Source organism: Oncorhynchus kisutch, linkage group LG6 (assembly GCF_002021735.2).
Source record: "Oncorhynchus kisutch isolate 150728-3 linkage group LG6, Okis_V2, whole genome shotgun sequence".
Classification (NCBI taxonomy): Eukaryota; Metazoa; Chordata; class Actinopteri; order Salmoniformes; family Salmonidae; genus Oncorhynchus; species Oncorhynchus kisutch.
In genome coordinates, this window is record NC_034179.2 from 32322554 (window position 1) to 32394642 (window position 72089).

A 72089-nucleotide genomic window follows, 5' to 3' on the forward strand; every position below is an offset into this window, starting at 1 on the left:
CCACCTTTTGCTGCGATTACAGCTGTAAGTCGTTTAGGGTATGTCTCTATCAGTTTTGCACATGGAGAGACCGAATTTTTTTCCCATTCCTCCTTGCAAAACAGCTCGAGCTCAGTGAGGTTGGATGGAGAGCATTTGTGAACAGCAGTTTTCAGTTCTTTCCACAGATTCTCGATTGGATTCAGGTCTGGACTTTGACTTGGCCATTCTAACACCTGGATATGTTTATTTTTGAACCATTCCATTGTAGATTTTGCTTTATGTTTTGGATCATCGTCTTGTTGGAAGACAAATCTCCGTCCCAGTCTCAGGTCTTTTGCAGACTCCATCAGGTTTTCTTCCAGAATGGTCCTGTATTTGGCTCCATCCATCTTCCCATCAATTTTAACCATCTTCCCTGTCCCTGCTGAAGAAAAGCAGGCCCAAAACATGATGCTGCCACCACCATGTTTGACAGTGGGGATGGTGTGTTCAGGGTGATGAGCTGTGTTACTTTTACACCAAACATAACGTTTTGCATTGTTGCCAAAAAGTTCAATTTTGGTTTCATCTGACCAGAGCACCTTCTTCCACATGTTTGGTGTGTCTCCCAGGTGGCTTGTGGCAAACTTTAAACAACACTTTTTATGGATATCTTTAAGAAATGGCTTTCTTCTTGCCACTCTTCCATAAAGGCCAGATTTGTGCAATATACGACTGATTGTTGTCCTATGGACAGAGTCTCCCACCTCAGCTGTAGATCTCTGCAGTTCATCCAGAGTGATCATGGGCCTCTTGGCTGCATCTCTGATCAGTCTTCTCCTTGTATGAGCTGAAAGTTTAGAGGGACGGCCAGGTCTTGGTAGATTTGCAGTGGTCTGATACTCCTTCCATTTCAATATTATCGCTTGCACAGTGCTCCTTGGGATGTTTAAAGCTTGGGAAATATTTTTGTATCCAAATCCGGCTTTAAACTTCTTCACAACAGTATCTCGGACCTGCCTGTTGTGTTCCTTGTTCTTCATGATGCTCTCTGCGCTTTTAACGGACCTCTGAGACTATCACAGTGCAGGTGCATTTATACGGAGACTTGATTACACACAGGTGGATTGTATTTATCATCATTAGTCATTTAGGTCAACATTGGATCATTCAGAGATCCTCACTGAACTTCTGGAGAGAGTTTGCTGCACTGAAAGTAAAGGGGCTGAATAATTTTGCACGCCCAATTTTTCAGTTTTTAATTTGTTAAAAAAGTTTGAAATATCCAATAAATGCCGTTCCACTTCATGATTGTGTCCCACTTGTTGTTGATTCTTCACAAACAAATACAGTTTTATATCTTTATGTTTGAAGCCTGAAATGTGGCAAAAGGTCGCAAAGTTCAAGGGGGCCGAATTCTTTCGCAAGGCACTGTATCTGTGTCTTTCTGAGGGGATGGAATAAAGCAGAAGTCCCATTTCGGTTGGACCTTGTGTACAATTGATTCATAAATATATCGTAATCTTAGGAGATGTCAGTTTAGAGTGTATTTTGTTTAGACATTTTGGGGCCATACTTGTGTACATTAGAAAAAGTTTAAATTTAACCTGGACCTCTGTCTCAAAATGCGTCTGAGCCAATTAAAATGGTCAATTTACCTGCACGTGATAGAACGCTACATTGTGTACAGTAGCTGGTCCCATCAGATAACCTGGCACACATTAGCCCTATGCAACCTCACCAGGTGGCAGTGATTATTTCCTGTAACAAATTCAAAGATCTTAAACCTTTTCTTCACAAACCAATGGCATTTCTTAAGATAGGTTAACCTGGCCACCAGAGGGATATATTTAAAAACTCCAAATTCAAGGTTTAATTTTGTTCCCCTTCACTTAGTCTGTCTCAAGTGTAGAGAGTGCCAATATTGGTCCTTGGTCATAATGCACTATTAACGCTAGCGGGAGTTTATCGCTCACCCCCATCTCCGGTATCTGCTCTATGCAAATTGTTTGAGTTAATTATGCAAACTCTGAATGATTGATTATTGGAGATCTCAATTGGGACTGGCTGATGCCAGCATCATTTAAATTAAAAGACATTTCTAACGAAATCTTACTCAACTAATAACTATACCTACCCGTCCTAATCCAAAAGACCCCAAAAAGATCTACATTAATAGACCTTATGTTAACAAATACATCTCACAAATATATAGCTAGTGAGTTATTTGCTAATGACATCAGTGACCACTGCCCTATTGCATGTATCAGAGATACTAGGCTAAAAAACCCTGACCCCCGTATAATTATAAAAAGAAACTATAAACACTTCTCAGAGCAAGCCTTTATCCATGACCTTTATTACTCAGAGCTTTTATCCGTAAACTGCATTGTGGACCCAGTTTTAGCAGTTCTCTTTCTTTTCATACATTTTTAACTTCATGGCTGATAAACATGCCCCGTTAGAGTGACTTAGGGTAAAAAAAACGGTGATTTAAAAATCCTATTTCTGCAAACAAATCAAGCATGGGAAACTGGCGAAACAGCTGATTGGCTGCTTTTTAGGCAATTGAGAAATAAATGGACCGGAGGAATAAAGATGGCAAAATCTAGGTATTTTCTTGATGCTACGACAGAGTCTGCTGGTGATCCCGCTAAATTCTGGAAAACTGTTAACTCACTTAAAAGAGGAAATTCCTTGACTTCCCTGCCGAAGCAAATTACATCGGAATCTGGGATCATCAGTGACCGAACTGAAATTTGTGATGTTTTTAATAAGCATTTTTATTTCTGCTGGTATTCTTTTTGAAAGAAAAAATGGCCAACATGATCCTGAATGATCTATTGTTTCTATCCCTCGGCCTTCAGCTGATGTGGAAAACAGTAAGCCGGTTTTTTATTTTCAAAAAGTGACAGAAGATGAGGTCTTATCTGCACTATCTGCTATGGATTCTAAGAAATAATTTGGCGCTGACAATCTGGATCCATATTTACTCAAGTGTGCGGCACCTATTATTGCTGGTGTACGACACACATTTGTCGTAGGGAAAATTCCTAAATCTTGGAAAACAGCTTTTGTTTTACCACTCCTCAAGGGAGGTGATGGTAGTGAATTGGATAATTATCGGCCCATCTCTAAGCTCTCCTGATCGGCTAAAATTCTAGAGTCACTGGTGAATAGGCAACTGCAATCTTTTTTAACTGTTAACAATACTCTTTCTAGTAATCAATCTGGCTTCAGACCTAAACACAGTACTATTACGGCCACTGTACGTGTTGTAAATTATATTACTAATGCCCTACATAATAGAAAGTTGTTTCTAGATTTATCGAAAACTTTTGACACTGTAGACCATGCAATACTTTTGGGTAAGCTGTCATCAATAGGACTGGGATTGGATGCCTGTCGTTGGTTTCATGACTATCTAAAGGATAGAAGTCAGGCTGTTAGAGTCAAAGGCATCCAGTCAGAGCCATTGGAGTTGGTTAAAGGGGTCCCACAAGGTTCTATACTTGGTCCATTACTGTTCACTCTCTACATAAACAATATCGGTGATGAGATAAGGTGTCAAATTCATTTATATGCTGATGACACTGTCATGTACTCTATCGCTTCAACAGCTGACCAAGCATTATCATTATTGGAGACATATTTTAAGATATTACAAGGGTCTTTTATACAGCTGAAACTTGTTTTAAATGAAAATTTAATTGGTTCAAAAAGTTGGTTGAAAATACACTTGCACTTACGAGTTTAGATGGTTCTCAAATTAATCAGGTCTCTGCATAATTACTTAGGGATATGGTTGGATGATAAACTGTCTTTTAAACTTTGTAAACGGCAAAAAATCAAGCTAGGCTTCCTCTATAGAAACAGGACATGTTTGTTCTCGACAAATAAAAGACAAATTGTGCAAGCTACTTTTATGTCTGTTATAGATTATGGGGATATTATTTACATGCATGCTACGGCATCAAGACTTAAATTGCTGGATGCTCCTTATCATTGTGCACTTAGGTTTATTACGGGTGCTAGCTACAGAACTCGCCACTGTGTTTTATATCAAAATGTGGTTTGGACTTCGCTGTCCGTGAGACGAGAACAACATGCTCTCGTGTTTGTCTATAAAGCACTTCTGAATACGTTACCTTCTTATTTATCATCACTCATCAATATTAGAATTATAATTCCTAAAACCAGGTCTCAAGCATGGATTATACTTGAGACCCATGGGATTTCCACAGAGTTGGGTATGGCTGCCTTTTCCTGTTACGCTCCTTGCCCATGGAATAGCCTGCAGACTAAAGTTAAACTTGAGACTCTTGTCCTCCTTGCCCATGGAATAGCCTGCAGACTAAAGTTAAACTTGAGACTCTTGTCCTCCTTGCCCATGGAATAGCCTGCAGACTAAAGTTAAACTTGAGACTCTTGTCCTCCTTGCCCATGGAATAGCCTGCAGACTAAAGTTAAACTTGAGACTCTTGTCCTCCTTGCCCATGGAATAGCCTGCAGACTAAAGTTAAACTTGAGACTCTTGTCCTCCTTGCCCATGGAATAGCCTGCAGACTAAAGTTAAACTTGAGACTCTTGTCCTCCTTGCCCATGGAATAGCCTGCAGACTAAAGTTAAACTTGAGACTCTTGTCCTCCTTGCCCATGGAATAGCCTGCAGACTAAAGTTAAACTTGAGACTCTTGTCCTCCTTGCCCATGGAATAGCCTGCAGACTAAAGTTAAACTTGAGACTCTTGTCCTCCTTGCCCATGGAATAGCCTGCAGACTAAAGTTAAACTTGAGACTCTTGTCCTCCTGTCGCCCATTTAAAATATTTATTGGAGGATTTTTATTTTTGTATTGCTTGTAACTGTTTCAGGTAATACAAGTTCTTATGCTGTTAGGGGAATAACCTGTTAGGGGAATAACCTGTTAGGGGAATAACCTGTTAGGGGAATAACCTGTTAGGGGAATAACCTGTTAGGGGAATAACCTGTTAGGGGAATAACCTGTTAGGGGAATAACCTGTGTGTAAATGTAATCTGTTGCTGTGTTTTTGTTGTGTTATTTGTGAGAGTTTTGTTTGTCTTGTTTAATTTCTTAATCATTGTACCTAAACTGTATGTGTAAACATGTATACACAGGGCCCAGCTGTAAAAGAGACCTTGGTCACAGTCTGTGCTCCTTGTTGAAATAAAGGTATAATGATAGCATGACCATTGAATCCTTGACTAGGCTAGTTACTAACGTTACGTTAGGCAAACTAGTTTTCAAATATATGACAAAATCCCACGTTTTTGCCTATCCGTTTCACACACATTCATGTTCTTTCACAGCAATAAAACTGCAGGTGGATTATACTGTACATGATGCAAGTTTATATTTGTACATCGTATAAAATTCTGTAAAATCTTGTAAAATAGATGTCATTGAATTTATACCTGAGTGGGGTGAACTGAGTCTAATGCAGAGACGGAAGAGAAAGTGAGACGTTACGCTGCCTCCTTTATCCAGTTCTTACTCCTCATAGGAATTAATCCATCCACGTGTACTTAGACCATCAATCTACAACTTCACAGATGTAGCTACACTTTCAACCCCACCCCCTCCTCCCTTCTCCAGGCCATCTCTGGAGATGCTCTCCCATTCCTCACTTCCCTCATCCCTGACCACTGTCTGCATACCCTCTGACTTCAAACTGTCCGGAGTCGCTCCCCTCCTCAAGAAACCAACACTCATGTCAAAAACTACAGACCAGGATATTTTCTTTATTTTCTTTCCAAAACACTTGTGTGTGCTGTCTGACAAACTCGCTTGCTATCTCTCTCAGAACGATCTTCTTGACCCTAAACATGCTGTCTGACCAACTCTCTTGCTATCTCTCTCAGATCAATCTTCTTGACCCTAACCATGCTGTCTGACCAACTCTCTCGCTATCTCTCTCAGAACGATCTTCTTGACCCTAACCATGCTGTCTGACCAACTCTCTCGCTATCTCTCTCAGATCAATCTTCTTGACCCTAACCATGCTGTCTGACCAACTCTCTCGCTATCTCTCTCAGAACGATCTTCTTGACCCTAATCAGTTAGACGGGTGGCAGGTAGCCTAATGGTTAGAGCGTTGGACTAGTAACCGAAAGGTTGCAAGGATGAATCCCTGAGCTGACAAGGTAAAAATCTGTTGTTCTGAACAAAGCAGTTAACCCACTGTTCCTAGGCCTTCATTGAAAATAAGAATTTGTTCTTAATTAACTGACTTGCCTAGTTAAATAAAGGTAAAATAAAGACTTCAAGATGGTTCACTCAACCAAGACTGCTCTCCTTTGTGTCATGAAGGCTCTCCGCGCTGACTCTGTCTTCTCATCCTCCTAGATCTATCTGCTTCCTTTGACAACGCTGCCTACTTTTCTCCTCCACCCTTCTGAAACCCAGGTGGTGACACGCATCCCTGCATGCCTTGCAGATATCTCAGCTTGGATGTCAGCCCACCACCTCAAATTCAACCTCGACAAGACGGAGCTGCTCTAACTCCTGGGGAAAACTGCCCTCTCCAAGACCTCTCCATCACGGTTGACAACTCCACGGTAGCCCTCTCCCAGAGTGCAAAGAACCTTGGCGTGACCATGGACTACACCCTGTCATTCTCTGCAAACATCAAAGCAGGTTCATGCTCTACAACATCCGTAGAATATGACCCTACCTCACACAGGAAGCGGCGCAGGTCCTAATCCAGGCACTTGTCCTCTTTCATCTGGACTACTGCAACTCGCTGTTAGCTGGGCTTCCCGCTTGTGCCATCAAACCCCTGCAACTTATGCAGAATGTCGCAGCCCGCCTGATGTTCAACCTTCCCAAGTTCACCCATGTCACCCCGCTCCTCCACACACACCACTGGGTTCCAGTTGAAGCTCACATCCACTACAAGACCATGGTACTTGCCGACAGAGCAGCAAGAGGAACTGCCCCTCCCTACCTTCAGGCTATGCTCAAACCCTACACCCCAACCTGAGTACTACATTCTGCAACCTCTGGCCCTATGGGAGGGCAGCTCCTGCTCTGCCCAGTCAAAGCTCTTCTCTGTCCTGGCACTCCAATGGTGGAACCAGCAGAGTCCCTGCCCAACTTCCGAAAACATCTGAAACCCTTCCTCTTCGAAGAGTATCTTAAATAATCCCACAGCACCCACCCCCCAAAATGCCTTTTGTGAGTTTACACTCGCACTTGACCTTTTTCCCCCCTACTAGCACGGACTTTCCTGATAGCTACTTTATTGAGGAAAAATGTACTTACTATGACTGAGATATGTGGTTGTCCCACAAAGCTATCTAGAGATGAATGTAAGTCACTCTGGATAAGAGCGTCTGTTAAATTACAAGAAAAATATAAACGTAAGGCTACTCTGAAATTTCTATTTTGGCTAGCCATGTGGGGGAGAAAGAGATGGTTGTTTGGTTTGGCCTACATGGAATTATGTGGACCCTTTGATAGACATTTTGATGTATTGCACACGTTGGTATCACAACAACTGAACGACCAAACAACTCTGGAGCTGGCCGGCCCAGATAGTCAGTGCTGTCAGTCAGAGGTCAGCAGCTGGAGAAGGTAACATGCCTTGTACCCAGATTTGACTTGTACCTGTACAAATGGTTGTAGAAACTTCACTATTCCAGCAGGTGGTAGCAATGCAGCACACTCTTCAATCCAGAAACCACAGTGATCATCAGCTGTTCAGAAATTAAAGCCTTTGGTCCATAAATGAAAAGCAACTATTCAAAGATGTAATTTGAAAATGTCCTAATAAGAAAGATGCAAACTATTGTTCAATTTACCATAGAAGTGTGAAAACATGAGATCATTAAAAGTGCATATGGATATCTTCCAATGGAGCAACACGTTGTTCAGACGGGCTGCTCCATTAGCCAAGTAGGCCTACATCCCCTAATAAAGAGAGCATCCATAATAGGGAGAAAGGACGTCCATTGTGTTTGAGTCATAATGTCCTGTGACTTTCCCTGGTACAGAGGCAATCTCAGTGCATTTAGATGAAACTGCTCTGATGCCTCTCAGTGCACACAGAGAGAAAATGAGGTCCGCTGGGTTCAGCGCACACAATTACTCTGTCTGCTATGGATGCCATCCATTCCACTGACTACTTGTGCATGTCATGCACGATTGGCCATTTGCAAGTTTTCTGGCCGCAAATACTTTTTTCATGGCCAATATCGCTTTAGGGAAAAGGGATTTGAATGGGAATTGTATTTTCCATCGCTACATTTTTACAAACGCTATGCTCATTTTATTTTGTTATAGAAGTGATACATTTTGTTATCATCCATTTATCAATTCAGGTGGGAATTTCATTGAATCAATTAACAGTCAGTGCATTCTATTTAAATTAGGGTGTCTTATGTCCTCTTGCCTTCCACTGTAGTCCGCGGCGCCACTGGTTTTTCACTCTGGCTAGCACCTTTTCGAGGTTATCATGCTATGGAATAATAGGCTGGTCATATAGAATGAAACACCTTTTCATAGTGACAGAATGTGGTGATGAAATAGAATGCCTGCCAATGTGTTCTGGAATGATCAAGGTCATTATTAGATAGGATTCAAGGTCTTAACACTATCTTTCATCCACTGCACTCCGTTAATTAAGTGTTTGTCTACTGTTTAAGACATGACACAAAAGTCCCCTTTTCCAAGGAAACCAACCACTTTGTAAATAACAACAATATATTCCGTAGTTTAACAGCTTTCTTCTGGGCGTTCAAGGCACACTAGAAGGCAGCAAGTTTGAGATCAAAAATACTATTATCTTGGCGTTTCTAAAGAACTTGTTAAATATAGACAAGCAATCAAAATGCCAATGTGTTTCAGCACAGCCCGTTTTTGACATAAGGCCTACATCATTTACCTTTTCGTTTCTACTCAAAAGGGCTTCAATAAAGATAGGCTATTCAGAAAGATTGGGTTAAGGACTAATAAACAGCTTTGAGAGAACACAAAGTCTGAATATCTCAGAGGAGGCACTCAAATGGCTGTCACTTATGGCTGGAGATGGGGGAGTAGATTGAAATTCTGTTGATTCTATGGTGGGGATGTGTTATGAATTGAAAACTGGTCAAGGTGTGGAGAAATGCCGGATGCAAAGATAAGGCTAACAACTTCTATATTTAAAGGTTTAATAGACAAAGACAGACATGCATATGGGGAGACAGACACGTTCCTGTACGAAGTTCACAGCAATCTACCACCCTCCAGAGGTGAGAACAGAACTAGACTATACATTTTAAACATCTTTATCACTTAAAGGGAAGATTGCAGAATTACTGTTTAACATTCTGATTGGTTTCATCCTTCAAACTAAAAGTCCCAATATGACATATCACTTTACATTTGTATTTTGGGAGAAATGTATATTTGATCTGAATTTGACTGAAGTCATGTCGGAAAAGCATTTGAAAAAGAAGAAGAACAAGCGTGTGAATCCACAGCAGGAGTGGAGCCACTGTCCACATAAGACGGTAAAGACCCACATTATACCTAGTCCTCATTGTTTAAAATAATATATTTTGACACTCTTAATAAAGACAACATATAATTTGACCACATCCTGTGATTTCTTTATGATGTATCAGCTAAAAATGTTTTAATCACTTATACAGCGGGCAGGCTTTCAGCATAGCCCCTTTCAGACCCATGCTAACCACTAGAAGCCTTGAAACACATCACTTATTAGCGGTTCAGCACATCAGGATTTATTTTACTGTTACACAAAATCAAGATAAACCTTAACCATCATAGTAGACATTGAACATCTATAACCAAACTGGCTAAAACTCTGTTGTTGGCAAATAGTAGCTATAGCTAGCCAGATGCTAAACTGAGTGCTAATGTTACTAACGTTACTAGCAGCAGTAACAAAGAGTAAATCCAGGTATAATGGCTAACACAAACATTGGCTACCATCATACCCTTTAAGTTATATTGGCCAATAAATATCAGGCAGTTCAGCAAAAATAAAAGCTTACCTTAAAATAAACAGACATTAATCGGATTGGTAATTGACCATTCATTTCTGCAAAGTGTGCAGTGTTGATGCAGTTGTTGTAGCTTGCTTGCTGGATAATTCCATCCCCCAAAACCATGCTAGATCCAAGACGGCCAGTTCATTTTGCATGGTGTACTTATCTTCGTTTTTTTCATCTACTAGCAACATCACATTACAAAACTCTTTGGGCACTTTAGTACCGACTTACCTGATTCACCTCCATCACCAAATCCACCAGCAGGCTGTTCCTTTCTTGACGCCAAAGCCGCAATGTATTGTTGGTATATAAGTTTTTGATACATGTAATTCAAATTGCAAAAATAGGAGTGTATAATCATTTTTTTCTTCACTTTTGCATTAAAACTGTTTACGTTGATCTCTGGTCTTAAGGGCTGTCCACACCAAGGAAGATAACTATAAAGATAACTATAATGATAAAATAAAAAATCCTGAACAGGGGTGTTCACACTACAACAAGAGTGAAGAACAATAACGAGAGCTATCATTTGGATCACTTTCAGAACAATTTTCTCCCTGTCCCGCCGACGATAAAACAATTGACAACCAATCAGTAACATGTTCCGTTGAAGAGTTCTTACTTCTAGGTGCACGAGGCTGCTCGGAGAGAAGGTTGAACGCAAGGTAAGTTTGCCTGAATAACTGGGCATGTGTGAGCATATTGGTGGCCACATTAATAATAGGATGACTTGGGAGAATGAGGATCCACGAAAAACAGCCTATGAGAAAGCTGGTAGGCCTATCTGTTAACACCAATACATCCTGACAAAATACACACTATGACTGGCATGCTAATATGCCGTTCTGGACTTTACTTTACACTTTTCAGGTCTGGAGATTGGGCTGGCCATGACAGGGTCTTGATCTAGTGGTCCCCCATCCACACATTGATTTACCTGGCTATGTGGCATGGAGCATTGTCCTGCTGGAAAAAACTATCCTCAGAGTTGGGGAACATTGACAGAGCAAAAGGAAGCACGTTTTCTTCCAGGACTACCTTGCATGTGGCTTGATTCATGCTTCCTTCACAAAGACAAATCTGCCCGATTCCAACCTTGCTGAAGCACCCCCAGATCATCACCGATCCTCCACCAAATTTCACAGTGGGTGTGAGACACTGTGGCTTGTAGGCCTCTCCAGGTAGTGAAATTTGGTTGAGGATCTGGATGATGATCTGGGGGTGCTTCAGCAAGGCTGGAATCGGGCAGATATGTCTGTGGGCTTCCAACTAGAGATCAGATCCAGAGGTACCTGCGCCTTCGTCCTCTGTTCTTTCTCCCTCTCCGGTGGATTCTACCTCGGGTTCAGATCCTCAGAGCTTCCCCTTCATCGGATCATGAGGCTGTCTGATACTCCGGCCCATTCATCATCCATGATGGTTACTACAGCTGGCTTGGGAATGCAGAGGTTGTTTTTTAATGGAAGCCTTTCCAACATAATCCAGGTAGAATCAGGCATTCCCCAGGGCAGCTGTCTAGGCCCCTTACTTTTCTCAATATTTACCAATGACATACCACTGGCTTTGATTAAAGTGTCTGTATGTGGATGCCTCAACACTATTAACATCAGCTACTACAGCTAGTGAAATCATTGCAACACAAGGAGCTGCTTGGAGTAACCCTGGATTGTAAACTGTCATGGTCAAAACATGTTGATGCAACAGTAGCTAAGATGGGGAGAAGTTCTGGCCGTAACAAAGCGCTGCTCTGCCTTCTTAACAACACTATCAACAAGGCAGGTCCGCAGGCCCTAGTTTTTTCTCACTTGGACTACTGTCCAGTCGTGTGGTCAGGTGCCACAAAGAGGTCTCAGATCAGGGCAGCACGGCTGGCCCTTAAATGTACACAGAGAGCTAACATTAATAATATGTCAATCTCTTATGGCTCAACGTAGAGGAGAGAAAACAGCATGATCATTACACAGGTGCATCTTGTGGTGGGGCAATAAAAGGCCACTCTAAAATGTGCCGTTTTGAGCAAGTTTTGAGGGAGCGTGCAATTGGCATGCTGACCGCAGGAATGTCCAACAGAGCTGTTGCCAGATAATTCAATGTTAATTTCTCTACCATAAGCCACATCCAATGTTGTTTAGAGAATTTGGCAGTACATCCAACCAGTGTAACCACGCCAGTCCAGGACCTTCTTCACCTGCGGGATCGTCTGAGGAGGGGGGATGCTGAGGAGTATGTCTTTTGTGGGGAAAAACTCATTCTGATTGGCTGGGCCTGGCAACCCAGTGGATGGACCTGGCTCCTAAGTGGGTGGGCCAATGCCCTCCCAGGTCCAACCATGGCTGTGCCCCTTCCCAGTCATGTGCAATCTGTAGATTAGACCTAATGAATTAATTTAAATTGACTGATTTCCTTCTATGTACTGTAACTCTGTAAAATCTTTGAAGTTGTTCCATTTTGCGTTTATATTTTTGTTCAGTATTTTTATGTATAATTTATCATTATAGTTATTGCTATAGTTATCATCCTTGGTGTGGATGGTCCTATAGCAAGGGTACCTACAGTACAGGCCAAATTCCAATAGGGAATGATCATCAGAAAATAGTATTCTTAAACGGTCCGCTGGTGTGGATGCTTGCCAACGTTTATAGTTATGTATAATTTATCATTATAGTTATCGTTGTAGTTATCATCCTTGGCGTGGATGGTCCTTTAGAGAAGGTACCTCGATGCCAAATTCCTAGTACAGGGAGTGAGTGTTTTAATAAATAAACAAAATAATAAACACGAAACCTAAACAACACACCTACATGAAACAGAGTCAATAACACCTGAGAAAAGCACCAAGGGGAGTGATAGATATAAGGAAGATAATCAAGGAGGTGATGGAGTCCAGGTGAGTGTCATGAGGTGCAGGTGCGCAAGACGATCGCGACAGGTGTGCGGGATAATCAGCAGCCTGATAACCTAGGGCCGGAGAGGGAGTATATGTGACAGAATGATTGTTAGAATGTCAGAGGAATGCTAACTTTGATTTGAGCGCAATCATAGCCCACTACTTGTGCTGGAATATTTTGTTTATATATACCTCACCTTCGACCCGTAATATGACTATTCAATTAATATGAACAAAGCCTATTACATTTAATTATATGACTCCATATTAATAGCAATGTGCAAGCAGGACTATTGTTGAGCTACAGTCATTTGTATTTGTATTTATTTGGGATCCCCATTAGCTTTTCTTCCAGTGGTCCAGCAAAATTAAGGCAGTTTTACAATTTTAAGAACATTACAATACATTTCACAACACATTAAGTCTGCGCCCTCAGGCCCTATCATGAAAGGTCTGATAATTGTCTAAGAAAAATATAAAATTGCATTGAAAAAATAAGTGATTACATTATACAAGTCATAACCATAATTTTCAAAGCAATACTGGCATTAACAAAGCAATCACATTCTAGACATGATCAGCGAGAGAGACAGAGTTCATGGCCTGAAGGTCCACAGGGAGTATAGAGAGAGACTGTATAGGTCAGCAGGTCAGGAACAACAGAGAACAACACAATGAATCTGAGACCCTCTTATAACATCTGACTGTTTGGATTCAAAATATGAGTTGTTGACCAATAGCATGACTGTAAAGTTAACTTCCAATCACACCATCAGACCTATAGGATGTCAACACAACATAACCTCTGCTTCCCAGATGTGTGACAGAATGGGGGATAGTGAGAGCAGCAGAGATAATTCTGCATTCCTGAGAAATACAAAATAATCCTTGCATATAGTTGATAAGAGTCAGGTCTGGGGCACGGCCACTACTACATCACTGAAAGAAAACGTAGCCTGGCAGGTAGGAGAGTTGGGCCAGTAACAGAAAGGTTGCTGGATCGAATCCCCAATCTGACAAGGTAAAACTCTGTCATTCTGCCCCTGAACAAGGCAGTTAACCCACTGTTCCCCGGGCGCCGTGGACATTGAGTAAGGTAGCCCCCTGCACCTCTCTGATTCAGAGGGGTTGGGTTAAATGCTGAAGCCATGTTTCAGTTGAATGCATTCAGTTGTACAACTGACTAGGTATCCCCCTTTGATAGACGTGGGCAGTAAAGGGGTAATGTTTGTTCACTCAAGCCCCATTAACAGGTGAATTATATTACTGGATGCAATGAAGGAAAGGAAAAGCATTTTGGCAATACACATTTATAGTTGTAATAACAACTGTGACAGGTGTGTATAGAGGCTTTCAGTAAAGCTCACCTCTGAGAGAAAAATGCTTTTCTCAGTTCTCACTGCTTCTGTTGTCATCAAGGTAATATCAGTTAGAAACAGTTTTTGTTCATATCAGGTATAGAATATTTCCATAAAGGTCTGTCTTGAATGTTCTTAGACAAGTGTTTTGTTGACTTGAACTAATACTAAATTAACAGAGCAATACATTTGGGTTCTTCTTCATTGTGTCAGGTCCAGAGAAAATAGTTGAGGTCTTATATCCATAAAATGGAGCCTAAATGTTGGACAAATTGATCAGCCATCCGTCTCTCCTGGTATTATCTGTGTGGGGGGTCAAATAGGCGTAAGCGTGACTGGACACCTTGTCCTGAGATTTAAACTTTGAGTGATTTATGATAGTCACAATACATGTTGAGCCTGTCACCGTCAGGGCTCCCATGGCAGCAATGACCAAATGATTCAATAAAGCATTGATAATGACAGCCCCCACCCCATTCCAAAATGACAAAAGTCCAGTATAAGGAGATTTTTTTTTTTTTTTTTCATTTGATGAGTTAAAGATTCTGTTTGGTTTTATTCTCTCAGTGAAAGCTGACACCATGCTGACCAGCCCACTACTCAAACTCTACTTGCGTAAGGAATATATTTACAGCCCAGTATAGCGACTCCTCATTCAGACGTGATATCATAAAAGTATTTTATTGCCAATCTGTCTGGGTGATGATACTCTGAGCAACAAAGAAGGAAGATTCAGTCCACATCTAACAGTTTTATTATTTTGTCTGTATTTGTGCCTTATCTTTATCATTTTGCTGCAAACATGCTGATTTATCTTTCTGGGGAGAGGAAGAGGGAGAGGAGAGAGAAGATAAAGGACGAAGGTAGGATTTCACTTGAACATTGGCCATCCATGGAAACACAACAGGCTGTGTCTAATTTGCCTCAGGGCAATTGTAACCGACCTATTGTAACTTTGCAGCTCCGCGTTTCACACGGGAGAATAATGTTTATGGATTTGAAAAGGTCCTGTTGAGACCAAAGAGGGTTGTATGAATGCATTATGAGTATTAGAAGTGTCTGAGTTACCATGCGTTAATTAGCGTTTATTCCAACTGTTGGATTCTAGCTTGAAATACACTTATTCATGTTACCGTACTAGATCTTATTGATTACTTTACATTTATAATGAATGTATATGTTGGGGTCAATGGAGGGTGGATAAGAACTAGGTGTATGGAAAGTTACTGAGGGAGACAATGGAGGGAGGCAGGAAGTTAACATTCTGTCAAACATGTTATTATTAAATCTCATGGATCCTATGGAGGGATGAAAATGACAACAGTCTGGTTTCAGTCACTAATAAGGTAGGACAGCCGTGGATTAGGGAAGAGTGAGGTCATGACAGATGAAGTGAGGAAGAACAGTCCTGTTACACATATGTTTACATCCCCACAAAGGTTTATAGCAGGATGTAGGGCCATGACTACACCAGTGAGAGGAACCAATTAGGTTCCTGACTAGCAACATAGATGTGTTGGCTATCTAGAGATGCAAGGAGGTGACTCCTCCTAGTAGGAGGGTATAAATATATGTGCCTGTGTAAACATGTATTTGTCTTTGCAGCTGTTTGATCCAGTGGGTGAATAAACTTGGTTTGAGCTTTTCCTGCTAAGGTTTTTTGTAGGCTGAGTGGCCAGACTTTTGGACACATGGGAAGTGTAGGTTCTCCCAGTTCATATTACCCAATTTCTTCAATAATATTCCCCTAATATTTTTTTCTTGGTGCTAAAATAATGGGCATTGTGGAATTAAATGTACCTGCTGTATTGTAGACCAACATAAATGCTGTTATGAATGAGGAATGGGGATATGTACGGACTTTGAGGAAATTTGCATACTGATAGATTTGTGTATACAGCTGTATAAGTAAATATATCAGTATGAAGACTGAATGAGAGACTGTAAATGGAGAATCCTGTACTGTGAAAAGCTGTCAAGCGAAGTTAAACAAGGTTGTCCACTATCTCCATATCTATTTGTTATGGCCATCAAAATGTTAGCTATTACTATGTCGGTGATGTCACTCGCTCTGAGACCTAGAAGTAGTTGTTCCCCTTGCTCTGCAAGGGCCACGGCTTTTGTGGAGCAATGGGTAACGATGCTTTGTGAGTGACTGTGGTTGATGTGTGCAGAGGGTACCTAGTTCAAGCCCAGGTTGGGGCGAGGAGAGGGACGGAATCTATACTGTTACACCTACTCCAGATTACTTGTTTTTATATAAGCAAAAAATATTTCACTTTATTTTGTATTTTGTTCAGCCAAGGCAGCAGCTACTCTTCATGGTGTCCACACAGGAATAAAACAATTACATCATAAAAAGACAATATATCATACAAGAACTTATTACATTATTACTCCATTATTGCACATTTACAGTATGAATTTTACAACACTACAATATTACAATGTGTGTGTGTGTGTGTGTGGGTCTCTTCACAGCCTGTGTTGTGCCCTGAGGTGTTTTATCTCTTTCTAAATCAGATTTTACTGCTAGCTTTCACTTTATTTTGGAACAGTAAACCAGACAAAATTAAACATGCATATTTACGTATATAATAAATATGAGTTTGGGGGGCTAAAATGATTAAATATTAATGCATTAAACCTCTCACTAAAAGCTTCAGTCATACAAAAATGATACTTAAACCCGATCAGATTATCCAGTAGATTAGTAAGAATGGCTCACCTTTTTTCTAAATGTCCTTTTTGCCTTTATCTAGATTACAACCTCTAATTTTTGGTTAATTGAAATTACACCTTGTTCAACGTATCGCCTTTTCTAAAACAAGCTATACAAAGCTGGTTAAAATTTCAACTTAATCCTCTAGAAATGACAGAACAAGTATTCCCCAAAATATTATGTTTAAAATCAAATATACCGATTTATGTTTTTTTTAAACATAATTTATGGAAAATAGGTGTTTAAAAATATATATTAATGATATTATTCATAGGAATGGTGGAGTTATGTCACACGTGTAGCTAACAAAATATATGGGAATGTTTGTTTTATCCAAAGTTACAACCAACTGATTGCAGCACTATCGCAAAAATGGCAATGGGAAGGGGGAGAAGGTAGGGAACTTGTTTGTCTGCCTTATATTAGAGACCAAAATTTGCTGAAAAAATTGTCATAAATAGAAAAATATACCAGATTAATTTCAGGACCAAAATGTTGATACAGTGCCTTGCGAAAGTATTCGGCCCCCTGGAACTTTGTGACCTTTTGCCACATTTCAGGCTTCACACATAAAGATATAAAACCGTATTTTTTTGTGAAGAATCAACAACAAGTGGGACACAATCATGAAGTGGAACGACATTTATTGGATATTTCAAAATTATTTGACAAATCAAAAACAGAAAAATTGGGCGTGCAAAATTATTCAGCCCCCTTAAGTTAATACTTTGTAGCGCCACCTTTTGCTGCGATTACAGCTGTAAGTCGCTTGGGGTATGTCTCTATCAGTTTTGCACATCGAGAGACTGACATTTTTTCCCATTCCTCCTTGCAAAACAGCTCGAGCTCAGTGAGGTTGGATGGAGAGTATTTCTGAACAGCAGTTTTCAGTTCTTTCCACAGATTCTCGATTGGATTCAGGTCTGGACTTTGACATGGCCATTCTAACACCTGGATATGTTTATTTTTGAACCATTCCATTGTAGATTTTGCTTTATGTTTTGGATCATTGTCTTGTTGGAAGACAAATCTCCGTCCCAGTCTCAGGTCTTTTGCAGACTCCATCAGGTTTTCTTGCAGAATGGTCCTGTATTTGGCTCCATCCATCTTCCCATCAATTTTAACCATCTTCCCTGTCCCTGCTGAAGAAAAGCAGGCCCAAACCATGATGCTGCCACCACCATGTTTGACAGTGGGGATAGTGTGTTCAGGGTGATGAGCTGTGTTGCTTTTACGCCAAACATAACGTTTTGCATTGTTGCCAAAAAGTTCAATTTTGGTTTCATCTGACCAGAGCACCTTCTTCCACATGTTTGGTGTGTCTCCCAGGTGGCTTGTGGCAAACTTTAAACAACACTTTTTATGGATATCTTTAAGAAATGGCATTCTTCTTGCCACTCTTCCATAAAGGCCAGATTTGTGCAATATACGACTGATTGTTGTCCTATGGACAGAGTCTCCCACCTCAGCTGTAGATCTCTGCAGTTCATCCAGAGTGATCATGGGCCTCTTGGCTGCATCTCTGATCAGTCTTCTCCTTGTATGAGCTGAATGTTTAGAGGGACGGCCAGGTCTTGGTAGATTTGCAGTGGTCTGATACTCCTTCCATTTCAATAGTATCGCTTGCACAGTGCTCCTTGGGATGTTGAAAGCTTGGGAAATCTTTTTGTATCCAAATCCGGCTTTAAACTTCTTCACAACAGTATCTCGGACCTGCCTGGTGTGTTCCTTGTTCTTCATGATGCTCTCTGCGCGTTTAACGGACCTCTGAGACTATCACAGTGCAGGTGCATTTATACGGAGACTTGATTACACACAGGTGGATTGTATTTATCATCATTAGTCATTTAGGTCAACATTGGATCATTCAGAGATCCTCACTGAACTTCTGGAGAGAGTTTGCTGCACTGAAAGTAAAGGGGCTGAATAATTTTGCACGCCCAATTTTTCAGTTTTTGATTTGTTAAAAAAGTTTGAAATATCCAATAAATGTCGTTCCACTTCATGATTGTGTCCCACTTGTTGTTGATTCTTCACAAAAAAATACAGTTTTATATCTTTATGTTTGAAGCCTGAAATGTGGCAAAAGGTCGCAAAGTTCAAGGGGGCCAAATACTTTCGCAAGGCACTGTAGCTGCAGGTTGCAAAATAACTGGGAAGAGAATATCGATGTTCAGATTCTATGGCACATGGTTTATTAACTGATACACGAAACAAATCTTGTTTCAACAAGTTCTTCAATTTAAATTATTATAAAAAATGATTGCCACCAACATAATGTTATGTGCAGTATATACAACGAATTCAGCTCTGCATATTTTGCTGTGAAGAAACAGATAATCATTAGATAATTTATTCTGGTATTGCCCCCATGTAGCATGTTTATGGTCACAGGTTCAGCAGTGGCTGAAAATTACAACATTCACCTAAAAACCTAACCCTACAAATGGCGCTGTTGGGCAATTTGGAAAGCCATTGTCAATCAATAATCTAATAATATTCTTAACAACAATATTGATCTTTAATTTACAATCTGTGGATACTATGAGATTAGAAAAACACCACAGCACAGTTGAAAAATAAATGCACATGGAAATCAAGAGAGGGGGAATCCATGGAGATAGGTGGGATGTTCTGAGTGTGGCTGAGGGCTGGGATTAAAAGCTCATGATCTGTAATAGCCAGGACCGAATACACCATATCATGTACACCAAATATGTCTGAGTACCATTTAATGTGTAATGTGTATATCAAACTATATGTACTGTATGTCATGTTATATTGTGTATAAAAGTAACATGTATGTAAAAGGCATGAATAATGTACTGTATAAGTAACAAAATAGCTAAAAAATAAATACCACAAATACAAACAAAGTTACCTTTGTCCTCCAAAGCAGTAGATGGGCCAATACATTTTTTGTATAATCTATTTGCAATGAAAATAAGAATCCTATATCCACAATGTGAGAAACTGAGGAAATGCTCTCTCTGGCTGTGGAGAAAGGGATTGGGAAGTGTTTTGTTGTCACCATGTTGACTGTTCCTGTGGGTTTTAATGTCACATATTATTTAGTAGATGGAGTCGTCCGTTTGGACCGTCAATTCAGCACAGACCCCCTGTCAGTCCAATAGAGCTGTTTGACAGGCTACCACACAGGGGTTCCATTATGCCTTCACGTCACTATGTTAACCCTATTATTCACACTGTAAAGTGTTGCTGAGAGAAAGAACAGTGAGATGACAGACAGACATGTTCTAGTAGGTAAGGCAATCAACATGATGGCCAACTATACACTTGTCACTCTGGACACGGAAATTAAGACCTGTCAGTGTTATAAGGAAAGGTGGTTTAAGTTTGGATATCATTAATTACTATACTTCACTTTGCATACCCCTGAGAAATGCTTCTCATACTTTACTTTTTTCCAAATATGCATAATTTATTAGACTTACCCTGGGCAACTTTTCTCTAAATGCTTTTATAACGTTTTAGAGTAGAGTATCCTTAAAGCTAGAATCCTTGAAACAATAACAATGCTGTCACCCCATCTGTGTTTTGGTAAAAAGCGGAGGGGTGAGCCTGGAGAATTCTAACCACTCTCAAATTCATAGACTGAGCTATGGATGCAAGGACTGATGATATGATATCAAAATTATATGTTTTGAGGCTATAGTGTGTTTGTTTATATTTACGTTGTTTACAAACATTGGAGTAAAACAAGCTTGTATTTTGGGTTCTGATTTGGTATGACAGTTGAACTAAGCTCACAAGACATTAATGTTATATTCTTAAAGTACTTAATTCTATAGCTAGAAGAGTCCTGATATCTTCAGGAGTGAAAAGTGTATTTATATTGTCATCATCTGTTGTTGTTGTCTGTTTGCTAGCTAGGGCCATCTACTTTAAGTGCCGCTTGACTTCCCAGTGGCCTACTTGGTGTGAGAACTGCTGACTCATAATTTGCAGATAGTTGTTGACTCATCAACCAGGATCAAGAGGCAGGGCAATTTGTGTCTTGTTTTGGTATTCAGCGGCTGAATTGGAGGGGGAGTCGTTTCACCTCTCCTAAGCAATCAGCAATTAGTACAGGGAGGCGTGCTCTCCACCTCTGCTAGGCAATTAGCAATTAGTGTTAGTCCTTCAGTCTCCCCTGATTCCTCAGTGGAAAACTAAGACTGTCGCCGAAACAAAGACAGTTCTGTGGAGTTGTTCAAGGAGGGAAAGAGAAGAAAGCTCCACTCTCTCATCTGAGTGTTTTACAGATCTAATTTAGGTATTTTGTAACTTTAACATCTACAGTATGTGTGTGTTTTCTATACCTGTTTGCACCTCTCCCTGTAGGCTTTACAGGCGTTCCCCATCCCTTGGCTGCAACCCTTCTAATTTAGTGTACACTGCGTGCACAACCTGTGTGGAATTCTGGGTCTCTGGCAGCATTTGGAACTGCCGAACTGCGGTCAAGAACACAGTTAATCTCGGCCAATGCTGCCCTTCAGTCCCTTTTACTTTTTGGCCCTGACAGAGACATGGATCACCCGAGAGAACACTGCCACCCCCAGCTGCTCTCTCTTCATCTGATTATTTTCTCTCATAGTCCGAGAGCATCTGGTCATCATGGCGATGGGACAGGTCTACTCATTTCTCCTAAGTGGAGATTTTCTCTTCTCCCGCTCTCAAATGTCCATCTCTTCATTTTAATTCCATGCTGTCACTTGTCCACTCAAGCTTAGCATTAGTGTCATCTATTGCCCACCAGGTGCCCTTGGAGAATTCCTCAATGAGCTTGACACCTTGATAAGGTCATTTCCTGACGATGGTTCACCGCTCTTTGTTCTTGGAGACGTCTGCCTTCGATTCATTTCCTTACAAGGTCTCTTTGGTCTCGCCCTTTCCCAATATCATCCAACTCACAAGGCAGGCAATATGCATTTTTACTAGAGGCCGCTCGCCTACTAATCTCACTGTAAACCCTCCTCCAGGTATCGGATCACTACTTTGTTTCCTTTTGTCTCCCTTTCCACCAACCCTAACCACTCAGCCGCTACCCAGATGATCATGCACCGTCACAATCTTAGCTCTCTCTCCCACTATTGTCTCCTCTTCTATCCTATCATCTCTCCCTTTCCTCCCAGCCGGCTCGGCACTCCCCTCCTGCTCCATTGCTGAGTGACTCATTGCGAGCGTACAGAACAGGACTGCGGGCAGCTGAGCGAAAATGGAGGAAAATTCAACTTCCAGTGGACCGATCATCTTTTCACTCCCTTCTCTCTACCTTATCTTCCTCAGTATCCACTGCTAAAGCCACTTTCTACCACTCTAAATTTCAAGCTTCTGACTCTAACCTTAGGAAACTAATTTCCAACTTCTCCTCCCTCCTTCATTATCCCCTACCTCCCACTGCAGATGACTTTGTCAACAATTTAGAAAAAATGTTGATGACATCCGCTACTCATTCACTCAGCCTATTGAGTCCACTGGTCTCTCCCACACACAGAACTACCCTATGCCCTGACCTCTTTCTCCCTCTCTGTTCAGATGACATTCTGCAACAAGTGAGGTCTGGCTGCTTGACAACCTGCCCGCTTGACCCCATTCCCTCCTCCAGACCATCTCTGGAGACCTTCTCCCATTCCTCACTTCCCTCATCAAAATGCTAAGGATTGGGGAGTTTTTCAGGAGAAAAAATATACAGAATGGAGCTAAGCAAATCACGTTTTCACTTATTCATTATGGGGTATTGTGTGTATCAATTTTTATCCATTTTGAATTCAGGATGTAACACAACAAAATGTGGAATAAGTCAAGTGGTATGACTTTGAAGGCACTGTATAATTCATTTAAATGTCCAAAAATGGATATAGCAACTAAGGATTCCATCTTTAATTCAAAACCCTTGACTTTATAGTGGACAGTGCTCTTTGAACTTAGCTGTTAACATCCGCATTGCGATTGTTTTGGCGGTGTCGGAGGTAGAACTGCATTAGAGCTGTCAAATCCACAAGCAGCTCCTGGCATTATACCTACATCGGACATTGCCAGTGGCTGCACGGAGTTGCTTTAATAGAATTCCCATGTTTACAAGTTCGAACACTGGAATTCTTGATTATGCTGATAGAAATCATTATTTCATTGAATAATTGTACATTTGAGTGTCATTGTTTCTATATTACCTACACTTTCTCGTTCTGAACTTGTAATGCGAGTGGGACACGTGTGGCTTCGTAACAATGATCAAGAGCAGCTGTTCACCGATTTGACAGCTCCAACGCAGTTACACGTCCGACCCAGCCAAAACATCAGCTATGCAGGTGTCGGCTATCGCAGGTATATGCTTGGTCTGATTGAATCTAGGCCTTGATTTTATAGTCCCAAAGTTGTCTCTTTTGGATTAAACCAATAAACGACACCGCTGAAAAAAAAGCTGCATTTGAAAACACATCGAGAGCAATGCATTGAGCTGACTATAGTTCAATGAGCTAGTTACACTATAGTTGTCACCCTTGTGCCAAGGTAAGATGTTGTAATGAGTTACAGACTCAGTCTTTGGACAGATGGGTTAATAGTATCGTTGAGGGTTTTGATAGGAAGTGTTTCAACATCTTGACTCAGTGGCTTAGAGCCCACATCACTATGCAAATGCATTGTAACACACCCCCAAAAACTCAACAAATTCTAATTTAAATGATAGGGTTCAATGAGTTGATTATTTTTCCGTTGTCTTTGTGTGAAATTCTTTATATTCTGTCATCAGCCAAACACAATGGCAGACAGCCAGAGAGTTGCACCATATTTATTTTATAATTAGTCTGTGTTTGTTTTGTTCCACAACTATGCCGCTAATCTACATAAACAGATGCCAGTGCTGCCGTCTGTCTGTGCATGGATCCAGCTTTTAGATTCATTAATATGACCAATTGTTTGTTTGTCTATCTTCAAATACCTTTCTGGCCATTATCTTCCCAATGTGTTGACTTGTTGTTTGCAGTAACAGACTGAACATTAAGCATGCAATTAAAAATTATAATTTGGTAAAATATCTTGCACTCAAGTGTCCATATTCTATTCTCAAGTGGTACACTTTCCCCTATAAACACGGGAAAGCTACTAGACCAAATTAGACCAAAGCTATTAGACCAGCCACAATTTGTACAAGATATGGTACACAATGCTACGAATGGGCTGTTTACCCAGTACAATGTCACTTTACGTCTCTCAGAGAAATGGAAGCCACTTACAAACTGATACAACTACAAACAAACAAAAAAGCCTGCTTAAGACCAGATACCTCAGTTTCACTACCCACTGACTACCACAACAAGATATGAGTCAACCATGAGTCAATCATTCAACCAATAATGAAAAACCTGACAATAGAGCTAAACATAGGACATTTAATTAGCAAAAGTCCAATACAACAACCAGATTACATTGCTGGATGGCATGTTTTCTGTTTATCAGTAAAACTGATATTAAACATGACAAAAATCCCAAACAAATTCAAACGACCTAAGGATTCCAATACAAGCTAAAGGCCTCACAGTCTACAATGCTTGATTGAATTGTTTGTGCAGACAGGCAATTGTTCCATACTCCATATGCCTGCAGTAAAAAGGGGAATGTGTCACCTTCAGCAGGAGCTGTAATGTTCAGCAATGTTTTCATCCCAGTGAAACTGACAGTTCACACTAAAGTCTAACTCGATGTTACAGCCATTCACAGTGGGTTGGCAATGTCAAGTGCATCATTGGTGTGTTCATACAGTCACTTTCCCTCTGAGCCACTCTTCTGGAAATGTTTTGTAGCTGACAGAATTCTTCAACACATCTAAAAACCTTCACCCAACCATGCTAATTAGTTGGCTGGACAACTCCCCTTGGAGTGGTGGCAGAGATTGCACCTTCCCACTTCATTTATTGTCATGTCCTTTCGGGCTGTAGTGTGGATGAGCTGGTGATCATCTGGGTTAGTATTTGTGTGGCAGGCCGTTGTAGTTCCTGTCCCTCAGGGCCTGGTCCACCGTGAGGATGTAGGAATCGATGGTGCTCCTCATCTCTGCGGTAAAGGGGTCGAAGGAAGGTCGCTGGGCCCCCCCAGAGCGTTTGAAGTGTCCGTCCTGGTTGCTTTTAGCACACATCAGCCTCTCCTCCATCATGGTGGCGTTGAGGAACAAGGTGAGGAGGCGGAGCTGGGGGAAGAGCGCCCTCTGCAGGTCCTCGTAGTGTACCACCAGCAGGCGACGGCCAAACTGCAGCCAGCTCAGAGCGTGGGACGCCCACCAGGGGGCGTAGCTGTCAACAAACTCTGGCCATTCTGAAGTAAACAGAGGAGAGGGGGGAAATAGGTACACTTTATATACAAAAGTATGTGGACACCCCTTCAAATTAGTGGATTCAGCTATTTCAGCCACACCCGTTGTGTATAAAATTGAGCACACAGCAATGCAATCTCCTTTGATAAACATTCGTAGTAGAATGGCCTTACTAGAGAGCTCACCGTCATAGGATGCCACCTTTCCAACAAGTCAGTTCATCAAATTTCTGCACTGCTAGAGCTGCCCGGTCACCTGTAAGTGCTGTTTTTGTGAAGTGGAATCTTCGAGGAGCAACAACGGCTCAGCCGCAAAATGTTAGGCCACACAAGCTCACAGAACTAGACCGCAGAGTGCTGAAGAGCGCGTAGAATGTAAAAATCGTCTGTCTTCAGTTGCAACACTCACTATCGAGATCCAAACTGCCTCTGGAAGCAATGTCAGCACAAGAACTGTTCATCGGAAGCTTCGTGAAATGGGTTTCCACGGCCGAGCAGCCGCACACAAGGCTGAGATTACCATGAACAATGCCAACCGTCAGCTGGAGTGGTGTAAAACTCATTGGACTCTGGAGCAATGGCAGGAGGACCGAGCATGCCACCATTCTCATCGACGGGGCTGTAGTGGAGCAGTTTGAGAGCTTAAAGTTCCTTGGAGTCCACATCACCAACAAACTAACATGGTCCAAGCACACCAAGACAGTTGTGAAGAGGGCACGACAAAACCTATTCCCCTTCAGGAGACTGAAAAGATTTGCATGGGTCCTCAGATCCTCAAAAGGTTCTACAGCTGCACCATCGAGAGCATCCTGACCGGTTGCATCACTGCCTGGTTATGGCAACTGCTCGGCCTCCGACCGCAATGAACTACAGAGGGTAGTGGTATAGAAGTCTGCCATCCAGAACCTCTATTCCAGGCGGTGTCAGAAGAAGGCCCTAAAAATGGTCAAAGACTCCAGCCACACTAGTCATAGACTGTTCTCTCTGCTACCGCACGGCAAGCGGTACTGGAGCACCAAAGCTAGGTCCAAGAGACTTCTAAACAGCTTCTACCCACAAGCCATAAGACTCCTGAACACATAATCAAATTGCTACCCAGACTATTTACATTGCCCCTCCTCTTTTAAGCTGCTACTCTCTGTTATTATCTATGCATAATCACTTTAATGACTCTAACTACATGTACATATTACCTCAATAACCTCGACTAACCAGTGCCTCCGCACATTGACTCTGTACCGGTACCCCTTGTATATACGTAGCCTAGCTATTGTTATTTTACTGCTGCTCTTTAATTATTTGTTACTTTTATTTATTTTGGGAGGGGGGTATTTTTTTTAAACTGCATTGCTGGTTAAGGGCTTGTAAGTAAGCATTTCACTTTAACATCTACACCTTTTGTAAAGCTTCACCATCTGGCAGTCCGACAGATGAATCGTAGTGCCAACTGTAAAGTTAGTGGTCTGAGGCTGTTATTCATGGCTCGGGATAGGCACTTTAGTTCCAGTGAAGGGAAATCTTAACGCTACAGCATACAATGACATTCTAGATGATTTGTGCTGCCAACTTTGTGGCAACAGTTTGGAAAAGTGCCTTTCCTGTTTCAGCATGGTAATGTCCCCATGCACAAAGCGAGGTCCATACAGAAATGGTTTGTCGAGATCGGTGTGGAAGACTCGGTGTGACGGGCCTGCACAGAGCCCTGACCTCAACCCCATCAAACCCCTTTGGAATGAATTGGAACGCTGACTGCAAGCCAGGCCTAATCACCCAACATCAGTGCTCGACCTCACTAATGCTCTTGTGGCTGAATGGAAACAAGTATCTGCAACAATAGTGGAAAGCCTTCCCAGAAGAGTGGAGGTTGTTATTCCAGCAAAGGGGGCGGACCAACTCCATATTAATGCCAATGACTTTGGAATGAGATGTTTGATGAGAAGGTGTCCACCCAGTTTTGGGTAATGTAGTGTATCTTATCAATGTGCGATGTGTGGAGACTATGCTGACATCTCACATCCAGAGTCTATGCAGTATAGCAGCTGATGTGAACATTTGTCACCAGTCATGAACGTCTGTTTGAAACAGACTTTTGTTCAAGGCAAACAGTTTACCAAAATCCCAAAATCTCATTGTGTTGTTTGGATATGCCTTAATCATTTTGCATTCCTTAGTTGCCACATAACCCCCAGTCCATTTCCCTAAACACTGAGCTGTGCTTGTTGTGTGGTGTTACCTTTGCTCCTCCACTGTGCGTCTGTGGCATAGCCCAGGTGTCCAGCACACTTCCGGTTGAACTCTGCCATGAGGGAACGGTAAGGGTTCCGGATCAGCAGGATGGCAGAGTCAAACATCTCTATTTCTCTCTGACCACTCTCATGTGTCTTAACACAGATGCTACGCCCACTCTTCCAGTAGTCCTTCTCCCCTTTGAAACCTGGTGGAAAAACCCAAATACCCAAGATGATCAAACATCTGAAAACTTATGCGTCACAGAGCATTCAAGCTGTTATTGCCATTTGTAAGTACTGTACAAGTGCATTCATTGGAAATTCTCTATGAGAGCTCCATGGTATAACAATTTTTAGCGCATACTTAAAAACATGCAATGATACATTTCAGTAGAGAAACATCAAGCATTCACAGTATGTGCTATTATCCATCACAACACCTGAGCTGTGTTCACAGCCTCACCTCTATTGTAAAGCGCGCTATCGAAGTAGAAGCTGCCAGTGTAGTAGCCCGTAACGAGCTCAATCAGGTGGCGTACCCAGGTGTTGCCAGCTCCGGGGAAGCTGGAGAGAGCCACCAGGGAGGTAGACCTCTCAGGCAGAAATGTCCTCTCTTTGCACCTAGAGTCTGAATGAGGCAGAACTAGCAGGGTTGAACATCGCCATAAAAACACGCCATTGATCTATCTCTGAGATACTGTATTGTAGCATGCTATTGATCTATCTCTGAGATACTGTATTGTAGCATGCTATTGATCTATCTCTGAGATACTGTATTGTAGCATGTTATTGATCTATCTCTGAGATACTGTATTGTAGCATGCTATTGATCTATCTCTGAGATACTGTATTGTAGCATGCTATTGATCTATCTCTGAGATACTGTATTGTAGCATGCTATTGATCTATCTCTGAGATACTGTATTGTAGCATGCTATTGATCTATCTCTGAGATACTGTATTGTAGCATGCTATTGATCTATCTCTGAGATACTGTATTGTAGCATGCTATTGATCTATCTCTGAGATACTGTATTGTAGCATGCTATTGATCTATCTCTGAGATACTGTATTGTAGCATGCTATTGATCTATCTCTGAGATACTGTATTGTAGCATGCTATTGATCTATCTCTGAGATACTGTATTGTAGCATGCTATTGATCTATCTCTGAGATACTGTATTGTAGCATGCTATTGATCTATCTCTGAGATACTGCATTGTAGCATGCTATTGATCTATCTCTGAGATACTGTATTGTAGCTATTGCTAAGAGTTTAATTACAGTTGCAGTGAAGTATAAAGTCCATATATTTTTTTTATGGTTGAAAACTTAGACTGTAGTATCGGTGAAACTAAAGGTTATTCAAGGCTCTTACCAAGTACAGGTGTCTGGTAGATCTGGTAGTAGTCTTGGTCAGACGGGGAAGTGGAGATGGAGGCATCAGTGTGTTCTGTGCCATTAGTCTCCAGACATGGCTGGTCCAGTGGCAGACGTTGACTCAGTCTAAACAGAAACGAGGCCCAGACGCAGTAACAATGTGGCTTCCTCAACACAGCCAGTGGGAGCTCCTGCAGTAGAAACCGAACCAGGATCAATAAAAAACATCAGAGGCATAACTTCAAGCAGTAATTTACAGTGCAAGGAATATGACTGGTCACTCATTCCTCCTCTGGTGGATTGGATGTGATTTCCCCTTGGGTGATATGATAGGTGGGTTATATAAGATGTCTGAACCACTCCTGCTCCATTTTCTTTGATTCCTTTTTTTCTAAAGTTCAGATGTTTTTTGCACAAGTTGTCTTAGTTTTTTCCTATTCAATATTGTATAGCCCCAGTATAGCCCCCATCACCTCCACACAATATGGAATTACAATTTCTGTCGAGACTGACTCTGGAGAGAGGCAATTGTGTTATATGCTGGTACAGTCCTCTTCTTATATTGACACTGGGCACTGGAAGATACGCTAATGTAAAAACACACAAAGCACAAAAGTACACACCCGTACAGAGGGAATAGGCTAAATCAAATACACTATTATCATCACTTAGACACGGCTGTGATATTTCTTCTAGCCATTTGTGTGTAGAGCAGAGCAGAGCAGAGGACCACCTCACCCAACATCCTGGACCCACTACAATTCTCATATCGCCCCAACTGATCCACGGACAACGCAGTCACCATTGCACTGCACACTGCCCTATCCCACCTGGACAAGATAAATAGTTATGTAAGAATGCTGTTCTTCGGCTACAGCTCAGCCTTCAACACCATAGTGCCCTCCAAGCATTATTACGCTCAGCCCCCTCCTGTACTCCCTGTTCACCCATGACTGTGTGGCCACACATCTCCAACTCAATCATCAAGCTGTGACGACACAACAGTGGTAGGCCTGATTACACACCTTGATGAGACAGCCTACAGGGAGATGAGAGCCCTGGCAGAGTGGTGCTAGGATCATAACCTCTCCCTCAACGTCAACAAAACGTAGGAGCTGATAGTGGATTACAGAAGACAACAGAGAGAGCACGCCCCATCCACATCGATGGAGACGTAATGGAGAGGGTCAAAAGCTTCAAGTTCTTCGGCGTGCACATCACTGACAACCGGAAATGGTCCCTTCACACAGACAGCATGGTGAAGAATGTGCAACAGCTCCTCTTCAACCTCTGGAGGCTGAATAAATTTGGCTTGGCCCAGAAGACCCTCAAAAACTTCTACAGATGCACCATTGAGAGCATTCTGCCGGGCTTTATCACTGCCTGGTAAGGCAATTGCACTGTCTGCAACTGCAGGGCTCTCTAGAGGAAGGTACGGTCAGCCCAATGCATCACCAGTGGCACACTGCCTGTCCTCCAGGATATCTACAGCACCCGGTGTCACAGAAAAGCCAAGAACATCATCAAGGACCTCAGCCACCCGAGTCAAGACCTGTTCACCCCGCTACCATCTAGAAGGCGGAGACAGTACAGGTTCATCAAAGCTGGGACCGAGAAGCTGAGAAACAGCTTCTGTCTCCAGGCCATCAGACTGTTAATCAGTCACCACTAGCCGGCCTCCCCCAGTGCCCTGAACCTCAGTCACTGTTCTAGCCAGATGCACTGTCAACTGTGCGACCTTATATAGACAGGTGTGTGCCTTTCCAATTTATGTCCAATCAATTGAATTTACCACAGGTGGACTCAAATCAAGTTGTAAAAACATCTCAAGGATGATCAATGGAAACAGGATGCATATGAACTCAATTTCGAGTCTCAAAGCAAAGGGTCTGAATAATTATTATGTAACTAAGGTATTTCAGTCTACTTTTATTTTTATAAATTTGCTAAAATGTCTAAAAACCTGTTTTCGTTTCATCATTATGGGGTATTGTGTGTAGATTGATGAGGAAAACATGTAATTTAATCCAATTTAGAATAAGGCTGTAACGTAACAAAACGTGGAAAAAAGGAATGGGCCCGAATACTTTTTGAATGCACTGTAAATATACTATATTCTATTCATGGCTCATTCTACATAACTACTCCTGTACACAACTTTCTATTCATATACTGTTCACACTGTATATACACACCATTATAAGTACATGTACAGTACCAGTCAAAGGTTTGGACACACCTACTCATTGAAAGGTTTTTCTTTATTTTTACTATTTTATACATTGTAGAATAATAGTAAAGACATCAACTAGGAAATAACAGATATGGAATCATGTAGTAAATTTAAAAAAAAGTGTTAAACAAATCCAAATATATTATATATTTGATTCTTCAAATAGCCCCCCTTTGCCTTGATGACAGCTTTGCACAATATTGGCATTCTCTCAACCAGCTTCATGACCTGGAATGCATTTCAATTTGAAAAATGGCTCTGACAGAGAGGGCTGCCTCGCTTTTAGTCCCTAGGAAGTGTTGCAGTATTTTGTCATTTTATGTATTATTTATTACATTGTTATCCCAGAAAATCTTAAGTGTTATTACAGACAGCCGGAAAAACTATAGGATATCAGAGCGGCGTCAACTTTCCAGCACTACGACCAGGAATACGATTTTCCCGAAGCAGACCCTTTCTTCGCACCACCCAGGGCATTTGAAATGATCCCAGAGGACGACCCAAAACAACGACACCGGAGGTGAGGGAGTCGGAGCGGTCTTCTAGTCAGACTTAGGAGGCGCGCACACCACCCACCGCTTCTGTGTATATAACTCGCTATTGTCCAGTCCCTAGATAACAAAGTAGACGAGATCAGGTCAAGGATTGCTTTCCAGAGACATCAGGGATTGTAACGTACTCTGTTTCCTGGAAATATGGCTCTCTCAGGATATTCTGTCGGAATCAGTACAGCCACATGGATTCTCAGTGCATCGTGCCGAAAGGAATAAACATCTCTCCAGGAAGAAGAAGGGCGGGGCTGTATGTTTCATGATTAACGACTTATGGTGTAATTGAAACAACATACAGGAACTCAAGTCATTTCGTTCACTTGTCCTAGAATTCCTCACAATAAAATGCCAAACGTATTATCTCCCAAGAGAAATCTCTATGGTTATTGTCACAGCCGTGTATGTCCCCCCTCAAGCAGATACCACGATGGCCCTCAAGGAACTTCACTAGACGTTATGCAAACTGGAAACCATATATCCTGAGGCTGCATTTATTGTAGCTGGGGATTTTAACAAAGCAAATTTGAGGAAAAGGTTACCTAAATTCTATCAGCATATTGACTGTAGCACTCGTGCTGGAAAAACATTGGACCAATGTTACTCTAACTTTTGGGATGCATATTAGGCCCTCCCCCACCCTCCTTTCTGAAAATCTGACCACGACTCCATTTTGCTCCTCCCTTCCAATAGGCAGAAACTCAAACAGGAAGCATCCATGCTAAGGACTATTCAATGCTGGTCTGACCAATTGGAATCCACACTTCAAGATTGTTTTAATCACGCAGACTGGGATATGTTCCGGGTAGTCTCTGAGAATAATATGGATGTGTACACCGATACGGTCACTGAGTTTATCAAGAAGTGTATAGGAGATGTTGTACCCACTGTGATTATTAAAACCTACTCTAACCAGAAACCGTGGATAGATGGCAGCATTCGCGCAAAACTGAAAGCACGAACCACGAACCATGGCAAGATGACTGGGAATATGGCAGAATACAAACAGAGTAGTCGTTCCCTCCGCAAGGCAATCAAACATGCAAAACGTCAATATCGAGACACAGTGGAGTCGCAATTCAATGGCTCAGACACAAGATGTATGTGGCAGGGTTTACAGACAATTACGGACTACAAAAGAAAAACCAGCCACTTCGTGGCCCCCGAAGTCTAGTAGCCAGAAAAGCTAAACACGTTCTTTGCCCACTTTGAGGATAAAACAGTGCCACCGACGCGGCCAGCTACCAAGGACTGTGGGCTCTCCTTCTCCGTGACCGACGTGAGTAAGATGTTTAAACGTGTTAACTCTCGCAAGGCTGTCGGCCCAGACGGCATCCCTTGACGTGTGCTCAGAGCATGTGCTAACCAGATGGCTAGTGTGCTAACCAGCTGGCTGGTGTGTTTACAGACATATTCAATCTCTCCCTATCCCAGTCTGTTGTCCCCACATGCTTCAAGATGGCCACCACTGTTCCTGTACCCAAGAACGCAAAGTTAACTGAACTAAATTACTGTCGTCCCGTAGCACTCACTTCTGTCATCATGAAGTGCTTTGAGAGACTAGTCAAGTATCATATCACCTCCACCTTACCTGTCATGCTAGACCCACTTCAATTTGCTTACTGCACCAATAGGTCCACCAATTGCCATCACACTGCTCTATCACATCTGGACAAGAGGAATGTAAGAATGCTGTTAATTGACTATAGCTCAGCATTCAACACCATAGTACCCATTAAGCTTGAGGCCCTGGGTCTCAAACCCGCCCTGTGCAATTGGGTCCTCGACTTCCTGATGGCCCGCCCGCATGTGGTGAAGGTATGAAACAACATCTCTACTTTTCTGATCCTCATCACAGGGGCCCCAAAAGGGTACGTTCTCAGCCCCCTCCTGTACTCCTTCTTCACCCATGACTGCATGGCCATGCACGCCTCCAACTCAATCATCAAGTTTGCAGACAACACAACAGTAGTAGGCTTGATCACCAACAACGACGACACAGCTTACAGAAGTGGTGAGGGCTCTTGGAGTATGGTGTCAGGAAAAGAACCTCTCTCTCAACGTCAACAAAACAAAAGGAGATTATCGTGGTAGCAACCACCTATCCACATCGACAGGACAACAGTGGAGAAGGTGGAAACAGCCATCACTAGCACAGAGAGGCTGCTGCCTATATACAGACTTGAAATCATTTGTCACTTTAATAAATGGAACACTAGATGCTATAATAATGTCAATTTAACAATGTGTACATACCTTGCATTACTCATCTCATGTATATACTGTATTCTATACTATCTATTGCACTATCTATTGCATCTTAGCCTATGCTGCTCTGACATTGCTTATCCATATTTTTATACATTCTTATTCCATTTCTTTACTTCGATGTGTGTGTAGTAGGTTTTTGTTGTGGAATGGTTAGATATTACTTGCTATATATTGCTGCACTGTCGGAACTAGAAGCACAAGCATTTCGCTACACTCGCAATAACATATGTTAACCATGTATATGTTACCAATAAAATTTGTTTTGATTTGGAATTAACAGGTGTGCCTTGTTAAAAGTACATTTTTGGAATTTCTATCCTGGCGTTTGAACCAATCAATTGTGTTGTGACAAGGTAGGGGGGTATACAAAAAATAGTCATATTTGGTAAAAAGACCAAGTCCTTATTATGGCAAGAACAGCTCAAATAAGCAAAGAGAAATGACAGTCCATTATTATTTTAAGACATGAAGGTCAGTCAATCCAGAACATTTCAAGAATTTTGAAAGTTTCTTCAAGTGCAGTTGCAAAAACCATCAACTGTTCAGAAGAGACTGCTTGAATCAGGCCTTAATGATCGATTTGCTGCAAAGAAACCACTGCTAAATGACACCAATAATAAGAAGAGACTTACTTGGGCCAACAAAAAAAAGCCAAAAAAAAGCTATGGACATTGACTGGTGGAAATCTGTCCTTTAGTCTGATGAGTCCAAATTTGAGATTTTTGGTTCTAACCGTCGTGTCTTTGTGAGACGCAGAGTAGGTGAACGGATGATCTCCGCATGTGTGGTTCCCACCTTGAAGCACGGAGGAGGTGTGATGTGAGGGGGTGCTTTGCTGGTGACACTGTCAGTGATTTATTTTGAATTCTAGACATACTATACCAGCATGGCTACCACAGCGTTCTGCAGTGATACGCCTTCCCACCTCGTTTGCGCTTAGTGGGACTATCATTTTTTTCAACAGGACAATGACCCAACACATCTACAGGCTGACAAGTGCTCAGCATATGTGGGAACTCCTTCAAGACTGTTGGAAAAACATTCCAGGTGATGCTGGTTGAGAGAATGCCAAGAGTGTGCAAAGCTGTCATCAAGGCAAAGGGTGGCTGCTTTGAATAATCTAAAATCTATGAAACACTTTTTTGGTTATTACTTGATTCCATATGTGTTATTTCATAGTTAGGATGTCTTCACTACTATTCTACAATGTAGAAAATAGTAAAAAATTAAGAAAAACCCTTGAAAGAGTAGGTATGTCCAAACATTTGACTGGTACTGTATACTATATATTTAAATTCCTGTCTCTGACATTGCTTGTACTGATATATATATATTTTTTAACTACACTGTTGGAGTTAGAAGCACACACATTTTGCTGCACCTCAGATAACATCTGCTAATCTGTGTACGTGACTAATAAACTTTGATTTGATTTGATTTGACCCAACTGATGCACCCATTCAGCGTGAAGGACTGATTCCAGAGCCCATCTATTTCTCCTTAGAGGGACATTAAACCTTAAACAGTCAAATGGTGTTCCAGGCGCTCAATCACACAGAGCCACGCCATTCCCATCTCTCATCTCCAGGGAGCAGAGACAGAGACAGGCCATGATCGATGATACCTCACTCCTAGGTCTGTGTGAGGAAGACTGGGGTCTGGGCTGGTAGTGAAGATGAAATAAATGGTTCAGTGGTTTTCAGAGTTTCTTTTTGGGAACAGAATCAAACCTTATCTGTGCAGGTCTCGATGCAGGTCTGTGAAGTGGAGTTTGGTTGAAAGGAGTAGACAGGGAAGGTGTTGGTGGTGTTCTTTGGAACCTTGAAGCAGCCACCGTAGCGGACGTTTCTGACTATGAGTAGAACAGAGGTAAGCAGACATCAGACCACATCTTATGAACATAGCTACATTCCTTGAATGCATTTCTCTGTATCTCTGTACTGGTAATGGCAAATGATCTACAAGCATAGTCTTACACTGCCAAGATTAAAGGAAACATTGGCCATAGAAATCTATCTATTATCAACTTAACAAATTGCTAAATCAAATTATCACATCAAATTGTATTTTGTCACATGCTTTGTAGACTAACAGTGAAATGCTTACTTACTGGCCCTTCACAACAATGCAGTGACAAGTAAAAAAAATAATAGAAAAATAGAAACAATAACACAAGGAATAAATACACAATGGGTATTGATAACTTGGCTATATACATGGGGTACCAGTACCGAGTTGATGTGCAGGGGTACAAGGTAATTGAGGTACATATAGGTATATATAAAGTGACTAGGCAATAGGATTTCTCTCCCAGGCTGATACAGAGAGACTCATCCATGCTTTTATTACAAACAGGCCTGACTGCTGTAATGCTCTCCTGTCTGGGCTACCCAAGAAAGCCATTGGCCATTGCAAAACATACAGTATGCTGCAGCACACATTACACTGGTTTCAAGGTCTCTGCACTGGCTGCCTGTAAGTTTAGAATTCATTTGAAGAATCTTCTATTTAAATCAATCCACGATTGTGCACCCCAATACTTGTCAGACATGCTTTTACGTTATGTACCCAGTAGGTCCCTTAAGTGCTCTGGCACTGGCCTTTAAACTATCCCAAAGCCTAGGACCAAGAGGCTTGGAGAGGCAGCATTTAGTTACTATGTCCCCAGCCTCTGGAATAGCCTGCCAGAGAACCTGATGGGGGCCGAAACTGTGGACATTTTTAAAAGAAATCTTAAAACACACCTTTTTAGCTTTGTTTTCCTTAGGGTGCTTTTTAGTCATTCAGTTTTTATTGTTATTCTTTCGTTTTTTATACTCTTATGTTTGTGTAGTAAATATTTTCATAGTTTTAATTATTTTTTTCCCGTGAAGCACATTGTGTTGCATTCCATGTCTGAAATGTGCTGTAGAAATAAAGCTTGATGTGATTTGATTAGGCAACAGGATAGATAATAAACAGTAATGGCAGCGTATGTGATGAGTCAAAAGACAATACAAAAAGGGTCAATGCAGATAGTCCGGGTAGCTATTGGTTAATTACTCTCTGAAGCACCTTGCGATCAGATGCCAAGCAGTTGCCATACCAAGAGGTGATGAAACTAGTCAAGATGCTCTCAATGGTGCAGCTGAAGAACCTTTTGATTATCTGAGGGCCCATTCCAAATCATGAAGTAGATGTCCTCCCCCAAATTGAGGTTAGTGTTAGCTGTTCTGATGATCATAGGAAACGATTGCTGAAAAATTACGTACAAAAAAAGTTAAGATCAGCGCAAAAAAAATACACAAAATAGCATAATTGGTCAGGAGCCCGTAAAATGGCCGCTATTCCTTCCAGTGCCATGCTTGCATAGTGCATAGTCCTCTGGCTATGGCCGATATAATGTACAGTAAGCATTAGTAAAGCACTGGTCTCTCTTGACACTGTTGGTCAACGCTCACGAGATGTGGTTCTGGGTTCAGAGATTAATAAAGTTTTACAGCCGTTCAATCAGCCAGTGCTCTATCCAGAATGAATGTACTTACATTTCCTCTGTCCTGGGAGCTGTTCCTCCACCTTGTAGATGGAGAGGCGCCCCACACCCCCACAGGGGACTCCTCTCTCGCCCCTCTCCCCCCTGCAGACTAGGCTACAGTCCTCCTCCTGGGACCGCGAGCTGCTGATGTGGTTACCACAGTGACATTCTGCTCCGTACTCCAGACCTGCAAATCGGTACCCACTGCAGAGAGGAGACAAGCACATATGTCACACACACACACACACACACACATGCACGCACGCACGCACACACGCACACACACACACACACACACACACACACACACACACACACACACACACACACACACACACACACACACACACACACACACACACACACACACACACACACACACACACACACACAAACCCTCTCACCTCAGTGCCTTAGCCCAGGGCTGTCTTTAACCATCATCAGCCTTGGGATAATTTGCCCCAAAGGACACCAGATTGCATAACCCCAGGCCTCCATGTGAATAAATACTAAACATTTTAATTGAATCAATCAGGGCAGGCAGTGGAGAAGCACAGCATTCATTGCTCTGTGGTGCTGGCTGGTAACAGTTTTCACCATTGACTAGATCACAGTAATTGCTCTGGGTGGAAGATGGAGGTCCTTTCTAATCCCAAGGGCGACATGAGTCATCCTACCTCAAGTATCTTTATCCTCTCTCCTTGGAAAGAGAGGACCTATTCAAAATGACCTTTTTGCATTTGCTTTGAGCTCCACCAAAAATTTCCCAGACTTTTATTTGTGCTTTATTTCAACGATGACAGCTAAAAGCATGACTCTACTCTCCATGTGGGTGGAGGAAAGGCTGAGCAGGCATAGGATTCTGGTAGAATATCCTCCCAGCAGTCCACATTGATTGATTCTGTTTGCTTTGGCTATTTGTTTTTGTGGCAATCATTTCCTGTGTCTAAACGTACTGTGGGATATTGCACTGCTAACTGTTTTGGCATAAAATGATTTATACAGTTTTGTCATTAATTTGAATGTATACTAACACCCCTCAAATACCCATTATATCTTATTCTGCATCTCTAACGCAGATCTGGCCTTCCACTACACACACACACACACACACACACACACACACACACACACACACACACACACACACACACACACACACACACACACACACACACACACACACACACACACACACACACACACACACACACACACACCACCACCATTCTTCCCCATTGGAACACAGGATCTATTCATCCCAGCGACTGAGACAGAATAATTAACCAAATAGCCGCAGCTCTCCATGGTTCCAGACTCATTACCTTTCTGAGCAGGTGTCTTGACACAAAGAGCTGGTCATTTTGCGCAGGTCATACAACACGGTTCCCCCCAGGGCTTGATCATTGGCATCATGCATGAAGCAACCCATGTAGGTTCCTTGCCATGTCAAAACAAAGCAGTTAATGAAAAGCCATATTATATCCATTCAAACAACAATATTAATAATTTAGTACAACACACTATTGAGAAGTGATGGTAATACAGGTTTGCAGCAGATTTTAGGCTCTCAGTCCTGTCACTGAGTCTGGAACAAATACTATTTAAACCAGGTCTGGTATGCAGTCAGCGGTTAAACTACACCTATGTTGGCAATAAAGTAAACAATGTTGCAGTGGGTAGGTGGTACCTTTGTGCCTGGTATTGCTTTGTAGGGGACCCCTCTGCTCCTGTGTGTCTGGCATCAGACCGTGGAACCAGCGGCGGTGCAGATGTTGGACCCTCAGGTGCCGGGATGTGGGCCAGTGCCGCCCCATCTTGATGCCCATTCCACCACCCAACATGCCCTGGGGGGCTGCCCATCTGGAGCGCGCCCTCATGTCCAGGCCGGGGGCAGCCCTCACGGCTGTGGGAGGTGCTGGCAGTGCCATGAGAGAAGAGAGGCTGGCGCTGCCTGGTGGCTGGGTGGTCCTCAGGGTCAGGCTGGAGCGCTGCAGCAGCAGAATGCTCCCTGCCATCAGGTAGGCGATACCCAAGAAGAGGAGGAGCATGTGAGCTCGCCGCAGGAAGCAACGCAGCTTGTAGAGGGGCGTGGCCATTCCCATTGTCCAGCTGGTGGCTATTTGATCCTTAGTGAGCCACCATTCCAGAGAGAGGGGTGAGGGATCTACAGCTTCATTATAACCCCATCAGTCCAGTGACAGTAGGTAGGCTACCTGGCTGCAGCTTCAGATGGTTAATGAGGCTCCACGCTTAATAGCCATGCCTCTGGACAGGAGACCAAAAAGACCACTGTGTAATCAGATCCCTCAGATGAGTCACAGCAGCGCCCGACTTTACAGTAATCTCCAAGGCAACAGAACAGCCAGCAAACTCTGGAAGCCAATAGTTTCACCTAGGGCAACAAAATAGAAGCAAATAAGATTTTAATTGGCAGAATATAATTATCTTTGTTATACAACCCCTATAGAATATACAAGGGGAACGTATATACAATAGCTTTGTGGATTAGATCTACAGTTCATGTTGGCATTTGTATTTCTGTTCTAGAGCAGTGAGCATAAAGTAATTTCCCTTGCTATTTGTTGTTTGTCTTTCCTGTGAACCTGGTGTGCCATTATATCTGGTGTCAGAGGGTGTGTGGGAAGAGGTTATCTTCCTGTTAGCTACAGAACAGTTTCTTAGCTTTACGCTTGTCTTGGCTTAGAAAATATCCATCATTCTGCCTCAATTACACTGGCAGTATGACAGCATCACAGCATCACAGCACCATCTGTATTATGTTCTTGTTTCCCTGACTTTCCTCAGTGTGTTGGTACATTTGTAAAGCTCCACAGACATGGGTTTGTGAACCATCTTTTGACGATTTGTACCATATCAAACCAATTATGTTTAAGCGGCAACTCGGATTGAGAGTTATGGAAATTAGTGATTTTCAAAAGCATTTTCAATTGGATTTGTGACCCACATCAAAAGCATTAAAGGGATAGTTCACCCAAATTACAAAATTACATGTTGGTTTCCTTACCCTGTAAGCAGTCTATGGACAAGGTATGACAGCAATCCATGCTTTGGTTTTGTTTCTCTGGCACTGTTTTGTTTCTCTGGCACAAATCCAATGCAAGTCATGGTACCTACAGTATCTTAGCATTTTTTGTCCAAATCATCCTAAATTATCTCAAATTGATTAGGTAGCTAAATGAAGTCACTTATAGATGATTTGGACATGATGAGTGAAAAATACTAATACAGGTACCATGAATTGGATCTATGTCACAAATTTTTAAATGTTTTGGAAACAGTACCAGCTGTAAACAAAACCAAAGCATGGATTGCTGTCATACCTTATAGGTTAAGGAAACCAATATGCCATTTTGTCATTTGGGTGAACTATTCCTTTGAAAGTAGTAGTGCTCTCAGATAACATGTTAATATCTGCCTGCTGCTTCCAAATCTAAATCAAGTTCCTAATAGATTATTTCACTAGATACACTATTACCACAGTGGGAAATTATGACATGATAAAAGTGTCTTGAGGGGGAATATTTATGGTTGGCTCCAATGAAACAAGATTATCATTGCACACATGTGACCCGACTTTAGAGTTTTATCTTTCAAAATATGGATAAATCAATGGCTTTACATGAGCAAACATTGTGGAAGAGTGCCTGCCCTGGGAAGAGTCTGGTTGGGGGGGCATTGACTCGTGTGCTTTGCTCCAGCGGTGTCAAACTCAATCCATGGAGGGCCCAGCGTCTGCAGATTTTTGGGTTTTCCTTTCAATTAAGACCTAGACAACCAGGTGAGGGGAGTTACTAATTTGTGACCTTATTTCATCAATCAAGTACAAGGGAGGAGTGAAAACCAGCAGCCACTCAACTTTCAGTGGAATGAGTTTGACACATGCTTTAGTCGCTTCACAGATCTCCGAGCCCTCTGCTCCTCCACCTACACAGGTTAAACTCTACCATGGAGATTGGAGAATAATGTGATGCAGGAGGGTGTTAAAAATAATAAACTCTTTTCAGTATTTTGGTCATGTATAGCAGTGAATGAAGTGTTTAGCTGTGACCTGTAACACTCAAAGAGAGTATAAGCCAGTTGGAAATCGTAAGGGCCTTCTATGACCTCAGAGCACACGAGGATGCTGGCACCATAATTGGGGAGGACGGGCTTGTGGTAATGGCTGGAGCGGAATAGGTGGAATGGTATCAAACACATGTTTTTTATGTGTTTCATGCCATTCTATTCCCTCCGTTCTAGACATTATCATGAGCCATCCTCCCCTCAGCAGCCTCCACTGCTTCAGAGAAGGCCGAAGGATTTATAAAAAGGACTTCAAACTTAAATTTCAGATTTCTATCATTAAATGATATTCTGATATATTTTCTTAAGTTTGTTTAGGAAAAGGGAAGGGTTAACGCTGACGCAAAAACAAAAAGATCCGATCAGGATTTTTATTTGATGGTCTCTAGGGAGAAAAATCAACTTAGCTAAGTTGGATAGGCTCTCAGAATCTAGACAGAAGGCATCAGCCAATCTACTGTATTAGGGCAGAATTTTGGAGTGACAGGGAAATCTCAAATGCCTTGAAGGCCGAGAAATGTAACTCCTGAGAGCATGAGAATTAGCTTAGTTTTCCAACAGTCTACCTAGCTTTTGTTGTAGTGCGCGGCTAGGAACATAGGTGTGATGCGGCTGCAGCCATAAGTGTTATTGAGGAGAATGTGCAGTAAAACATTTTTTAAATGTGTTTTGAATCATTTGGAACAACAGCTGATGAAACTAACACCGTAAAAAGGTGAACAAAAATAGATTGGTGTTATTTCCTGATAGTTGATGGTTGAAAATATAATCTACCAAAGAGTTTTGGATTTCCATGGTGACATTACCATAAGGTGAATCTGTTAATAGACCAATAACAAGTTGGGAAATAAGATATTTGAACGTTTAGATTTGAGATAACATTTATCAACAATTACTGCTCCAAAAGGATAAAATAAATATATACACTTGAAGTTTTAAGTTTACATACACTTAGGTTGGAGTCATTAAAAATAGTTTTTCAACCACCACAAATTCCTTGTTAACAAACTATAATTTTGGCAAGTCGGATAGGACATCTACTTTGTGCATGACACAAGTAATTTGTAAACAAGTAAATTGTTTACAGACAGATTATTTCACATGTAATTCACTGCATCACAATTACAGTGGGTCAGAAGTGACATACGCTAAGTTGACTGTGCCTTTAAACAGCTTGAAAAATTCTAGAAAATTATGTCATGGCCTTAGAAGCTTCTGATAGGCTAATTTACATAATTTGAGTCAATTGGAGGTGTATCCATGGATGTATTTCAAGGCCAACCTTGTCAGTGCCTCTTTGCTTGACATCATGGGAAAATCAAAAGAAATCACCCAATGCCTCAGAAAACAAATTGTAGACCTTCAGAAGTCTGGTTCATCCTTGGGAGCAATTTCCAAACGCCTGAAGGTACCACATTCATCTGTACAAACAATATTACACAAGTATAACACCATGGGACCACGCAGCCGACATACCGCTCAGGAAGGAGACACATTCGACTACCGCCCCGTACCGCCCCGTAGCACTCACTTCCGTCATCATGAAGTGCTTTGAGAGACTAGTCAAGGACCATATCACCTCCACCCTACCTGACACCCTAGACCCACTCCAATTTGCTTACCGCCCAAATAGGTCCACAGACGATGCAATCTCAACCAACTGCACACTGCCCTAACCCATCTGGACAAGAGGAATACCTATGTGAGAATGCTGTTCATCGACTACAGCTCGGCATTTAACACCATAGTGCCCTCCAAGCTCGTCATCAAGCTCGAGACCCTGGGTCTCGACCCTGCCCTGTGCAACTGGGTACTGGACTTCCTGACGGGCCGCCCCCAGGTGGTGAGGGTAGGCAACAACATTTCCACCCCGCTGATCCTCAACACTGGGGCCCCACAAGGGTGCATTCTGAGCCCTCTCCTGTACTCCCTGTTCACCCACGACTGCGTGGCCACGCACGCGTCCAACTCAATCATCAAGTTTGCGGACGACACAACAGTGGTAGGCTTGATTACCAACAACGACGAGACGGCCTACAGGGAGGAGGTGAGGGCCCTCGGAGTGTGGTGTCACACTCAACGTCAAGAAAACTAAGGAGATGATTGTGGACTTCAGGAAACAGCAGAGGGAACAACCCCCTATTGACATTGATGGAACAGTAGTGGAGAGGGTAGTAAGTTTTAAGTTCCTCGGCGTACACATCACAGACAAACTGAATTGGTCCACCCACACAGACAGCATCGTGAAGAAGGCGCAGCAGCGCCTCTTCAACCTCAGGAGGCTGAAGAAATTCGGCTTGTCACCAAAAGCACTCACAAACTTCTACAGATGCACAATTGAGAGCATCCTGTCAGGCTGTAGCACCGCCTGGTACAGCAACTGCTCCGCCCACAACCGTAAGGCTCCCCAGAGGGTAGTGAGGTCTGCACAACGCATCACTGGGGGCAAACTACCTGCCCTCCAGGACACCTACACCACCCGATGTCACAGGAAGGCCATAAAGATCATCAAGGACAACAACCACCGAGCCACTGCCTGTTCACCCCGCTATCATCCAGAAGGCGAGGTCAGTACAGGTGCATCAAAGCTGGGACCGAGAGACTGAAAAACAGCTTCTATCTCAAGGCCATCAGACTGTTAAACAGCCACCACTAACATTGAGTGGCTGCTGCCAACACACTGACTCAACTCCAGCCACTTTAATAATGGGAATTGATGGGAAATGTATCACTTGCCACTTTAAACAATGCTACCTAATATAATGTTTACATACCCTACATTATTCATCTCATATGTACCGTGCCTTGCGAAAGTATTCGGCCCCCTTGAACTTTGCGACCTTTTGCCACATTTCAGGTGTCAAACATAAAGATATAAAACTGTATTTTTTTGTGAAGAATCAACAACAAGTGGGATACAATCATGAAGTGGAACGACATTTATTGGATATTTCAAACTTTTTTAACAAATCAAAAACTGAAAAATTGGGCGTGCAAAATTATTCAGCCCCTTTACTTTCAGTGCAGCAAACTCTCTCCAGAAGTTCAGTGAGGATCTCTGAATGATCCAATGTTGACCTAAATGACTAATGATGATAAATACAATCCACCTGTGTGTAATCAAGTCTCCGTATAAATGCACCTGCACTGTGATAGTCTCAGAGGTCCTTAAAAGCGCAGAGAGCATCATGAAGAACAGGGAACACACCAGGCAGGTCCGAGATACTGTTGTGAAGAAGTTTAAAGCCGGATTTGGATACAAAAATATTTCCCAAGCTTTAAACATCCCAAGGAGCACTGTGCAAGCGATAATATTGAAATGGAAGGAGTATCAGACCACTGAAAATCTACCAAGACCTGGCCGTCCCTCTAAACTTTCAGCTCATACAAGGAGAAGACTGATCAGAGATGCAGCCAAGAGGCCCATGATCACTCTGGATGAACTGCAGAGATCTACAGCTGAGGTGGGAGACTCTGTCCACAGGACAACAATCAGTCGTATATTGCACAAATCTGGCCTTTATGGAAGAGTGGCAAGAAGAAAGCCATTTCTTAAAGATATCCATAAAAAGTGTTGTATAAAGTTTGCCACAAGCCACCTGGGAGACACACCAAACATGTGGAAGAAGGTGCTCTGGTCAGATGAAGCCAAAATGGAACTTTTTGGCAACAATGCAAAACGTTATGTTTGGCGTAAAAGCAACACAGCTCATCACCCTGAATACACCATCCCCACTGTCAAACATGGTGGTGGCAGCATCATGGTTTGGGCCTGCTTTTCTTCAGCAGGGACAGGGAAGATGGTTAAAATTGATGGAAAGATGGATGGAGCCAAATACAGGATCATTCTGGAAGAAAACCTGATGGAGTCTGCAAAATACCTGAGACTGGGACAGAGATTTCTCTTCCAACAAGACGATGATCCAAAACATAAAGCAAAATCTACAATGGAATGGTTCAAAAATAAACATATCCAGGTGTTAGAATGACCAAGTCAAAGTCCAGACCTGAATCCAATCGAGAATCTGTGGAAAGAACTGAAAACTGCTGTTCACAAATGCTCTCCATCCAACCTCACTGAGCTCGAGCTGTTTTGCAAGGAGGAATGGGAAAAAATGTTAGTCTCTCGATGTGCAAACCTGATAGAGACATACCCCAAGCGACTTACAGCTGTAATTGCAGCAAAAGGTGGCGCTACAAAGTATTAACTTAAGGGGGCTGAATAATTTTGCATGCCCAATTTTTCAGTTTTTGATTTGTTGAAAAAGTTTGAAATATCCAATAAATGCCGTTCCACTTCATGATTGTGTCCCACTTGTTGTTGATTCTTCACAAAAAATACAGTTTTATATCTTTATGTTTGAAGCCTGAAATGTGGCAAAAGTTCGCAAAGTTCAAGGGGGCCGAATACTTTCGCAAGGCACTGTATCTATATACTGTACTCTATATCATCTACTGCATCTTTATGTAATACATGTATCACTAGCCACTTTAACTATGCCACTTTGTTTACATACTCATCTCATATGTATATACTGCACTCAATACCATCTACTGTATCTTGCCTATGCCGCTCTGTACCATCACTCACTCATATATCTTTATGTACATATTCTTTATCCCCTTGCACTTGTGTCTATAAGGTAGTAGTTTTGGAATTGTTAGCTCGATTACTTGTTGGTTATTACTGCATTGTCGGAACTAGAAGCACAAGCATTTCGCTACACTCGCATTAACATCTGCTAACCATGTGTATGTGACAAATAACATTTCATTTGATTTGATTTGATTTGATTATGTCGCCTAGAAATTAACGTACTTTGCTGCGAAAAGTGCAAATCAATCCCAGAACAACAGCAAAGGACCTTGTGAAGATGCTGGAGGAAACAGGTACAAAAGTATCTATATTCACAGTAAAACGAGTCCTATATTGACATAACCTGAAAGGCCGCTCAGCAAGGAAGAAGCCACTGCTCCAAAACCGCCATAAAAATGCCAGGCTACAGTTTACAACTGCACATGGGGACAAATATCGTACTTTTTGGAGAAATGTCTGCTGGTGTAATGAAACTAAAATATAACTGTTTGTCCATAATGACCATCGTTATGTTTGGATGAAAAAGGGGGACGCTTGCAAGCCGAAGAACACCATCCCAACCGTGAAGCACGAGGGTGGCAGCATTATGTTGTGGGGGTGCTTTGCTGCAGGAGGGACTGGTGCACTTCACAAAATAGATGGCATAATGAGGCAGGAAAATGATGTGGATATATTGAAGCAACATCTCATGACATCAGTTAAAGCTTGGTCAAATGGGTCTTCAAAATGGACAATGACCCCAAGCATACTTCCAAAGTTGTGGCAAAATGGCTTAAGGATAACAAAGTCAAGGTATTGGAGTGGTCATCACAAAGCCCTGACCTCAATCCTATAGAATATGTGTTGGCAGAACTGAAAAAGTGTGTGCGAGCAAGGAGGCCTATAAACCTGACTCAGTTACACCGGCTCTGTCAGGATGAATGGGCCAACATTCACCCAACTTATTGTGGGAAGCTTGTGGAAGGCTACCCAAAATATTTGACCAAAGTTAAACAATTTAAAGGCAATGCTACCAAATACTAATTGAGTGTATGTAAACTTCTGACCCACTGGGAATGTGATGACAGAAATAAAAGCTGAAATGAATCATTCTCTCTACTATTATTCTGACATTTCACATTCTTAAAATAAAGTGGTGATCCTAACTGACCTAAGACATGGAATTTTTACTAGGATTAAATTTCAGGAATTGTGAAAAACTGAGTTTAAATGTATTTGGCTGGTGTAGGTAAACGTCCGACTTCAACTGTATAATAATACAATTGTCAGGTCTTTTACCTAAACGCGGTGCTCTAAACATGCAACAATTCCCATAGGAACACAACCATTTTAAATGTGCAGGGCTTGTGCAATTTGTTTTTGTTTAACATGAATGATCTACCTTTTGACCTTTTTACCATTTTGTTGTGCTACAGTCTGAATTTAAAATGGATCAAATTGAGATTTTATGTCACTGGCCTACACACAATACCCCATAATGTCAAAGTGGAATTATGGTTTTAGACATTTTTACAAATTCATTGAAAATTAAAATCTGAAATGTCTTGAGTCAGTAAGTATTCAATCCCTTTGTTTTTGCAAATCTAAATAAGTTCAGGAGTAAAAATGTGCTGAACAAGTCGCTTAGTAAGTTGCATGGACTCACTCTGTGTGCAATAATAGTGTTTAACATTATTTTTGAATGATTACCTAATCTCTGTACCCCATGCACACAATTATCTGTAAGGTCCCTCAGTTGGGTAGTGAATTTTAAGACCACAATACAATACAACCTAAATGACAGAGTGAAAAGAAGGAAGCCTGTACAGAATAAAAATATTCCAAAACATTCATCCTGTTTGCAATGAGGCACTAAAGTAAAACTGCAACAAATGTGGGAAAGACATTTACTTTATATCCTGAATACAAAGTGTTATATTTGGGTCAAATCCAACACAACACATCACTGAGTATCACTCTTCATATTTTCAAGCATTGTGGTGGCTGCATCATGTTATGGGTATGCTTGTCATCGGCAAGGACTTGGAGTTTTTAGGATAACAATAAACGGAATAGAGCTAAGCACAGGCAAAATCGTAGAAGTGAACCAGGTTCAGTTTGCTTTCGAACAGACACTGGGAAACAAATTCACCTTTCAGCAGGACAATAACCTCAAACACAAGACCAAATATACACTGGAGTTGGTTACCAAGACGACATGGAATGTTCCTAAGTGACTTGGCACTTAAAGAATAATGTGCAAATATTGTACAATCCAGGTGTGCAAAGCTCCTAAAGACTTTTATGACATTGCCAGCAGTAATATTTGAGTTTGATTTCCAAAAAGACAAGGCCTGTAGCTTTCAAATAGCTTTCAAATGGCCCCTGTACAGGGCCCAAAACAACCGCTCAGAGTGAAATGCAGCGGCCATGACTAAAGCTAAACGAGAGTTGTCTTGGGGAATGGTTTAGTGTGGGTGTTCGCACGTGGCAAGCGTTTGTATATTCACTCTGCCAAAACAGTACACAGTTACAGTCACTCACCCTTCCACAGTAGATAACCTGGTATTGTGTCTTGAAGTCGCCTAGGCTAGCTAGTGCTAGCCAACTTCTTTTGCCAATTAGCTTCAGCCGGCTGGTGTGCGACCATTGCAAAGTTGGTTTGATATTGGATAGTCTTTCTCTGGGACTAGTTAGGGACGATAAATAAATTACATAGGGTAAATCGGACAATATTTTCATGTTGCAATTCTTTTAGTTGTCTCATTAAATGCTTTCAAATAAGGGGTTTCCAACTGAGCATAGTTCGAGGCATAGGCATAATGCATCTATTCCAATTCAAGCTAACCCAATGGTACTTTCTAGTAGGAAGTTAACTATTGAACATGGTATGTTTGTTTTAGAAACTTTGTCTGATCTGAAATCCTGCAGCTGCAGTCTTAGTCTGATTCATGTACTGTAAATGACAGAAGTTTGATTTCTAAAATGTATTGTATTGTATCTCAAACCAATCCGGACATTCTGGTTATAACTGAATCTTGGCTAAAGAAGTCTATGCTGGACTCTGATGTGTATAATGTTTTTAGATCTGATACAGTTGAATGTTTCTGTGACCATCCCCACCTTTGTCCCTAAGAAATGTGAATGTCTAGTCCTAAACATGGGACTTGATAAGAATGCCCATCTGACGCTAATGGGAATTTATCGCCCTCCCTTGGCCTCCATATGTGCTCTTAGCAAATTGTTGACCAACTGTACAACTATGCTCAATCTGAATTACTGATAATGGATGATCCTAATCTAGATTGGTTGATTACAGTATCTGATGGACTGAAAGATATTTGCACTGAGCTAAATCTAACTCAGCTGATAATTAAACCAACTCGCCCCAACTCTAAACACCCTGAATAATCTACTCTATTAGATATTATTCTAACAATTTATTCTAACAATTTCCCCTCATAGGTTTACATATTTGCCAATGAGTTCAGTGACCATTGTTTCTTTGCTTGTATAAGACATATTAAACATCCTAAATCTTGCTCACGCATTATTACAAAGAGACATTTATTTTATTTTAATGAGCAAATTCTTTTGTGTCTAAGCTGGGTGGCTGGGGGATTGTGTCAACTATCACTGACTCGAATCAGGCCCTTCATTGTTTTATTTCCGTTTATTTTTCTGTTGCAGATAAACGTGCCAAACAAAAAACTAAGGGTAAAAGAGAGATGTAATCCTTGTTTTCCACATAAACTATCTGAGCAATTACAGGAAATACATTTAGCTTGAGTTAAGGCTAGACGGATTGATTCTACGTCTGATTGGTAGCCATTAATATATCAACATACTGAAGCCATTAAGAAATCAACATACTGTATTTCTTGAATTGTGTATCAGAGAGTGGTGGTAATCCAGCCCATTTATGGAAAGTGGTCAAATCTTTGAAACAAAACTTGCCTTAGCAGGTTTTGACAGCCTCTGGACCCATTCTAGACAAAATTGAAATTTGTGATGCTTTTAATAACCATTTTGCTTCAACTGGCCACCTGTTTGAAAGGATAATCTCATCCCATTAGAAGATCCTTTAGTCACCTCAAAACAGATTGTTCTTCTGATTTTTACTGTCCAATTTCCAAATGATCTTGCCTTTACAAAGTTTTAGAATCCCTGACTAACTTTCAGCTAAGAACTTTTTTCACTTCTCACTCTATTCTCAATGTGCACCAACCCGTTTTAGACCTGGACATAGCAGTTTCAGCTGCTCCGCTTGTTTTAGAGGATGTGTTAATTTAAATTACTTGGATCATATTTATAGACCTTTCCAAGGCCTTTGATACCGTTGACCATCACATTCCTATTCAAAGGTTGACTGAAATAGACCTGGATCAGGCTTCTTGCAAGTGATTTGAAAATGATCAGTCAGACAGGACTCAATGTGTGATCTCTGACGGTGTAAGTTTCCTGGATATTATAAAAGGTGTACCGCAGGGATCGGTACTAAGACCTGTTCTCTTTACTATTGATATAAATAATATCTGTTAAATCTTTTAATATTAGTCTGTATGCAGATGACACTGTTATGTGCCATTGCCCCAACTGTTGACCAGGCTATTTTAGAGCTACAATCTGACTTTGTTACGTTACAGAAAGCCCTGGTTGGTTTAAAACTTGTAATTAATAGCGGCAAGACTAAATACATGTTGTTCTCTAGTTCACACAAGAATGTTTCAGATGATCTACATATTTATTGATTGGAGGGTTCTCCCATTGATCGGGTTCCCGCTTACAAATATCTGGGCATTTGCACTGACAAAGACAATGTTTACAAAACATACGGATGAGCTAGTTAAAAAGCTAGGATTTAAAGTAGACTTCTTTTTTAGAAACAGATCTTGTCTCTCCCTAAATATCAGGAAGTAGATTGTACAGTCGACTTTCCTGACAGTTCTTGATTATGGTGACACCATATACCAGATTGCAGCAGCCACTACTCTTAAACATTTGGATGCCGTCTACCATAGCGCCATTCGTTTTATCACTGGTGGCAGTTTTAATACTCACCACTGCATCCTGTATCAAAAGGTTGGCTGGTCGTCATTAAAGTCCCGTAGATCAATTCATTACTCCCTCTTTGCTTACAAAACCCTACTAAACAAGCTTCCAACTTACCTAACTTCATTGTTAAAGTATTTAAAATAAAATAAAATAAACGTAATACCTAACCTGCTCACAGAGTTGTTTAACTCTTGAGGTTCCTCTCCACCAAATTAGTTTAAGTTTTAATGCACCTCATTGCTGGAACCAACTGCAAAATAAATTGCAATTGGTCACTCTGATGCTGCTTGGGCAATACAAAATATTGATTGGAGAATATGGCTGTTTTTCTTGATTGTTTGTTGTGCTGTATTTTATTTTTTTAAATATTTTTTACTGATTTTGATTTTGAATTAATCTATGACTTGTACATGCAGGGCTCCCTTGTGAAAGAGACCCTGTTCTCAATAGTGACTACATTTATATAAAAGTAAATATATACTGTATATATATAGATTTGTATATTAATTTCTACAATTTATAGTTTATTTGTGATTGAAATTTGGAGCTATTGCCATTTTTAAATATTGTCCCATGTACATTGTGTAATTTACTGATGGTCCCTAACTAGCACCATAGGGATATCAACTGTCAAACCAAGCTGACCATGGGCATTAAGATCGGGTTGCTGTGCAGCTGCATTCCGAATTGATGATTACTTGGGTGTTGCCAACTGTGGGCATGTGGGCAGGATTCAAATAAACCCAACCAAAGGAAAACTGTTACAGTATTCCGTGACACACCATTTTTTCCTGTCATCTTGCATGGCCAAAATGATCTATTTACACCTTGTAGTCAATTTTGACAACAGAATAAATGTTTCTGACTCATATAGATGCCACACATTTTCAAAATTAAAAGTTGCTTTTTAGTGGCAGTCGATTTTTAACATCGTCCTTCAAGATTAACTTTCAACAAGAAGTTAAGTATCATTTGGTGAGCAGCAATGTTTTTTGTAGCTCGATTGCTGTCAGCTCTCTCTTTGAAAATAATGTGTGTGAAACATTGTTGCATTTAAACTTTAGATCATTACTTTGTGTGCTGAACGTGATAAAATATGCTTGCAATAGGAAGTAATAGTTACAAATTTCGATTTGTAAATGCTTAATGGTTGTGTTTTTGTTATGATTGGGAGCCTACGGGATTACTATGAATGGGTTTCTTATAACAGTATGCTGTATGTGACTGCTTTCTATCTATCGGTTCTATAGCCAGTATACGCTTCCTCAAAATAATCAGACTTAATGTAAGATAATTAGTAATTCATTTGGACTTTTTTGCTGAGGTCGTGGTCACGCGATTTTTCTAACTAAAATGTTTGGTGCAGTATTTCTCAAGTGAAAACATTTGCATGAAAACGAGTCGTCTCTCGTTGAATGACAACAAATACTTAATTGAAGAATCCCCACTGTTGACCAATCACCAACGAAGGGCCGTGGACGTTGGCTACTGAACTTTGGCTTGTCTCAGGAAAAAATGTTGTGTGCATGAACAAACCTTTGTCGAAGACCGAAACGAACATAAACATCACAAAATGTCATCATAGTATATGCAAAAACTGTTTCAGATGGGAAGCAAGCGGGTGCCTTTAGGCTACCACAGGTTGTTTAAGTGATTGTTGTTGTTGTTGCTGGTAGAATGAGTGACAGCCGATGCATTGCTCAGGCCTGTTTGATTAATTCATGATGTCATCAAAAAGCATTCCTACTCCTGCATGAGAGCTAGATATAATGTAAGGCTTATTAGGTGATGATGTTTCTGTTATTTTTCTTGATTTGTGAATTTGAAGTTTGACGGCTTTGGAGATTATTTTCCCCCACTGAAGTCCTATGTCTAATAATCAAGGTTCGCCACTGGTGTAGGCTTTATACAATCTTGCTTATTATGTTTTATTTATGTTTGTGAACAGCACTTTAGACACGTTTTCTCTATAATTCTGTAATAGTAGCCTAATGGAGGACTGCCAGGTAGTGCATGACATGGAAATTAAGACTAAACAATGGAAAACCTTTTAAGATTTTACGGCTTAAAAGAAAGCCACAGGTTAGCCACATGAAAGGCAGCAGTGGGTGCAAGTATTTAGGCTATACATTGCCCTCTACGGATCTAACTTCAACCCTGATCCAGGGGCCCAACTAAACTGGCCTGGAATCAAAACCCTGATCAGTTAAATTAGATGAGTTCACTTTAATTCTCTTTGTTAGGGTCGATCAGACCGGGGGCATTGTTGTCTCATTGTGTGAATCTTATGGGAAGACAGTGGTAGTGCCAACCACCACTAATTCTGTAATAGTAGCCTAATGGATAAATGCCAGGTAGTGCATGACAGGCTAAAGATATCCATTAACATTAGATATTTTGCTGTCCTATTATCTCTAGACCTTCAGCACAAATACAGCATTTGGACCAGATGTCATATTACAGAATTATTGTCATCACAGTTTCTTTTAGGACATTTTTTGCCACTAATTCCAATTGTATGACTTTTCCACTGTTCCAACATTATCCCCAGTTCAATAGATATAACCTTCTGGTACAATCAGGCTACCTCATTGTGGGGTTCTTGGGAATAATAAGCTATCAGGCCAGCCAAGGAAAGCAACAGTTTGCACATACACTAGGCTTCCACCACAACACGGAATTTGCATCTATCCATTTGGGAACTACCAGTTTCTCTAACTCTCGTCAACATTCTCAGTAATTTCTAAGTATAAAATGGCCACATTTTTGAGAATATTGCCCATTGGAAAATAATAAACTATGCTTTTGTCAGCTTTAATCTAAGAGTAATGTATAATGCATAACAACATTATTAAACACCAGTCATTAATCAAAACAAGTTGCAAAGCGCACATTTACTCAGCTAGAATCATTGTGATAAAATACAAATCTGAATAACATTTAGCCTACCTTAGATGTGGAACCCTTTTGGAACTGTGTTTAACCATACAGAAAGCTATCAGGATCGAATCTCTCTCCCACGTACTCTGAAGATTTAGAACATGATTTCCTATTCTATATCCTAAAGAAGTGAAGACGCGTTTGTATTGTAACGATCTTTAAAAATTGTCTCTCGGCTCCTCTTCTTTCTCCCTACTCTCTCCCTCTCCGTGGCAGAGTAGAGCGTTACAAAACGAGAAGGCAGGGAATGAGGGAGCATACTCATTTGCATTGGCCATCCCCGATGCGTCACCAGCCCGCTGTGGTGTGGGAGATCTGTCCCCCAGCTGCCTTGAACCTCTAGATATGGTATGTTATGATCCCGTGGTTACTGTAGAAAGCTGAGTGCATGTTGCCAATATCAACACATGAATGAAGTTCAAACCATTTAACCATCTCACGGTTACTGTGCTGTCCATCTGCTGCCCATTCCGACATTGAAAATGTACCATTCAGCCCCTGTGTTCATTCATTTGAAGCCTCTCTTATCCGTGCCGAGAATGAATACATCAGATAAGGAGAGGAGCTGACTGTCGAAGCATGTAGCGTTTTACACAAGACATCAGCACCACGGATAGCGCAAGTTCTGATGGTTACTTCCAAGGTATGAGTTATCTTTCTTTCAGAGCAGAACTATTGTAGGTTAAGGAAGGTAGTCCTTTCTTTCCACATAGAAATTACCAGATATTTTCCCAGAAATTGCATGGTAAAATGGTAACCACATATTAATAACCTACAATGTAGATTTGTTTCTGTAGGATTGATTAAAACAAGCATCACTAACAGTGCACAAGTAGCCTTGCAGCAGTTGTATTGAATTGGCTGCCCATGATGTATTTTTATCTAATTTGATTAACCTTAATATATGAAAATTGTAGTATGTAGACTTCTGAGTTTTTTATGACCAATGTGTAATTGCTGACCAGGAATCTGGGCTGCTAGATCAACCGGTGGGCATGCAGCTCATAAGATTTTGTACTTATCCTCACATTAATGAAGTCTTCTTCAACTGTTTAAAACATGCAACGGACTATTAAAGTAAGACATGTCTCATTTTGCACTAATATTCAGGGAAACGCTATGGAATATGTGTAAATGACATATGCGTCTGGGGCATCAGTACATAGGGTATTCTATGTCTAAACTGTGGCTCAAACACCCTGCCTGTCAAGAGTCAAACAGAATTCTCCATGACGAGGTACGCCAAAATATAAGGGCCTATTACAGGTCATAGATATGCAACCCTTCAATGATTCTGCCCTCTCTATTTCCTTCCTTCCCTGGCCTACATGTTTTGCAAAGAGCCCCCATTTACAAACCTCTTTCAACTTGTAATCTATTAATTTCATTGTGCTGTAGGGCAGTGCACCGTGGTGAGCCTAAGTTCCTTAGATGGGACGAGAGAGGATAATTGCTGCGAGGTGATTCAAATAAACTGATGATTAGTCAGAATGACTCCTGCTGCCAGCTGTGGGCCTGTGGGGCTGTTTCTCTAGCTGCAGGCGTGGCATTTTATGCAGGTGAGGGGACTTGTTTTCAAAATGTGTATCTTTCCATTAAGAGCACAGAACATTCCATTGAATTGCCTTAGAAAGGAAAGGCGTTTCAGGACATACATACATCAGCGGCAGGGACTGGGAGACTGTTCAGGATCGAGGGAAAGATAAACAGAGCATACAATACACACATATACAGTGCATTCTGAAAGTTTTCAAAACTTTTGACTTTTTCCACGTTTTGTTATGTTACAGCCTTATTCTAAAATGGATCAAATCAAATACATTTCTCATCTATCTACACAATGATGAAGCGAAAACAGGTTTTTAGACGTTTTTGCAAATGCATTACAAATAAAAAAACTGAAATACCTTATTTACATAAGTATTCAGACCCTTTGCTATGAGACTCGAAATTTAGCTCAGATGCATCCTGTTTCCATTCATCATCCACAAGATGTTTCTATAACTTGATTGAAGTCCACCTGTGGTGAATTAAATTGATTGGACATCATTCGGAAAGGCACACACCTGTCTATATGAGGTACCACAGTTGACAGTGCATGTCAGAGAAAAAAAACAAGCCAGGAGGTCAAAGGAATTGTTCATAGAGCTCCCAGACAAGATTGTGTCGAGGCACAAATCTGGGGAAGGGTACCAAAACATTTCTTCAGAATTGAAGATCCTAAAAAACACAGTGGCAGCCATCATCCTTAAATGGAAGAGGTTTGGAACCACCAAGACTCTTCCTAGAGCTGGCCGCCCTGCCAAACTGAGCAATCGAGGGAGAAGGACCTTGGTCAGGGAGGTGACCAAGAACCCGATGGTCACTCTGACAGAGCTCCAGAGTTCCTCTGTGGAGATGAGAGAACCTTCCAGAAGGCCAATCATATCTACAGCACTCCACCAATCAGGCCTTTATGGTAAAGTGGCCAGATGGAAGCCGCTCCTCAGTAAAAGGCACATGAAAGCCCGCTTGGAGTTTTCCAAAAGGCACCTAAAGACTCTCAGACCATGAGAAAAACGATTCTCTGGTCTGATGAAACCAAGATTGAACTATTTGGCCTGAATGTCAAGCGTCACTTCTGGATGAAACCTGGCACCATCCCTATGGTGAAGCATGGCAGCCTCCAGTATTTATGCTGCAGTAGTTTATGTGTCGGGGGGCTGGGGTCAGTTTGTTATATCTGGAGTACTTCTCCTGTCCTATTCGGTGTCCTGTGTGAATCTAAGTGTGCGTTCTCTAATTCTCTCCTTCTCTCTTTCTTTCTCTCTCTCGGAGGACCTGAGCCCTAGGACCATGCCCCAGGACTACCTGACATGATGACTCCTTGCTGTCCCCAGTCCACCTGGCCATGCTGCTGTTCCAGTTTCAACTGACCTGAGCCCTAGGACCATGCCCCAGGACTACCTGACATGATGACTCCTTGCTGTCCCCAGTCCACCTGGCCATGCTGCTGCTCCAGTTTCAACTTCCACCTGACTGTGCTGCTGCTCCAGTTTCAACTGTTCTGCCTTATTATTATTCGACCATGCTGGTCATTTATGAACATTTGAACATCTTGGCCATGTTCTGTTATAATCTCCACCCGGCACAGCCAGAAGAGGACTGGCCACCCCACATAGCCTGGTTCCTCTCTAGGTTTCTTCTTAGGTATTGGCCTTTCTAGGGAGTTTTTCCTAGCCACCGTGCTTCTACACCTGCATTGCTTGCTGTTTGGGGTTTTAGGCTGGGTTTCTGTACAGCACTTTGAGATATCAGCTGATGTACGAAGGGCTATATAAATAAATTTGATTTGATTTTGATTTGATTTGGTGGTGTTACCATCTTGTTGTGGGGATGTTTTTCAGTGGCAGGGACTGGGAGACTGGTCAGGATCGAGGGAAAGATAAATGGAGCAAAGTACAGAGAGATCCTTGATGAAAAACTGCTCCAGAGCGCTCAGGACCTCAGACTGGGGTGATGGTTTGGAACCATCATGGGCTTGAGTGGCCCAGCCAGAGCCCGGACTTGAAAGTGATCAAACATCTCTGGAGTGAACTGAAAATAGCTGTGCAGCGATGCTGCCCATCCAAGCTGATAGGGCTTGAGAGGATCTGCATAGAGAATTGGAGAAACTCCCCAAATACAGGTGTGCCAAATATATATATATATATATTTTTATTTTATTTTATTTAATCTTTTTTTAACTAGGCAAGTCAGTTAAGAACAAATTCTTATTTACAATGACGGCATGCTCAAGGCAGTAATTACTGCCTAAGGTGCTTCAACAACGTACTGAGTAAAGGGTCTGAATACTTATGTAAATGTGATATTTCATTTTTTCATTTTTTATAAATTTGCTAAATTTCTAGAAACCTGTTTTTGCTTTGTCATTATGGGGTATTGTGTGTATATTGATGAGGGGGGAAAAAACAATTTTAAAAGTATTGGAAAATTGGAAAAAGTCACTGCTGACCTAGGAACCCAAGCATTACACTACATCTGCAATAATATCTGCTAAATATGTGTATACGACCAATACAATTTTATTTTAATTGATATGACACACACACATACACACATTAACTGGGCTCTGACAATAATAGGATCTTCTGGGACTACTGATCCTGTATCACCTCTATGTGTTGTGTTCTATAACTTTGAAAAGAAAATGCCTCTATTTTTTTACTCCTCTAACAAATCTTTGTTGAGACATCTGCCTCATTTCTCTGTTTTATGACTAATCCTGCCAAGAGCTTTTCTACCCTCTAAAATTGGGCCCTTTCCAGCCACACAGGAACAAGCAGCTTGCCCACACACAGGGTTTGAGATTCTAATATTGTCTCTCTACACTTCTCACCACCACTGGATTCACTGGTTCATAGCAGGATACAGGCAAAGTCATATTATACGTTTGTATGCTCACGGCCAAATGTCCACAATTCAGTTCATGGTGACCTGTCCATTTAATAACTTGGCCACACCACTTCAGCAGTCACCACTGTTGTATACCCTGTGTTGACCTTGGCTATAAAAGCTTATGAAATCAGATAGGGAATGAGTGACATTTGTACCTAAGTGATGTCCAGTGCATCGACCAAGCCTCCCAGACACTGTAAATCAAGTAGTGGTATTCACCACTTCTTTAATAGAGACCTCTTTGTTCAAATGGATTGCAAGCTCCTGGTGATGCTGCTGGTTTAGACTGGACTGTTCTATCTATTATTAGCTGATTGTTGAATTTGTCACATTGCTACAGGTGTATGCAAGGAGGCATGATCAAATTAAGATTGCAAACAGTTGAAAACCGTTCAAGATTTTACGGCTTAAATTAAATCCACATTGGCTACATGAAAGCTAGCAGTGGGTGCAAGTCTTTAGGCTATTGCCCTCTACAGATCTATTGCCAACCCTGATCTTAGGGGCCCAACTAAACTAGCTTGGAATAAAAACCCTGATCACTTAAATGAGATGAATTCACTTTAATTCTCTTTGTTAGGATCAATCAGCACAGGGGGCAATGTTGTCTCATTGTGTGGATCTCATGGGCAGACAATGGTAGTATCAACCACCAACTGCCAACCATGGCCCAGCTCGTATCTCGTCATTGTGAGTAATCCTATTATTGGTTTGCTCAAGGTCACAGAACAATCAAGAGATTGATTACGATCAATCCTCCATCTCTCCATGTCTGCCTTTGGGGGATAAACTGGACTCAAGCACTCGGATGGCTGTGGAGTTAAGGCTTTAGGGATAGCAGCAAACACATTCAGTTTGTCTCTACAAATGTAGGATCTTAATTTGAGCCAGTTTGCTACAGCAGGGAAACAATCCTGCAGCAACAGAAAATGTGAAATATTATGTGGAATATAATTAACAAAAATAATTTTAGAGGTGGATGCATTTTTCGTTAGGGCAAATAAAATGTCAACTCTGACATTTTAAAGTAGAAATGGCAAACTTTGGAAGCCTTTTTAAACTTCATACACTGATGTGCAGAAGAATTCTCAGCAATAAAATAGGGATCATATTATGATCCTACATCTGTACATGCCTTTTCTGATTAAATCATCCACAAGTAATCACTGGAAGAAATGAAACTCCCCTGGATTCCAAAGCTGATGGAAAACAGCTAGTGAGAGATGTGATCCTCATAATCTGTGTGACAAGAGGTTGCCTTGTAGGCTACTCACAGGGTCCTTCACCTTCATGTTTCTATTCGATGTGACTATTGATGTTTAGTGGATGACTATTCACTGAGGCATTTACACTTTTTTTCTTTTTCATATTAGTTAATTAAATATCCCTGTGTAGACCATCTTGTCATTTATCTTTGAGTTGATTTCACTAGATGGAGAGTAGGTTCCCATTAGACAGTGTACAATAAGTTAAACATTGGGATTGTTGGTTGACCCTTTATTCAATCAGCCAATTATACAAAGCACGAAACAGACAGAAGCATCAACTATGAAGTGTACTGTAGCACAGGCTCTGTCAGTGCCTGACTGCTGTAGTCCCCTGGATTTGTAAACATGATAATGAATAATGATGATATGTTCATATTGCATTTCAAGGCAGTGAGGCAGAGGGCTTTGTGTACTCTCCAATGTCTGTCCATTTACATTACATTATTTAAGTATTTCAAGCTCAGACTGAGTCAATGATGTAATGTTCTCTCCTTTATGATCCCAGTGAAAATCTTTTAGCGTCTGCATAATTTGAAATCTACATGAATGGCTTCGGAATACAAACTGAACTGAATGTCACATGGTGTTTCTGGCAGTGAGTGAGTGAGCTGTTGGTCTTTCCAGGTCACCTGCTGTAGACGACCTCTGGGGAGGAAGAGTGAAGGACTTGCTTTAGAGGGGGGGAGAAGGCATCTCACTCTCTCCCGTCTTCTATCCGTTGCTCTCCCTCTCTCTAGCTCTCTCTTTCTCCTCTACCCATCGCTCTCTCTCCCTGTAACAGCTCTTCAGAGCAGAGACGATAGCCCCCAGTGTTTACACTTCACACTCCATTACTTATACATGAAGAAGATCCTCTTCATTCATCTCTGGGACTCCAGCAGCGCACAACGCTCTGTCGTCTGTATTACTCTCATGCTATGTCTTCTCTCTTCTCTTCTTTCTTCTCTTTTCATCTTCTCTTCATGACCAGAGTCAGAGCCAATGCACAGATTTTACTCAGGGCTGAGCCTTAGTCACTGGGAAAATAGCCGGGGCTGAGTGGAATTGAACTGGACAGATAGACCTGGCACTGATATTTGGCCACTGTAGTCTTTCCAGTCATGTGCGTACAGGAGCTTTCAAGCAGCCTATTTGATTTTCTGTCCATATGAGCCTTAACATCTACTTTTAAACATTTGGGTCTCATTATAACCTGGGATGTAAGTTGTTTATCTAATTTGTATATTGTTGGTTTGTACTAAAAGACCCTTGTAGATTATTGTAGATTTTCTTCAGTTGAGCGGCTGAAAAAGGTATGTGAGTTCCAGTCTTCTTCAACAATTAAGAAATAAGGACTCTATTCAATCTGTGTAACTGAAGTGTTACAGAGAGCACGCTAGAAATGTAACAGCAATTTTCTATTGAGCCGACTTCTGCAGCATTTACTGTGAATGCAGTCTCTGCTGACGCTGGAACATTGCCTTTAACTTTCAATCACGCTGTAACACTGAATTTCCGCAATGTGGATTAAAAAGTAAGAGGTTAAGAGGTTATCTGAAGAGATCATTATGAAAGATTGTGCTGCTAGCCTATTTCTTTATACAATGCAGACTCCAATTATCCCTTGTGATTTGTTTAACGATTCCTACTGTCGTGTCTTTACTATCATTAAATTGGAGACTTAGTTTTTATCAAAGATTCCTGTAATTAGTATTACGCGATTAAACTGAATAATCATGTAACTGTAATTAACTAGGAAGTTGGGGCACCAAGGAAAGTATTCAGATTACAAAGTTATAATTTCCCAATATAACCCTTCAGATATTTTCATATCTGATCAATAGTCTTCTGATTAATGATTTCTTTATTTTACCACACGTTAGTCTCATTCCAAACTTTGTAAATTGTTGGTTATCTGCATGAACCCAGTCTTCACTATGAGTCATCCATACATCAATTGTCTTAACATTTATTTATTACTAACTAAGTAATTCACAGAAATGCATAAACAAACAAGGTAAATGTGGTTACATGAAATGATAGGAAAATGTGCCCTAGTGGGCTGAACCGGCATGGCGGCTTGTTAGACAAAGGACCAAGAAGTCACCACAGAGTGATAATTATAACAATTAAAATGCTAATCCTTTACACATGAATGCTCACTCATTCGGGAACAATTGCTACCAATATATATATATATTTACGCTCAGTGTGTCGTCTTGATCGCTGGTGAAAAGTTTGTGTCTTTCGTAGAATTGTCCGTCTCTCTCCCCCTCTCTCTCTGTCTTGCTTAGAGGGGATAGTTCAAAGTGACATTCGTTATAGAATGGATATTTCGGCGGTTGTCGTTCTTCGTGTTCAATGATACCGAATTCCTAGCTGCAGACTAGTAATTAATATCAAATATCAAAGTCATTATATCTTTCAAAGCTGTCATTGCATCTGCCCAGAAAAAAAACCTGTCAATGAGAGCCATTTGTAAGGTGAGGTGAGAACATTTTAACGCCTCCCTTGCTGAGATAATAAGGAAGAAAAATGTAAAATCCTGGCATTTCATAATATCCATGGTGGCTAATTAGAGACTGGCTGGTTTATGACCACAGACGGTAAACTTAAATCTCCCCCACCCCCATCTCTGACACACACACACACACACACTTTTCACAGCTCTAATAGACTTAGTTCAATAATGAACGGGTGTGTAAGGTACTCAAGGGTTGAATGTGTTTCATTTTATAATTAAGACATTAAAGGCAACAGGGACAGAAACCTGGCTGCATCCATGGGGGAAAACAGCTCGCATAAACCAGATGGGAGAGAGGAGACTAAAACATGAGGGACGGTATGACAATTACAGTCAATGGGAAGGATTAGATCACATTGAGCTCTATCTGAATCTCTGGCTTGAAAATATACACTGAGTATACAAAACATTACAAAATCTTTCCATGACATAGACTGACCAGGTGAATCCAGGTGAAAGCTTTTGATCCCTTATTGATGTTACTTGTTAATTAAATCCACTTCAATCAGTGTAGATGAAGGGGAGGAGACAGGTTAAAGAAAGATTTTTAAGCCTTGAGACAATTGACATTTCAGTCATTTAGCAGACACTCTTATCCAGAGCGACGTACATGTGGAGCAATTAGGGTTAAGTGCCTTGTTCATGCACCACTTACAGATTTTTCACCTAGTCGGCTTGGAAAGTCAAAACAGCAACCTTACGGTTACTGTCCAAAGGCTCTTAACCAATAAGCTACTTGCCATTCAGGGGGTGAATGGGCAAGACAAAAGATTAAGTAAGTGCCTTTGAACGGGGTTTGGTAGTAGGGTGCAGGCACACTGGTTAGTGTCAAGAACTGCAACGCTTGTCACAGCTCCGCCGAAGTCGGTTCCTCTCCTTGTTCGGGCGGCGCTCGGCCATCTTCTAGCCATCATCGATCCACTTTTCATTTTCCTTTTGTTTTGTCTTGTCTTCCCACACACCTGGTCTCAATTCCCTCATTACATGTTGTGTATTTTACCCTCTGTTCCCCCCATGTCTTTGTGCGGAATTGTTTATTGTAAGTGCATGTGCACATTTTCTCTGATGCGCGACGGGTTTTGTACCCATTAGTTTGTTGTTCTGGTTTTATGAATAAAACTGCTCCGTTGATTACCCAGTTTGTCTCTCCTGCGCCTGACTTCCCTGCCGCCAGTTATGCACTCCCTTACAACGCTGCTGTGGTTTCCAGACAGTTTCCCATGTGTATCAAGAATGAACGGTCCACCACCCAAAAGACTTACAGCCAACTTGACACAATCTCAAATTTTGTTTTAAATGATTTGTTCAACTAAATCTCTTTCGCTGAGCAATTGTATTAGTATAACATAATCAAATCCCACTTTTTTGTTGTTGCATGCAATACATGTCAGTATTTGTATTATTTATTTCATACAGTCTTTTTTGCTCATCTTTATCAATTGTGCCAATAATTATGGACCTGACAGATATTTCTTCAACTTCATCTTCAATGCTGTATGACGTCATCTGAAAGCATGCTTTAATTGGACCATCCCTGTAACTGCTTTATGATTTGAAACTAAATTGATAGAAATAAGTTTCCCTGAAGACTCAATTACATGTTAAGAACCACAACCCAGCCAACCTGAAGTTAGGAATAACAATACTCTTCAATTACTCTGCAATTGGAAACATTTTCTTTCATCAATGTTAACTGTATGAGGCAAAGCAAAAAAATATATAAAAAACTTTTTATGAATTACTGTATTTGCACTATTCATTATACACTATATGGAATTATAATAAACATTTTTTCAGCACAGAAACATTGTTTATCCATGTAAATAGTTTACCATACGGTTTTCCAAATTGGTTTTATTTATTTACAAATATTATAATTAAAGATCTACAAATCTATAATGGAAACTAGATGATGCTCAAGCAGTTTGCCTATACACTGAATGTACAAAACATTAAGGACACCTGCTCTTTACACAAGATAGACTGACAAGGTGAATCCAGGTGAAACCTGGCGCGCCAGTTTGTGTCAAGAACTACAACGCTGCTGGGTTTTTCATGGCACAACAGTTTCCTGTGTGTATCAAGAATGGTCCACCACCAAAAGGACATCCAGCCAATTCGACACAACTGTGGGAAGCATTGGATTCAACATGGGCCAGCATCCCTGTGGAATGCTTTCGACAACTTGTAGAGTCCATGCCCCTTTGAATTGAGGCTGTTCTGAGGGCAAAAGGGGTGAATGTAACTAGGGCTGTTGCGTGTTACCGCCACACCAGCGGTTACAAGCCATGAAGGCAGTCAAATTCCACGTTACCATTTAATCATGGTAATTAGGCTTCTCCATGATCTGCTGCTGCTGGTCTACCAAAAATTGCCTACCAAAACTTGCCTGGTACTCAGCACTCTATTGTCCCTCTAATCCCTCTGACAGAAATGCAAATGTAAACGCAAATCTAATCAAACACTTCAAGAGAGCCCATGAGCTCTTGTTGCACAACGTTTCTATAGGCTATGCAATTGTGTGATGGCCTCTACTAAAAAGAAGAGGATCACATCAGCTTTCTATAGGCTAGGCCTACTATATTTATTTCTCAGCTTTCCTAATATTAAGCACATTGCTTATATTTATAACAGGAGCATAGGCTACCTGGCTGGCATGAGAATGAACCACTGGAAAAACGTCCTCCATTCTCTATTTACAGTTGAAGTCAGAAGAGTACCTACACTTAGTTTGGAGTCATTAAAACTTGTTTTCAACCACTCCACACATTTCTTGTTAATTAAAACTTAATTAAAACTTCTTATGACTGTATCCAATTTTCAAAGAAAATAGATTAAAAGGGAAACGAGTAGCTCTCGTCGTTGATGAACTATATATTGATAACCAGTTGTTCAGAGACACAAAGACTACTCCATGGCTATTTTTAAAATGACCAAGTTCTCATAGATGAGGAAAATAATTAAACACAATTCTAGCCCGGTTATGGATTGTAACAATACAATAAAATAAAAATAGCTTTTGTATATCGTCACATATAACTAATTGGAACACACAAGCACTAATTCAACATGGTGAAGATAAAAACTATGTAAACAGAAGGCACAGTATGTGTGGATGGTGTGGTGTGTGTTTATTTTTTATTTTATTTGTAATGTTTAGGAAAGTTGAGTGAGTGAGTAATGAAATGGTTGCATATCCCAGAACCAATGTATTGCTGTGAGCCGGGGTATGAGAGGGCTTTCAATGTTGTTCAGATGATGGATATACTTTTATAATTAATTATACGTCTTATTTATTTATGTCCTATCATTGTGGAACAGTTTTAAAATAAATTATACATTTGATTTATTTATTGTCCTATCACGGGGAACTACATTTTAAAAATCAATTATATCTAATTGTTTATTTATGATCCTAATTTAATGGTACGGTCCACAACCCTATACCCTAGACACCCACCTGAATGACCCAGATATAAGTCCCTAACTGTTTTATGGGCCTGCTGGAAGCGGTCTGTATGGAGCCAAAATGCAGTCAGAGACCAAGAGCAGCACTGCCCCCTCAAGATTCTGAGCCTGCTTGGCAGGGTTGGTCCTGCAAAGCCAAAGCCCCCTAAAGGGAGAGCATACTATACAAGGAAATTCTCAAAGCCGGTGGGGATTCCGGTGGGGTGCACCCACCCAGGCAGTGGCAGTGCTGGCAACACTAGCTGCAGTAACCCATGGGGAGGGGGTCACACTCGGACATTCATGATCTCACTCCAATAAATTATTATAGAAAGTTAGCAAAAATAGATAAGATCTTGCTACCATGGAAAGGAAAACACTTGTCTATTTGTGGAAAAATCACCCTGATTAACTCTTTTGTCATATCACAGTTTACCTATTTGCTTACGGTTTTGCCTACACCTAGTGATCTGCTTTTTAAATTATATGAACATAAAATATTCAATTTTATTTGGAACGGCAAGCCAGATAAAATTAAAAGGGCCTATTTATATAACGAATATGAATTCGGAGGGCAGAAATGATTAAATATTAAAGCAGGAGACCTCTCACTAAAGGCATCAGTCATACAAAAGTTATACCTAAATCCAAACTGGTTCTCTAGTAAATTGGTACGAATGTCTCATCCTATGTTCAAGAATGGCCTTTTCCCCTTTATTCAGATTACACCGGCCCACTTTCAAATGTTTGAAAAGGAAATCATCTCCAAAATATCTTTCTTTTTTAAACAAGCCTTAGAAAGTTGGTTGCAATTTCAGTTTAATCTACCTGAAAAGACAGAACAAATAATACAACAAATATTGTGGTTAAATTCAAATATACTAATTGATTTTTTAAAAACTGTATTTTTCAAAGAAATGTTTAAAAAATGTATAATTTTAGTGAAGGATATCATAAATAGGACTGGTGGAGTTATGTCAAACATGCAGCTAACACAGACATATGGAAATGTCTGCTCTACCCAAAATTACAACCAATTAATTGCAGCATTACCACAAAAATGGAAGAGGCAAGTAGAAGGGCAAAAAAGTAAGGAACTTGTATGTCGACCCTGTATTAAAGAACATAAATGGTTAAAGAAAAGTGTGGTAAATAAAAACATATACATATTTCATTTAAGGACCAAAAGATTGACAGCTGTGCCATATAAACTGCAAAATAGTTGGGAAGAGATTTTTGATGTACCCATTCCATGGCACATAGTTTATGAATTGATATGCAAAACAACGCCGGATGCAAAACTTTGAATTTTTCAATTTAAATTACTATACAAAATTCTTGCAACTAATATAATGTTATATATATGGGGGATACAATCTTCCCAGCTCTGCAGATTCTGCTGTGAGGAGGCAGAGTCATTAGATCATTTATTTTGGTATTGTCCATATGTAGCTCATTTTTGGTCACAGGTCCAGGAATGGCTGAAGAATTGCAACATTTGCCTAGAACTAACGCTGCAGACAGCAATACTGGGTGATTTGAAAAGTCATAGTCAATCAATCAATAATAAAATAATTATTTTAGCAAAAATGTTTATTTTTAATTTACAATCTGTAGAAGCTATGAGAATAGAAAGGTTCAATTAGTTTGTAAATCACCACAGCACAGTTGAAAAATATATGGCAAATAGAAATCCAAAATGGATGATGTTGAGAGATAGATGGTAGAGGTTGAATGGAGCTGAAGGGTGGGACTAATAGCAAGATAAAACATGTAAAACATACAGGGTCTGTAAAATGTATATAGGTTCAGAAATGTTGTGAAATAGCACAGTTACAAATAGAAATCAAACTGGATGGACATCAGAAATAGAGGAAGGACTAAAAACAAACCAAAAATAACTATTGTAAAATATGTAAAATGTGTATAAATTGAAGGTAAAAGCTGAAGTATTTATTAGTTTACTCTAATTGGGGGATCGGTAGTAGGGTTTGCAGGGAATAATAATAAACGTATATTCTTTAAAAAAGTATGTATGTCTATATAGGTATGTGTATGTATATATGTATATGTATGCATGTGTGTATGGATATATTTACCCCACAAATACATGGGGGATTGGAAATGATGCAGACAATGACATTAATGGAAGCAATATTCTTTCCGCAATATTAAGCTGATCCACCCTTTAAAAAATTATATATATATTTTTTAAATAACAAGTTACTAGTTATTTGGCAAGTCAGTTAGGACATCTACTTTGCGCAAGACACAAGTCATTTTTCCAACAATTGTTTACAGACAGATTTTTTCAAGTATAATTCACTGCTTCACAATTCCAGTGGGTCAGAGTTTACATACACTAAGTTGCCTGTGCCTTTAAACAGCTTGGAAATCTCCAGAAAATGATGTCATCACTTTAGAAGCTTAAATTAGGCTAATTGACATAATTTGAGTTAATTGGAGGTGTACCTGTGGATGTATTTCAAGGCCTACCCTCAAACTCAGTGCCTCTTTGCTTGACATCATGGGAAAATCAAAAGAAATTTAAAAAAAATTGCGGACCTCCACAAGTCTGGTTCATCCTTGGGAGCAATTTCCAAACGCCTGAAGGTACCACGTTCATCTGTACAAACGCAGCCGACATACTGCTCCGGAAGGAGACGTGTTCTGTCTCCTAGAGATGAACGTACTTTGGTGCAAAAAGTGCAAATCAATCCCAGAACAACAGCAAAGGACATTGTGAAGATGCTGGAGGGAACAGGTACAAAAGTATCTATATCCACAGTAAAACGAGTCCTATATCGACATAACCTGAAAGGTTGCTCAGCAAGGAAGAAGCCACTGCTCCAAAACTGCCATAAAAATGCTAGACTACAGATTGCAACTGCACATGGTGACAAAGATCGCACATTTTGGAGAAATATCCTCTAGTCTGATGAAACAAAAATAGAACTGTTTGGCCATAAAGACCATCATTATGTTTTTAGGAAAAAAGGGGGACGCTTGCAAGCCAAAGGACACCATCCCAACCGTGAAGCACAGGGGTGGCAGCTCATGTTGTGGGGGTGCTTTGCTGCAGGAGGAACAGGTGCACTTCACAAAATAGATGGCATCATGAGAAAGAAAATGATGTGGATATATTGAAGCAACATCTCAAGACATCAGTCAGGAAGTTAACAATTAGTCGCAAATGGGTCTTCCAAATGAACAATGACCCCAAGGACATCAAAGTCAAGGAATTGGAGTGGCCATCACAAAGGCCTGACCTCAATCCCATAGAAAATTTGTGGGCAGAACTGAAAAAGCGTGTGCGAGCAAGGAGACCTACCAACCTGACTCAGTTACACCGACTTTGTCAGGAGGAATGGACCAAAATTCACCCAACTTATTGTGGGAAGCTTGTGGAAGGCTACCCAAAATATTTGACCCAAGTTAAACAATTTAAAGGCAATGCTACCAAATACTAATTGAGTGTATGTAAACTTCTGAACCACTGGGAATGTGATGAAAGAAGTAAAAGCTTAAAGGAATCATTCTCTCTACAATTATTTTGACATACTGTATCACATTCTTAAAATAAAGTGGTGATCCTAACTGACCTAAGACAGGGCATTTTTACTAGGATTAAATGTCAGGAATTGTGAAAAACTGAGTTTAAATGTATTTGGCTAAGGTGTATGTAAACTTCCGACTTCAACTTTTATAGGTCGACTTTTGTCTTAGGATGCGCGCAGTTGCATCCCTGAGCAGTTGCGTCCCCAATCACCGACTGAAGAGATTTCGTGACCTTAACAGCCCTAGGTGCAACTCAGTATTAGGGAGGTGTTCCTAATGTTTGGTATACTCAGTGTAGATTTTTATTCAGGAAAATGCCACTACTGTACATGTTCAACTGTGACCAAAGTAATTGAAATTAGTAATAAATGCAACAATTGGACAATGGATGAAGAGACTCCAAACTTATTGTATTTTCAAATCAATCAGATATTGACTGAATTAGCACATAAAACATTGCATTGGCATAGACAAATAATAAATGTTTTTATTTTAGGCATTTTAGTGGGAATTCCATTATTCAATTTATTATAAAATATAAAATGTTTTCTTATAATGCACTCATACATACATTTTCTTATTATATCAGGATTTTTAATATACATTGTGATAAAAAAAAGATGTGCTGTGATGACGCTGGCCTGGGGGTAGGTTTATGACAGTCATAAATACCTCTCCCCCCTTTTTTCCTCTCTCTACCCTACTGATGTGACTATGGAAAATCCCTTGGTAAACATAGAGATTCTGGGAACATCAGAAGGTGGAGGGAAATGAACCATATTTTGGTAATCCAACCAGTTGAACATATGCGCTGGTACTTAATGAATATGATGTCAGTTTGGTTGTCATCTGAGACATTCTCATCAATGATAGGATGACATAAACTGGACAGTGGAAAGTCTACACATTATAGTTATCAGATTCACATGGAATTGTTGTGCAATTTAGACGTTTAAATATGACAATATTTGTGAGGGGATGAAATATGATTTTAGCTTCTAAAATGTGAGAATTGGGTTTTCATGAGTGAAATAGACCCGACTCAGTGGCCCGCCCACGTGAAGAGACATTGGTTATAAACTATGAAACACGCCCTCCTCTCCCTTCCTATATAAAGCCTTGACGACAACATAACTTCCTGTTCCGGGTACATTAGGATGACGATCCGATGTCAGAAGGATTCAGATAATAACTACAGAATGAAGCCAACCTCAGCGTGAGCTTTGGTTGCGAATGGTATGAACTTTGAACTCTTATTCACTACAGAAGTGATACCTCTTAGCCGTTGATTTAGCAACAGCAGCTGCAAACGTGGGCTAGGAAAGGACAGACAGAGTATCCCGTCTACCACACAAAGACGTTACTACAACATATCCAATTTACCAACAGAGACATTCTTCCAACCTACCAAAGCGCAGCTCAGAGTAAATATTTATTGCATTTTCCTTTTCCAATTGGGCGGTAATTTAGAACGCATAAGATTCTGTATTTATGATAGAGTAGCTGCCTACGGCTCGATAGCGACATCGCTTCTCCCTTTGTTCTTCAGTCTTCCCGCTCTTTCACTCAGACCCAGCCCCCTTTTCTTTGTGTAACCAGCTGTCATATCTGCTCCGTCCGCTAGGGACGTTTTCCTATATGACATAATTTGTTATCAAGGTATGATTCATTCTGTGTATATGTAATTCTGTGTGATTAGTTAGGTATTTAGTAAATAAATAATTAAACCCAATTTTGTATTGCTGATTCAACTTGTTAGCCAGGGTTCGTGAAGAAAACCAAGAATTTACAACTTTCAGATGAGACTGAAATAAGGTGATGATTAATATTGACTGTTATTGATGTAAAATATTACTAGGTCTTTAAGAGTTTATTCGGGAGATAACTGCTCTATAAATATTATTTGTGGTGCCCCGACTTTCTAGTTAATTACATGTACATGATTAGCTCAATCAGGTAATATTAATTACAGAGAAAGGATTTTATAGTATAGCATGTCATATCACTTAATCCGGCATAGCCAAACACACAACAGTGCCTAAATTGCATATAAAACACTGGGTGTATTTGCATTAATTAATTAATTAGTTTAAAAGGCTGGAACAGGGCTACACCCACCAAAAATGTGCTCTGTCTCTAGGCCCACCTGCACTGTTTAGACTGCCTCATTTATTAATCAATCATGTTGCTGTCAAGTTCAACTGCATAATTCATCAAGTGGGTCAAGAGAAGGATATCCATGCCAATTAAAATCTAAATGCCTAGCTCTAGATTACACCTACAGTGCATTCGTAAACTATTCAGACCCCTTGACTTTTTCCACATTTTGTTATGTTACAGCCGTATTAAAACATGTCCCTCATCAGTCTATACACAATATCCAAAAATGACAAAGCACAAACAGGATTTTCGATTTCATTTTTGCAAATGTATTACAAATAAAAGCTGAAATATCACATTTACATACATTTTCAGACCCTTTACTCAGTACTTTGTTGGAGCACCTTTGACAGCAATTACAGACTTGAGTCTTCTTGGGTATGACGCTACAAGCTTGGCACACCTGTATTTGAGGAATTTCTCCAATTCTTCTCTGCAGATCCTCTCAAGCTCTGTCAAATTGAATGGGGAGCATTGCTGCACAGCTATTTTCAGGTCTCTCTAGACATTTTAGATCGGGTTTATGTCAATTTTTTGGTTTGGCCACACAAAGACGTTCAGAGACTTGTTCCAAAGCCTCACCTGTGTTGTCTTGGCTATGTGCTTATGGTCGTTGTTCTCCTGGAAGG

At 40.9% G+C, this 72089-nt stretch overlaps 1 protein-coding gene across 1 annotated transcript; it reads right to left on the minus strand.

Annotated features, from left to right (window-relative positions):
* Positions 1 to 23655: 23655 nt before the first annotated feature.
* On the minus strand, positions 23656 to 54308 carry LOC109891800 (WSC domain-containing protein 1-like). Its single transcript, XM_020484282.2, has 9 exons — positions 54097 to 54308; positions 39121 to 39825; positions 38756 to 38870; positions 37441 to 37634; positions 35647 to 35768; positions 28863 to 29055; positions 27947 to 28111; positions 27489 to 27689; positions 23656 to 25258 (listed from the first exon to the last, which is right to left on the minus strand). The coding sequence occupies exons 2-9, from the start codon at positions 39533 to 39535 to the stop codon at positions 24912 to 24914; spliced, it is 1752 nt and encodes a 583-aa protein (XP_020339871.2). The 5' UTR covers positions 39536 to 39825; positions 54097 to 54308; the 3' UTR covers positions 23656 to 24911.
* Positions 54309 to 72089: the final 17781 nt, after the last annotated feature.

What these genes read in the sequence shown, in the direction of transcription:
- LOC109891800 (XM_020484282.2), bottom strand. Translation starts at nt 39,535, where the DNA reads ATGGGAATGGCCACGCCCCTCTACAAGCTGCGTTGCTTCCTGCGGCGA. An exon ending in AAGCAATACCAGGCACAAAG is followed by an intron (nt 38,871 to 39,120) that starts GTACCACCTACC and finishes TGACATGGCAAG; the next exon opens with GAACCTACATGGGTTGCTTC. An exon ending in CAAGACACCTGCTCAGAAAG is followed by an intron (nt 37,635 to 38,755) that starts GTAATGAGTCTG and finishes TCCTCTCTGCAG; the next exon opens with TGGGTACCGATTTGCAGGTC.